This window comes from Bubalus kerabau, chromosome 8, assembly GCF_029407905.1.
Source record: "Bubalus kerabau isolate K-KA32 ecotype Philippines breed swamp buffalo chromosome 8, PCC_UOA_SB_1v2, whole genome shotgun sequence".
Classification (NCBI taxonomy): Eukaryota; Metazoa; Chordata; class Mammalia; order Artiodactyla; family Bovidae; genus Bubalus; species Bubalus kerabau.
In genome coordinates this window covers 121,143,739-121,215,099 of record NC_073631.1, presented here as the reverse complement: position 1 = coordinate 121,215,099, position 71,361 = coordinate 121,143,739, and the positions used below count along the sequence as shown (strand labels likewise).

The 71,361-nt window shown below is 50.3% G+C and overlaps 1 long non-coding RNA gene across 1 annotated transcript; it reads right to left on the bottom strand.

Annotated features, from left to right (window-relative positions):
* Positions 1-42,633: 42,633 nt before the first annotated feature.
* Positions 42,634-44,427, bottom strand: LOC129658784 (uncharacterized). The gene is made up of 2 exons (XR_008717516.1): positions 43,990-44,427; positions 42,634-43,625 (listed from the first exon to the last, which is right to left on the bottom strand). It is a non-coding gene; the product is annotated as an uncharacterized LOC129658784 (long non-coding RNA).
* Positions 44,428-71,361: the final 26,934 nt, after the last annotated feature.

Below are 71,361 nucleotides of genomic sequence, written 5' to 3'. Positions count from 1 at the left end.
AGACAGGCAGGGACCGGGGACCCTTTGCTTCAGTGCTTGCACCTGGACACACCTCTCCTCGTGCTACAAAATACAAAGAAATTGTGGGGAAGGCCAACGACCCTTCTGGGTATTATCTCTAGCTCACAGAGATGCCGGAGCTGGGGGCTGCCTGGTTTTCACACCTCTGCTCTGTCCGCCAGTATCTGGACAGCCAGAGCCTTGGTGAAGTCTGACGCTGCCGCCCCGCACTGCGACCGCGATCCCGCTCTTGCTGCTCCAGGTCCACGAGCAGCCTCTTGGTCTCTGTGCTGCGGTGTCTTCTCCTCGTGTCCTTCGCTTGCACGCCAGTGATGAAAACTGAAAGCAAAAATGTTAGTCACTTAGTTGTGTCTGACTCTGCAAACTGTAGCCTGCCAGGCTCCTCTGTCCATGGGATTCTCCAGGCAGGAATATTGGAGCGGGTTGCCATTTCCTTCTCCAGGGGATCTTCCCAATCCAGGGATCAAACCCCAGTCTCCTGTATGGCAGGCAGATTCTTTACCATCTGAGCCACCAGAGAAGCCCCCTCCAGTGATGCGGAAGCCCCTTCAACACCTCTTCCATCCTGTTTCTCTAATAAACAGATTTGGCACTTGGCAAAGACTAGACTTCTCAATCATTCTCATCCACACCTGTCCTGAGAGCCTTGTTTTCCATCCCTCTCAAACAAGAATCCTGTATTTCTACCAATTTAGCTACTCTTTTTTTTTCCTGGATGTCAATACCAGTAGTTTGATGCTAATGATAAATTGGGCTTCCCTTGTGTAGACTGAGCCTCTACACTTATGATAAATTGCATGGTTTCACCTTTAAATTTGCATTCTCTCCCATTGGGTCATGGTTTCAAAGATGTGTGCATTATTTCTTTGTATTTCTTGTTTCCTGAATAATCACTTGCTGTATGTCTTTTGGGCCCGCAAAAAGAAATGAATAAGTTAAAATAAAAATTTGTGCATCTGAAAAAAATTTTCATTTCAATAACTGTAAGTAATCATATCAAAAAACTCTGTCAGTTTTCCTTTCAGGATTTATTTTCTTCTATTGCAACAATGCTGATAATATTGGGTTGGGGTAGGAAGTTGAGCCCACATTCTGGTTAGGCTTGAGAAGTAAGCCTGGAAATGAATAGGTTATTTAAGTTATGAGAAACAGATGTGATTCCGATTGTGTAAAACCAGAACTGTTGAAAATGAACTACTCATCAAGTTGGTCACTTTTCATGCTTTATATACCATGGAAACCAGCCCTTTAACAAGTGAATGCAAGGACTCTTAGATGTGTGTGCACGTGTGTGTGTGTGTGAGGTGTCGGGGCATGTATGTGTGCACATCTCTGTGTGTAATCTCGTATATTCGTTGATAATTGCCACATGACCCCAACACAATGGACTGTTGTATGATAATCCTAAAGAAATTCTTATAACCAGCAAAGCTACAGTATCTGAAACTGTAAGCTTCATGGAACCAGTGTTAGTCTGAATTTGATCTGTACAGTATCTGTGATTTTATAATTGTGATGATTCAAGACTTCAATTTTTTTATCAAGACAGAATAACCTAAAAGCCGGTTGTCATCTTAATGTTTTCTGATACATAGCTCTGGGAGGTGGTGAGGGACAGGGAGGCCTGGCGTGCTGCAGTCCATGGGGTCGCAAAGAGTCGGACACGACTGAGCGACTGAACTGAACTGAACTGAATACATATATTAATTACATTTTTGATGCAAGTTCTGAGAATGGAGGTGCAGATCATCTCTGCATGAATCAGGGTGGGTTGTGTGATGCCCACAGATTGGGTGAGTGTTTCTGAGTGCATCCTGACCACATCAGATGAACGGGGGACAGTCCTGTGACCGGGCGTTTGCATGTCCATCTGCATATGTTTCAGTTGAGAGTGAATGTGACTTGCAGGATAACAAAGGGTCTGAGAGAATCTTCAATTTCATATTCTAACTAGTTAGCCCTATTTGTTTGCTTTGAATCACTCATTTCAATAAGGTGAAAACTTGCGTTAATCCCCATTCATCAGTTGCCTGGATGCGTGCGAAATAGATCATGTGGACAAAACAAAGCCCTGCCAGACGCAATCTGCCATTGTCCCCTAAGCTGCTTCGAGGGGGCTCTTCACAGGTACCAAGAAGCCACTCCAGCCACTTCACATAGTTTGGAAGGTCCTCTCCTTTTTTCCCCGCGTAGCACATGACTCAGCGCAGAAGAAAAGCCAAAAGCGGGCGTCAGATGAAGGGGAAGCCGGAGGAGGCCGAACTCATTTTCCACTCTCAGAGAGACAATCAGCTCTGCGGTAATTTGGAGAGTGAATTCAGTGAATAAATTGTGACATGGGAAAAAGTGAAAAGGACAACAGGCTCCTGGCTCGCACAGAGTCATTACCTTGGCTTGGCATTTTTCTTGAAGACCAATTGATAAAACAGGACAAAAATGTTTTTCCCTGTTAATTGCTTTCAAACACTGTCCTGTTAAACACCCAATTAAAAGGTAGAAGTGTGGTCCTCTGTTTGCTTCTAATGACCGTGCAAGAGAGGCTGGGGGCGGGTGGAGAGAAGGGACGAGAGAGGGAGAAAAGACATAATGGAAGGGTCCAGCATTTTCTTTTATGGCCGTGGAATAAAAAAGATCAATGGAGAAGGTTTATCACGTCTTTAGCTTGCAACAGCCTCCTGAAAGACTAGGGCCTTGGAGACACAGCATAAGCCACACAACTCTTCTGAAAGGGAGTCATTCTGTGGGACTCTATTGGAACTCACGTGTCTAAACACATTTGCACATGCAGCCAAATATCCCGGTTGGTGTGTACACGAGGAAATAACATGGTCAGCTCAAAACGTCTAAAATCTACCACTTATGGAGTAATGTCAGACTGTGATCTTCTAAACATTGTTTGAATCACAAATGTAAACCCTAATAAGAATAAGAAGGGTTGGTTTTGACCACAGTAAGGCTTTGAATCTGGGAAGAAACCAAGTGGTCCACAGTGTGGCTAGAGTTGGTCTGGACCAAGTTTGGTCGGGGCCGGGTGCCGAGGAGGGGGAGGGGAGGGGATGTGTAGGGGGAGGGGTGTGGCGGAGGGAAGAGGGTGAAGAGGGAGGAGAGAATGAATCTGAGACCAGCGGCACATCGTGGACACAGAGCCCGTCTTCTTTTCTCTCATCCGTCTCTCACTTTCTCCCATCCTTTTTCCCCCCAAGTCCTACTTCTACACCCATCTTTCAGCCTGTGGGACTGGATGAAGGAGGACTTTGCGTGGTGCTTAGTGACTTGGGGGTGGGAGTGGTGTGTGATAATCTCAGAGATACACTGAGTCTCTCTTCCTATGGATTCTCTTGGGTTGTGTGCTAACTTGCTTCAGTCGTGTCCAACTCTTTCTGACCCTATGTACTGTAGCCCACCAGGCTCCTCTGTCCATGGGGTTCTCCAGGCAAGAATGCTGGAGTGGGCTGCCATGCCCTCCTCCAGGGGATCTTCCCAACCTAGGGATCGAACCCGAGTCTCTTATGTCGTCTGCACTGGCAGGCATGTTCTCTCTTGCGTTAGCTTTCAGAAATTGGATCCAAACGGGAAAGATAATAAGCGATTTGAAGAAAGCACACAGCACCTGCTGAAGCAAGCTGGGGAGCTGAATGGCAGGTCCCATGTACCTAGTAAGCCCAAATCTGATTAGGTCCCTTTTGACACGGCCGGCCCACGGGGATGCAGTGCTGGCCACAGATACTGTATCATGATTTACCCAGCAAATAATAACAGTAGCTAACATTTCTTGAACACTGACTATGTGCCCTGTTGTTTCAAACAGTTTTCATCCATGAGCTCACTGATCCTTGCAAAGATCTATGAGGCAAGGGCTAATAAACCCCACAGTCTGGGGAACCAGACCGTAAACTAGTGTGCTCATGTGTGCACAGCTGAGAAGCACTGGGGCTGGGTATGAGTTGGCTCACTGCCTTAGCGTGGGAATTTTCACTCTGAGCCGAAACTTTGCATGAGAGAACCACCATCTCAGCAATTTCCTCCACAGGGATCTGACAGATGACATTGGCCTTCAAGATGCTATGGTTACAGAGAAGCACAGTGAGGCGAAGTTAGTTCGGGGTTCTGCAATGTTAAACAAGAAGGCTGAGCACCAAAGAATTGATGCTTTTGAACTGCGGTGCTGAAGAAGACTCTTAAGAATCCCTTGGACAGCAAGGAGATCAGACCAGTCAATCCTAACAGAAATCAACCCTGAACATTCACTGGAAGGTCTGATGCTGAAGCTGAGGGTCCAATCCTTTGGCCACCTGATGTGAAGAGCTGACTCACTGGAAAAGACCCTGATGCTGGGAAAGATTGAAGGCAGGAGAAGGGGATGACAGAGAGGGAAATGGCTGGATGGCATCACTGACTCAATGGACATGGGTTTGGGTGGACTCCGGGAGTTGGTGATGGACAGGGAGGCCTGGCGTGCTGCAGCCCATGGGGTTGCAAAGAGTCGGACACAACTGAACGACCGAATAACAAACAACAACAACAAACATACAAGATGGAAAGGAGGTTTGCAGGGTTACAGGCAGAGCAACTTTTCCCCCATGGAAGTCCGACACCGCGAAAGGCGTTCTCAGAGCCAAAGCAAGGCTGACTGTACCTGCTGCTAGGGTTCTCCTTCATTCAAGACTCCGTAGGAGTGGAATCAAATGGCAGCCTCGATGAACTCCAGTGGCATCGGACTTGACTGTATCTGCAGGGTTTCTAAGGACAGGCTGAGCACTTGCTCTGTGAATGAGAGCTGTGTAGCAAGTTGTGAGTCAAGTTTAATCCACACAGATGGTGCAACTTTCCACTTAGATCATCCAGACAAACGCAGGCTTCAGAAACATACTGAATTGTTGTGACAAGTACAAAGCCAAGCCTGACCTTGGGAAGGGCTGTGGTTCAGGGAGATAGTCTTGGAGGGACCATCTCTCGAGATGCTAGCCCAGTAACTGGGTGTGCAACCTCTGGCTTTCGGGGAATTTCCTCCCAAGAATGTTTACAAGGTGCCATCCTAGCCCCCTTTTTTAAAAAATGTGATGGTCAAACAACAACAACAACAAAACTCTGCTTAGAGAAGTGGACGTCCACATGGCCTCTGTGCCACCCCAAATTGGGAGTGGATGGCAAAATGTATTGTTGTTCAGTCGCCCAGTGGTATCCGACTCTCTGAGACCCCATGGACTGCAGAAATATCCAAGTATTTAATAATGAGCAAGAAAAGCCAGGATTACAAACTCCATTTGGTCACTTCTCTAGTTTGAATCTTAAGTGGTAGCGTCCATACAATTTAAGGTAAAAGAAGTAGGAACTAGAATCAAGAGTTTCAGGCCTCAAGTGCCACTCACAGGCCTCTTACAAGGAAGAGATAGTTAAATCTGCAGTTACCGTTTCATTTTCACCAGCCAGCCAGCATTTAAGGAAAGCTGCTTTACTGGGTTACTGAGTTAGAGGCTTTTGCTTATGCGAAGGTTTAATATGAGAGCCCTTACTTCCAGGACCCCAACGCATAGGCGGTCACAGGTGCAGAGAAAGCTGTATTGCTCTCACCTCCACTTTCAGCCTTAACATAAACAATATTGACAATGTTATTTCACTGATCACTGGTAAATTCTGAATTGCATTTGGTATCACTCAGTGTGTTCCTTCTTACTAAACACCGCTGGCTTGTGGAAGTTACTTGTAGAACTTGAATGCGTGTCACCTCACTCTTTGAGATAATTAATGTAAGAAAAGCCAGAAATGTAATTCTGGATAAAGAAATGAGTTTCTAATGAGCAGTGGTAAAAATTGGCTTGTTCTAAATTTACCATGGAAACAAAGACACTAGATAAGAGGCCTCAGAAGACAAATATACATGTACTATCAAAACACAAATGCAAAGCAAAAGACATCCCTGGAAACAAGGCTCTGGGCTTTGGTCATGTGAGGCTTCTGAGTGGAACTTTTCAAAAAAAATCTTTATTGAACTGTAGTTGATTTACAGTATTGTGTTTATTTCCCCTGTACAGCCCCGGGACTCGGTTATACATGTATACATATGTATATATGCACTCCACTAGGGAAGTGTCACAGAGCTTAAATCACAAATATTGACGTGTGTGGCCTGTGTTTTATTTCTTCTTGGAAATGTAAATTTCATGTTCAAAATAATTTTCTCGTGTTTCATCTTTAATTAAAATATCCTTTGTTTTGGGTTTTGTTTGTTTTGTTTTTTGTTTCATAAAGATATTGAAAATTTGATGCTTTCAAATTGTGGTGCTGGAGAAGACTCTTGAGAGTCCCTTGGACAGGAAGGAGATCAAACCAGTCAATCCTAAAGGAAATCAACTCTGAATACTCATTGGAAGGACTGATGCTGAAGCTGAAGCTCCAATACTTTGGCCACCTGATGCGAAGAGCCAACTCATTGGAAAAGACCCTGATGCTGGGAAAGACTGAGGGCAAGAGGAGAAGGGGAAGACAGAGGATAAGATGGGTGGATGGCATCACCAACTCGGTGGATATGAGTTTAAGCAAGCTCCGGGAGATAATGAAGAACAGAGAGGCCTGGCATGCTGCAGTCCATGGGTCTCAAAGAGTCGGACACGACTGAGTGACTGAACAACACCAACGATTAAAACATAAATAAAAACAAGTCTGTAAAATCCTATAGAAACCCCCGTCCAGAAGAGCCATTTGGGTCGTCAGCTTGGGTTGTATCCCAAGGTGAATAAGGCTTAGATCTTTTCCTCGGGGTTTATCATGGTCCTGTGAAGGGAAGTGAGCCCGAGGGTGTCGGCACCTGAGTGGGGGCGATGGTGGCGGGATGGTGCAGTGTGGGCACAGCCCGATACACGCAGGAGATGCCCTCGTGTCCTCACCAGCCTTGGGGTCTGTGCCAGTGTGGCTGTTCTGTCCTACGCTGTACTTCCTGCACAGCATAATTTTAAAACTCACAAAGCATTTGGATCATAGCTGGTAGATCAGGCTAAGGATGAGAAAGGAAATCAAATTAGATAAGATCTCAATAGAAGAAAAACCAACATTTAAAGGAAATTGCTAAGTCTTGGCTCACGTCTTAATCGTGAACACCCGTCCTATTCCTTTCTCAATTATTTTCTGAGAAATGGTGGGCTTTTCTTTAAATTACCTTTAAATTATCTGAAACCTATGTCACATTCCCCACGCATCTTAAGAGCAAGCTGATCAACAACACATGCATTTTTAAAGACCTCATTAAAATAACTATCTATTAAAGCCCATAGTTCAGAAATAAATTTAGGAACTAAATTAACGGGAGAAGCAGAGTGAGGGGAAGGGAGATAATTACCGTGACGTGTTACAGAGAGTGTTATTTAATTAACCATAATAATAAGAATTATGTGCTGTTCCGCATTTGCAATTTCTTAGCTATTTAGTTTGCCGTGAAACATTAAGAAGGAAATAAAAGAGGAACAAAAAGAATAATTGCAGACAGAGCATTAGAGTCAACTTGTTGATGCCTTGTTCCCACTACCAAGCTGATCAATATTGGCATGCATTGTTCCCATAGCTACCGTATATCCTCATTAAAGGGCCCACCCTCGTGTATCTTTAAAATCGGCAGAGAGGTAGCTGGTTACTGCCGCACTAGGTGCTGATGGGGATGAAGGATGTAGGTACACTGTCTGCAACTTGAGAAGCTCCTAGCCAGTCATTATGCTCACTAGTAGCGTTCGAAAAGTGGCAGACTCCTGAAAAATCATTTAGATTCTATTTTTGCCTCGTAGACTTGCCCCTGGGACTTGGGGTGGGCTGGGCCTTACGTGACTTAGCAAAGTCACCACGTCTCTCTCTCTCTGCCCGTCAGCCACTCTGCAACCCTGAGCCTGAAGTCAGAAAGAGATGAGTATAGACCATTTGATGGATTACTTACCTTTCAGTATTATTTATAAGCTACTGGCCAAAAAGTAGACAGATGCTTTTTTACTGAACAAAAATACATTCATATAAACATGAAATCCCTTATTAAAATTAAAGTGTTCGTCTCCACATTTTATTTGTAATTCAATTACTTTAATTTAAGTACATGTTCCCATAAAAATAACAATGTAAATGGTGTGGAGGCTCCTAGACTAGCCCACAAGGCATATTTAAACTGAAAATGTGACTATGATACATGGACTACTGGGAAAAATGGTAGAAATTATGATGAGAGCACCACTAATTAAAAAAAAAAATCCTCTGAACACTGATACCATCACTTTTTATTTTGCTGTTGCCTAAAAATAGATTGCTTTAGCAGAAGGAAGGAGGTAGGTGGGTTCTTTGGGAAGGGGATTCCTGAATGTTTAAAACCCTTTGGAGACTGACAGCAGTATCTCTTTATTATATATAATTTCATTGTAAAAACCTGGAGCTCTCCTCATTGTGCGGGCATGCCACTCTATCATGACTGAGCTCTATTTGTCAAGAACTTCTTGTCAATCCAAGCATCACCTTCCCTACTCTTCAAAGCATGGTCTCCTTTGAGGCTGGTGTCCAGCCACAGTACTTTCTCTTGATTCTGCTGTTCTGGTCTAACAAATGTCTCGTGCTGTCTTGTGCTGATGGAAGGTTATTTTTGTTAATTTTTACTGGAGTATAGTTGATTTACAAAGGTGTGTTAGTTTCTTACTGTACAGCAAAGTGAATCAGTCATAAGTATACATATGTCCACTCCTTTTTAGATTTCCTTTGCTTGAAGGTTTGAACACCTCCCCAAGGGCATCCCCTCCTTTCCTGGACATGAGCGGGTGTTGTGGCCGCACTGAGTCTGCTGACCATCCACTCCAGTCTCCTCTAGCCCTGTCCATGTGGGGGCCTCTCAGGCATCCCTGCCCTGGGTCCTGCACATTCTTCCTGGCAATCCGTCATCTCAACCTGAACTCCACTATGCAGATTGCCTAAACGTTAATGTCTGTCAAACCATCTTACATATCCCTGAAGGGCTTCCCAGGTGGTGCAAGTGGTAAAGAATCCGCCCGCCAATGGAGGAGACCCAAGAGTTGCGAGTTTGATCGCTGGGTTGGGAAGACCCCTGGGAGGAGCAAATGGCAACCCACTCCAGTATTCTTGTCTGGGGAATTCCATGGACAGAGGAGCCTGGCGGGTGGGCTACAGTCCACGGGGTCACAAAGAGTCGGACGCGACTGAGTGCAGCGCATGATGCGTGTTAGCGACCGAGGTGCCACCCCCTATGCGTTTACTATCAAAAGTGAAAGTGTATTATTAGTTATAAAAAAGGAAAACCTCAAAGTTCCACCCTCCATTCCCCTGCCCCACAGACAACAAATTTCATGTTTTTGTATATTTATCACATACAATTTCACTCTCCAGCGTCCCTTCAGCTCTAATACTCTCAATCTGGTAAAAGTGCCAGGAGACCCATGCATTCTCTTATCCCCGGCTCCCTCTTTCTCCTGCTCCACGAGGGTCTAATGCTCTGGGCCGGCCACACTGCGATCATTCGGAGCTTGAACCCTTGACTGTGCTGAGAATGCCCTGTTGCCTCGTTGGAGCTGGAATTGCTGTTTCCTGGAGGCCACCATTTTCCTTTATTAGATTCCTCTCGTGCTGTGTGGGAGCACGCCCTCAAGTAACTCATTGAGAAAGAGTCAATTTCTCGTGGATTTCCGTACCCGAATATGCCTTTACTCCACTCTCATGCTTGCTCGTTCAGAGGGATGTAAATAAATCCCCCCCACCCCAGTATTTTGCCCCACTGACGTCTGGCTCCCAGGGCTGCTTTAGTCGGGTGATAAATCCCCCCCAGTATTTTGCCCCACTGACGTCTGGCTTCCAGGGCTGCTTTAGTCGGGTGATAAATCCCCCCCAGTATTTTGCCCCGCTGACGTCTGGCTCCCAGGGCTGCTGTTGAGAAGTTTGCAGATTCTTTGCTTATGGCGGTTTGCTCCTCTCTTAGAGGATTTAAGGATTTTTTTCTTTCTTCCAGTTACTGCTCTGTTGAACATCATCTGGGACTTCAGTTCAAGGGTTTGTTTGTTTTCACGCTGTACTCCTGCTTCCTCCAAGGTAATCTCTTAACAATCGCCTTTGCATTTCTCAGCCGTACTCTCAACAGTGAAAATATGTCCTTAGGTCTTTGTCTGTCATTCTTTCTGAGCCTGTTATCTTGTGGCTTTTGTATCATTTCTGTTGTCATGTTTGCTGGAACATCAGTTCCTTGAGCGAGATGTAACTCTCGCTAGATTTTCTAAATCAGAGTCTGCAAATGTCTTTCTCTTGTCTTCGTGATTGTATCAACTTTTAACTTGGTGTCACATTCTAGGTTTCAAATAATTTTCCTAGTAAAATCTAAAGGCATTATTTCATCTTCCTCGATCAGAGCTTGTCGACCACAGATCTCACAGCAGTGTGGTCAGTGGACCTTTGTAAGTAAGCTGGTTGCTTCCTAAGTCTATGTCTTCTGTGTTTTGGTTAAAATCCTGATGATCAGAAATCTTACCAAGTGTGTCTGCGTGTGATGGAGCAGCGTGCTGGTCGATGGGCAGATCCGAGCCTTATTCTTGCCCGGAGCCTCCTAGTATGTCTTTGCTCACGTCTTCCTCTATCTGACACCCGCTAAAGGTTGAGCATCTCTTACCCACGTGTATGAACCTTCTTCTGCCACTGCCAGTCCTTCCTTCTGCACTGCCTTCTGTTCAGACCACCCCACCCCTGCACCCCCACCTCCAGCCTCCCATTTCAACACGTCCTTTTTCCAGCTCTTCCTGCTGTAGAGACTTCCACTGAGGTTTTTGTTTGTATAATCCTATTTGTAATTCATAAGGTCTTTGCTAAGTTATTCTTCGTGTCAGTCCCTCTATTTGTATGCATGGAATATCCTCTCCGGTCCCTCTGAATGTCTTAATTGTCGGTGTTTTGCTTCACTTATTCCAAGACTCAAAACAGCTCTTGGTCCTTAAAGAGATACGTCTATTTTTGTGTCGAGCTGAGCACCTTTCTTCACATCACTGGCTTTCTCCCACGTTGCCGTTTCTCTCCTCAGGTGGGTGGGCACTCCGGACTGGATGTGGACTGAGGGTTTGAGCGTGGCGGGGCACGTCTCCAGCCAGCAGGAATCAGTTCTTACAGAGGGCACACGGACCCTGGCCTGGGAGGAGCAGGAGGGGAGGGGAGGAGTGAGTGGGGTGAGCATCCCTGGGGCTTGTGAACCCTCGAGGAAGCCCACCCCCTAACAGCTGCGGCTCTGCCTGGGTGCGCCTCACTTCTCTGGCCATGGGGTCTTCCCGGCCAGAACCCACACTTTGAAACCACCTGTGGCGTTTGCCTCACAGAAGGTGCCAGGCCCGCTGGCTTGAGAGCAGGTGCGCCTTCACGCTGCTCCCACCCTTGGACCCACCAGCCACATCTCAGCAGCATCAGGGGACCCCCCACTGAAGTGCTCACAGCCTCTGATTCAGGCTTTTCTGAGTTCTGCTGGGAAAACTCACTTTTCAGATGTTCTGTCTTTTGCCTACATGGGAACCCTGGTCCCTGATGGTTTCATCCTCAATCAGGTCCCATTTGCTGGGTGTCTCCCAGCGACTCCTTACGGCCCAGGTCTGCTGGTGGAAACCCTTTTCAACTCTTTTACTCTTGTCATTTCAATGGGGCTTGAAGAAGCACAAAAAGTGAACACACGCTTATTCAGCCATCCCGACAAAAGCCCTTCTTTTATTTTTCTCCACATCAGCTTGTCTCAGGGCCGTGAAAACACAGGGCCACCCACCGTCTCCAGCCGTCATGAGTGCCCACAGTGACCCACTGGTACAGCTCGAACAGCCTTTGAGCTCACCACCCGCCTCACGCCCCGCTCTGTGTCTTAACGATTCTGGGCTTATGTTTCTATTGAGACCTGTTGGGGCAGTTGGCCCCCTTTCTCCTTTCTTGTGTTGTGGTCATCCTGAAGTAGGGTGACCTGCAAAGCACCATGAGTCCTTGTAAGAAGAGAGGGATTTGGGCATCGATGTGCGAGGAGAACGTACATTGGAAGGACTGATGCTGAAGCTGGAGCTCCAATACTTTGGCCACCTGATATGAAGAACTGACTCATTTGAAAAGACCCTGATACTGGGAAAGATTGAAGGCGGGAGGAGAAGGGGGCAGAGTATGAGATGGTTGGATGGCATCACCGACTCAATGGACATGGGTTTGAGCAAACTCAGGAAGATAGTGAAGGACAGGGGAGCTCAGCGTGCTACGGTCCATGGGGTCACAAACAGCTGGACGTGACTGAGCAACTGAATATCAGCCATGCACGAGGAGACGGTCAAGTGTGAAGAGGTGGAGACTGGAGGGCTGCGTCTAAACACCGAGGGACTTGGTGCTTAGCACAGGACAGGCTTAGTGTTCCCTCTCAGCTCAGTCCACTGTTCGAGGGGTGGGGAGGGGTATATGTCTAGCTGGAGGAGAGCAAGCCCCTACCCCTTGAAATCCCCTGGGGGCTCAGGCTCCTTCCTTTGGGTGGCACAGCCACTCCATCCCCTGTTCAGCTGGCAGACAGGAAAGGGAAGGGGGAGAGGATCCTTTAGAAGCTTTTTAGGAGCAAGACTTGGAACTGGGGGCTACCCAATTTATTTCCTTCTCAGGGAAAAACACACATATGTGTAAGTCCATGGGTAGTTTGGGGGCTTCCCAGGTGGTGCTCATGGTAAAGAACCCACCTCTCTGTGCAGGAAACGTGAGAGGTGTGGGTTCAGTCCCTGGGTCGGGAAGACCCCCTGGAGGAGGGCATGGCAACCCAGCCCAGTGTTCTTGCTTGGAGAATCCCACGGAGAGAGGAGCCTGCAGGCTACAGCCCATGGGGTCTCACAGAGACGGGCATGAACGAAGGAGCTGAGCCCACACACTCGGGTAGCTTGCTGACTTTGTTATATGGTGAGTCATCTTTCTGACCTCCCCGCTCAGTGTTCCTTAGGACCAGCTTCTATCTTCAGGTTACCTCATGGTGAAATGTGGCTGCCAGAATTCCAGCCATCATATTTGTGTGGCCAGCCACAGAAAGGAGCAGAAGCAGGATACCCAAAGGGCTGCACCTTTGGCTGAGTTGGCTTCCTATAATCATGTTTCTAGAAGTTTTACTCAACATTTCTACTTACATCTCATTGGGCTTATTTGTAGAGCTGCCCCCAGTTCCAAAGAAGACAGAAATATGATGCTTATTGTAAGTGGTTTCGTGTCTTGCTAAAATTAGGAGCTGTTGGGAAGAGGAGAATAAATACTGGGAGACAACCAGCAGCAAGAACTTCAGCAACAAAACAAGTCTTACTTTCATGGGAAGTAGAATAAGCTGTTTTTCTGGATATCAACTTAATCTGACTTAGCTTCCTTCTCCCCTGGAAACTTTCTTCACTTTTAACTGAATTACCCATTATCAGTCAGTACATCAGTGAAAAAAGCTCATAGAATAATTTTTGAATAAGTTGGAAGGGCCAGAATGTTCTTGGTGAATGCATACAGCCCTGTACATTTGCGAAATCTTGTTTCCGAGAGAATGGATGCAGAATGTTCTAGAATCAGTGACTACGGAACTTTTATCAAAGCCTAAGTTATTAAAAAAAAAAGTATTCCTTGAAACGTTATTAAATAAAATCAATTAATTATAAACAATACAAAATACTGGGGGTCCAAAGTGAAATTACTTTTCCTCCTTTTAAACTTGCCCTGCATTACCTAAAAGTTTTAGAAGTTGTGGTTTTTCATTAGTTTTTAAATGCGAAATTAATATATTTTGTGTAGGTAAATTTAGAAGAGGAGAATATAAAGGAAAAAGTGAAATCCCCACCTCTTGCTTGGCCCTCCTTGTCCCACTTGAGCATGACTAACCATTTCTTGGACACCTTGACAAGTGAACACGCGCTTGTGTGTGCATGCACACGTGTGTGCGTGCACGTGCATTATCTTTCCTCTAAATGTAGAAATACAGACATTACTGTGCAGCTTGCCCTTCTGGTCTGTGAGTCCCCTTGGCTGTCCCTCATGGACACACAGATCCATTCAGACAGTCCCCAGATCCCTGTACGGGAGTGGGGAGGGATTTAAGCAGTCGCCATGGGAGACACCCGTTTCTGGTATTTCTCTGTCGCACATCAGGCTGCCGTGGCCGGCCACAGTCACACCCGGGCTGGTTTGTGAACTTCTCTGTAGGCTGAGTTCTTAGTGGTGAAAGTATTGGGCGCAATGCTATGCACATTCTCGATTTTATAAATGACGGTAAAGTTCTCTCCGAAAGGTTGTTCGGCCATAGACTATGATATTCCGCCACCGTGCATGAGAGTTTATCCCTCATTCTTAGTGATGCTGCATACGGCTAATTTTTAACCTTTGTCAATCTGATAGGTAAAAAACAATTGCCTGAAAGAATGTAGTTGACCATCTTTAGGAAAAGAGACAAAGGACATGAATAATAACTTCTCAGAAAAAGTAAATGCAAATAGCCACGCACTCAAAATCCTAAGATCAAACGGACGTGCACATCCAGCCGGGGCAGCTCCTCACTGCAGGGGCCACAGGCTAAGCACCGACTTCTCCAGAGACAGCAGAACTTTCTGGGCTCCTTTCGCCCTGAGTCTGACTATTGTTAAGTCACTGCTTATTGTGAACAACAGAAAGCACACATTCACAGCACAAACACATTTCATAAATGTTTTTACCTTGAAAAAAAGATCGGGCGTAGGTACTGCATATTTCAAATTATCGAGTAGCTTGATTTATGTATATCCAGGCTAGAGAAAATTGCCAGGAAGCACATCACAGCCAGACACTAAATTGGAGCTTATGAAAGAGGACAGAAGCCTCCGGTTCTAGAAGAAAAAGTCAAGGAGCATTTTACATAAATTTGTTGATGATCGCTCCCAAATTAATTATTAAGGGGAACTCAAGGGTGATCAAAAATGTCTCAATTTTTTGAGGTTCCTGTAATGAGAATAAAATATACTTTGTGCAAGTCAAAATCAACAATAAATATTTATGGTTGTGCTCAAACAGGTGGAGGAGAGGTGAAGGGAGAAGGCGTGAATTGGGGGCCAACACGTGACGTGGTGTGGACCTCAACTCCTCATGCCCGCCAGCCACAGCGGAGAGGGAGAGAGCTGTGGGCGGGGCGGTGGGGGGAGCTGGGGGATTGTATGTTTTGAGTGGGTTCCCCAGACAGAACCTCCAGAGCGTCTGTGAGCAGGGAGTATATTAGGAGGAGCCCTGGGACCCCCACTTGTGTCAGGGGGGGAGGCTGAACCCACCAGAACTCCAAGAACTGGGGCGGTCCCTCAGAGCCGGTACTACCTGGGCTGGGAGAGGGGCCTGGGTACTCCATGTCAGCTGCCCACGGGGTGCAGGTCGCCTCAGGAAGGGGACTGGCTTGGGGGAAGCCGGAAGCCTTCTCTTGGCTCAGGAAGCAGGTCTTCCCACCCCGGGGGGTCAGGGCGTGTCCACACATCCTCTATGGGCCCGTCTGGGGAGAGAAGAGGGGAGGCAGCAAGCAGACATGGCCCCTGGAACGTCCCTTCCCAGGCCCAGGAATGACTTCAGAAAGAAGCGTGTTCCATCACTGACTTTATCCTCTGGGGTTGAGGAGCTCCATTTTTTTTAAAACAATGTTAGCTTTTCTCTGAAGGGATGAGAGGTACCCAGGCTGTGGTCAGGGTCTTCCATGCCCCAGTCGCGTCTCATCTTGATGTGATGATGATGCGTGCATGTAGGCGTGAGCTTGTTACCCCGTCGTCAGAGGTGAGGGACCGTCTCCGCAGACTTCCGGGGTCTTCGTGGATGCTCCTGTGTTCCTCGACCCTGTTGGTGCGTGAGCGTCCTTCAGTGAAGCTCTGCTGGCCTGCCCTATGTTCACAACTGTTCCAGGGGTTCGCAGCTGCGAGAGGTCAGACCAGCGGTCTCTCTTTCCCTGCTGAGCAGACGGGAGGTGGGGCCTAGGCTGCTGTCACACCTCCTGAGGTCCCGGCTGCTGAGGGGCGGCTTTCTCAGGGACGTCTGTCCTGCCCATTGCTGCTCAGCGGGGCCTCCTTGCCCCAGCCCCCGTCTCCCCATGTGCGTGTCGCATCCTAGATCGCCCATTCAGTACCATCCCCCCATCACTCCTGCACCCAGAAGAACACCACGGCCCGCAAGCTCTCGCAGGTCACCTGCCCGATTGGTCACCCACCTGTAAAGTTCTCCTGGAGGCCGGACCCCTCAGGATGCAGGGCCAGCACAGACCACTGGGGGTTCTCACCTCCTGGTGGGCCTTTGACTCATCGTGTGGGGTGAAGCGGAACCTCATAGCAGGAGCTTCTTCTCGGAGCCCGCGCTGGCGGCAGCCCCGCCCTCACGGGACAGCATCCTCGGGGGGCAGCGGTCCCCAAGTGGGGCAGCTGCTTTGCTGACATAGCAGAGAAGGGCACGGTGATGCTTCAGCAGGTCAGAGGGCAGGCCCCAGGGCCAGCTCTGTGCTGGGAACCAGGCCCATCTCTGCACCTGGCGTGTTCTCACCGACGCCCTGGACCGGGGCAAGGATTCCGGCTTCTCTCTCTCCCAGAGTAGGTGGAGTGTGAACTGGACTGGCTGGCTGGTGTCCTGAACACTCCCTGCATGTTTTGGAAGGTCCCTGACTTCCGGGAGGCAGATACACTCCCTCTAACAGGAGCGGCACAGGGATCCCCCCGCCCCACCCCCAGGCCTGGTGTAGACCTGTCATCTCTGAATAGACGGCTAAATGCTGGTTTGCTTTCACAGAATGGATCGGGGCTGCGACAGAAACGCGCGCGGCAGCCCATGCATATCAATCACTCCTATTATGAGCCTCACGCTCGGGAAGGGTGTCTTGACGAAATCAACAAAGCGTGTTCCTCCTCTCGGGGACCAGCCCTTGGAAACTGTGGCAAGCTGCAAATGTATTTCTTAGTTCAATAAGCACAGAATAGCTTTGTTATGGTAGTTTTAATTTCCGTTTTTTCAACTTGTTATTATACGTCTCTTTTATGGATAAAAATGACAGTCTCGCGGGAGGCCCGCATTTCCCCGGGGCCCGCTTGCTGTCTGCACATGCACAGCGGTTCTCGCGAGAAGCTAGTCCTCTGTCTCCTTTGATGGTTTTCAAGGTTGCTGGTGACCAGTCTCATGGGCACCACGGTTTCGGCCCCTGCACTGATCTCAGCGGCCAGAATCTTATGCCCACCTCGCTTGCTCACTCAGCTCCAGAACCTCGACTCTGGAGTCACTGAGCTGGGGGTTCTCCAGTCGTAGGAGTGTGGACTCTGGTCTCAGACCCAGTGTGGTTGTTTTCCATGGCACTGAAGTGGATGACCACACACTGTGCCCCTGAGAACAGCACACATGTTTGATCTCATGTTTTCCACGGGTTTGTGGTTTGGACTCAGCTTGGCTGGACGCTGCCCTGGAGGGTTCACTCGAGGGTCTGGGCCAGGGCTGGGGTCTCACCTGAGGCATGGGGTCCTCCCGAGCTCATGTGATCGATGGCAGAATTCATGCCCTCGCAGCCGTGGGACCCGGGGCACCCTGCTTCTCTAGGGTCAGTCAGAGAATCCCTGACTTCCAACCTCCCTTCAGGGACAGCCTGGCCCGTTGGGTTAGGCCAGGCCCACAGGGACCATTTCTCTCCAGATGGACTCACAGTCTGCTACATTGGGACCTTCATCATTGTCCGGTCCCTCCTCCCTTGCCACAGAGCAAAACCTAATCCCAGAGTGACAGCCGCTGTGGCCAGAGGCCTCCCCATGGTGGAGAGTGGACCGCTCTGGTGCGTGCACCAGGGAGGGGTCGGGAGCAGCCTCAGGGTTCTCGCAGTGCAGACCGGGGCTCGGACTCACCTCTGTATGTCCCGGGGCATCCAGTTAGGATTGCTAGTTACCCGCCTGCTTCTCTGCGCCTTCCTTTCTAACCTAGAGATACAGATGTCAGGACTTGTTATGGGGCTGTTACGAGTGACTGAGTTATAGAAGGTCCTGGAATTCCATCAGCACCTCCTCGTCAGCCCCCTGACCCAGCTGTCCCAGCATCCCAGGAATCACACCTGTTCTCTGGGGCCGGGCCCATCAGACACTCTCTGTGACCCGCTCGATGTCCTCTAGACGGAGCACGGGGTTTGGGCTGCATCACCTCACACAGACGTGGGCTCTCAGTGGTTGGGAGCAGTGGTGCCAGGCTCGTGGGGTTTGTAGGCTGTGGTCCCTAAACCTCCAGGGGCCATCATGGGAGCTGCTCGGCTCCTTCCCATGCGATGGCCCAGGTGAGGAGCACAGGCTCCTGGTGGGCACAGCGCTCCATCACCACCCCACTGCCGGTTGTGCAGGAGTCCTGCACAGTTCAGCCGTGGGGGTGTGTGCGGGGGTGTGTGTGGGGTGTGGAGGGGCATGTGCACTGAAGGCTGCGGGGGTGGGAGCACGCATATGTGTGTGTGTGCATGCAGGCTGTGTGTGTGTGTGTGTGTGTGTGTGTGTATCCCAAGCTGTGGGTGTGTTGGTATGTGTGTGTGTGTGTATGTATGTGTGTATGAGTGTGTGTGTGGGCAAGTGTAAGTGTGTGTGTGGTGTGTGTAGGTGTGTGTGTGTGTGTGTAGGTGTGTGTGTGAGTGTGTATATGGAGCAGTGTATGTGTGTGTAGGGGTGTGTGTGTGCATGTGTGTGTAGGTGTGTGTAGGTGTGTGAGTGTGTGTGTAGGTGTGTGGTATGTGTGTAGGTGTGTGTGTGTGTGGTGTGTGTGTGTATGTGTGTGTGTATGGAGCAGTGTGTGTGTGTGTGTGTGTAGGGGTGTGTGTGTGTAGGAGTGTATGTGTAGGTGAATAGGTGTGTGTGTAGGTGTGTGTAGGGGTGTGTGTGTGTAGGGGTGTGTGTGTAGGTGTATAGTTGTGTGTGTGTAGGTGTGTGTAGGGGTGTGTGAGTGTGGGTGTGTAGGGTGTGTGTGTGTGTAGGGGTGTCTGTGTGTAGGGTGTGTGTGTGTAGGGGTGTGTGTGTAGGGGTATGTGTGTGTAGGTGTGTGTAGGAGTGTGTGTGTAGGTGTATAAGTGTGTGTGTGTAGGTGTGTGTGTATGTAGGTGTTTGTGTGTAGGGGTGTGTGTAGTTGTGTGTGTAGGGGTGTCTGTGTGTAGGGTGTGTGTGTGTAGGGGTGTGTGTGTAGGTGTATAGGTATGTGTCTGTAGGTGTGTGTGTGTAGGTGTGTGTGTAGGGGTGTGTGAGTGTGTGTGTGTAGGTGTGTGTGTAGGCATGTGTGTGTGTGTAGGGGTGTGTATGTAGGGGTATAGGTGTGTGTAGGTGTGTGTGTGTAGGTGCGTGTCTGTAGGTGTGTAAGCATGTGTGTGTGTGTAGGTTGTGTGTAAGCATGTGTGTGTGTGGGGTGTGTGTGTATGTAGGTGTTTGTGTGTAGGGGTGTGTGTAGTTGTGTGTGTAAGGGTGTCTGTGTGTGAGTGTGTGTGTGTAGGTGTGTGTGTAGGCATGTGTGTGTGTAGGGTGTGTGTGTGTAGGGGTGTGTATGTAGGGGTATAGGTGTGTGTAGGTGTGTGTGTGTAGGTGCGTGTCTGTAGGTGTGTAAGCATGTGTGTGTGTGTAGGTTGTGTGTAAGCATGTGTGTGTGTGGGGTGTGTGTGTAGGTGTGTGTGTAGGGGTGTGTGTGTAGGGTGTGTGTGTGTGTAGGGGTGTGTGTGTAAGGGTGTGAGTGTAGGGGTGTGTGGGTGTGTGTGTAGGTGCGTGTGTAGGTGTGTGTGTGTGTAGGGTGCGTGTGTAGGTGTGTGTGTGTGGGTTGTGTGTAAGCATGTGTGTGTGTAGGGTGTGTGTGTAGGTGTGTGTGTAGGTGCGTGTGTAGGTGTGTGTGTGTAGGGTGTGTGTGTGTGTAGGGGTGTGTGGGTGTGTGTGTAGGTGCGTGTGTAGGTGTGTGTGTAGGGTGCGTGTGTGTGTGGGGGTGTGTGTAGGTGTGTGTAGGTGTGTGTGTAGGTGTGTGTGTAGGTGCGTGTGTAGGTGTGTGTGTGTAGGGTGTGTGTGTGTGTAGGGGTGTGTGGGTGTGTGTGTAGGTGCGTGTGTAGGTGTGTGTGTAGGGTGCGTGTGTAGGTGTGTGTGTGTAGGTGTGTGTGTGGGTTGTGTGTAAGCATGTGTGTGTGTGGGTGTGTGTGTAGGTGCGTGTGTAGGTGTGTGTGTGTAGGTGTGTGTGTGGGTTGTGTGTAAGCATGTGTGTGTGTAGGGTGTGTGTGTAGGTGTGTGTGTAGGTGTGTGTGTAGGTGTGTGTGTAGGTGTGTGTGTGTAGGGGGTGTGTGTGTGTAGGGGTGTGTGGGTGTGTGTGTAGGTGCGTGTGTAGGTGTGTGTGTAGGGTGCGTGTGTGGGGGTGTGTGTGTGTAGGTGTGTGTAGGTGTGTGTGTAGGTGTGTGTGTAGGGTGTGTGTGTGTGTAGGTGTGTGTATATGTGTGTGTGTGTGTGATGTGTGCACCACCGACTGCGGGGAGGGCCTGGCAGCTGCGGGGGTTCTTGCCCCTGGCTTCACTCAGCCACCTCGCCGGGCTGGGGAGAGGCACGTGCTCGGAGCTCCGCTGATCTCCCAGCAGCTGGCTTTCCGCAGCCCCAGGAGCGCGGGCCGTGTCTGGCTCCAGAGGCTCCCGGGAGGCCACGGCCGCTGACGTTTTGATCTTCGGGAAGCGAGCCGGGTGGTCAGCACGCGCGGATGTGGGCGTGTCTTCTTGGGGCCGCGGGTGCGGGTGGCCGTGCAGCAGCATCTCGCATAGGATTGTGCGCGTGCCTGGGCCCGGAGGACCAGTGTCACACGTCCCGAGCGAAGGCAGAAGCTCCGGTTGCCATGGCAATAGCCAATCGAGGGAGCTGTGACCTAAATCGTGAGTGAGGAGAACGGTCCCTTGTCAGTGTCTGCTCCGCGGCGCGGCCCGGCGGCGCGCATCACCTGGAATGAACTCGTTCACCTCCACGGGAGGGACGGACGCTGGGAACGAACGCCGGGAATGGACAAATCCGCGCTGCCAGAATCCAGGGTCGGGCCAGAGCGGCACTCCCCTGGGCCCCACGCTGACCTGCGCTTCCTGACATTTGGGGGTGAGGACCAGTCCTCTCCCTGAGCCGAGGCTGCTCCCACGTGGGCCCAGTGGATGGTCACCTGGGAGCCGGTGTCTACCCTCATCAGCGTGTCCACTAGTGACACGCACGCACACACACACACACACACACACACACACAGCAGAGCAGCGCTTGGGGGCGGGACCGGTGCCAAGCAGCCCCTGGAGGGTGAGGTGCCCGGGACCTGAGCTGGGGTGAGGGGCGGCAGGAGGCCAGAGAACCGAGCAGCCTCCCATGCGGTCTCCCGCCACGTGGTGGCCCTGCCTCACAGTTCGCTGGAACCACGTCCCCTCGTCTGGGGGCACCTGGACGTCTGGATGGTGGGCTGCGGCCACAGCGGCTTCCCGTGCCGGCCAGTGTCCCAGGTACCCCTCCAAGCCTCAGGCCCCCTGTGGGAAGGGCTGAGTCTGGGGTTAGTAAGGACCCTGTGCTCCTGGGGACTCAGATGAGGCTAGGTGGCTGCGGGGCTGATGCCCACCCTGGCACCCAGGGACCAGGGCTCTGGCCTGGGGGCTGCTTCTGGGACGCACCGCCGGCCCCCCACCCCGCCAGGGTTTGCTGAAAAAAGCAGGATGTCCCCTTCACTGATTTTCTCCTTGCCTCCCCAAGCCAAGCACAAATTTCTGTCTTGTTCTGACCTGGCAATTTGAAGCAGCATGGCTCTCCCCAGCCGGGCTCCCACGCCACCCCAGCCCTCCTCTGAGTGTCCCCATCAGGGTCCCCCCCGGAGGGCAGCTCGGGGCGCCAGGCTGGGCCTTTCCCCTTTCCGGGCCATGGAGCCGCCTGCCGTGCAGGTGTGGCTCTCAGTTCCTCCCCGCCTGCTCCAGGCTCACCCCCGGGTCCCACCCGCTCCAACACCTGTGGGTGAGCATGGCTTGATCTCACACTCCTGGCAAGGAAATACCATTTTCTCCTGGACTCTGAAACACTCAGAGTAAAAAAACAAAGAACAAAAAAACTCTCTCCCGCTGAGGGATCAGGCGCTGTTGAGCGACAGGAAGGTGGGGAATGCTTTTGAGGAGGGGGCGCCTGGATTCCGCATTGCTCTCCTGCAAGGGTTCCTCTCTTCAGTGATGCTTCCGAGGGTCCCCAGCCGGTTCTCTTGTCATTCCACCTGGGCAGACCGGCTCAGGGGGGCTCAGCTATTCCAATCAGTGCCCACACCTTTCCCCCAGAGTGACCTGGTGGCTGGTCTGCCCGTGAAGCTGGGAAGGGACCTGTGTGATGGGAGTCTGCATGTGGACGGTCTTGGGAGGACCATCTCTCCCAAGCCACAGGCTGTGGTTCTTACTTCTGGTTGCCTGTCTCCTTTTTTTGTATTTCAACTTTAGAAAGCTGTAAATATAAGTGGGGCTTTGCCAGTGGCTTAGATGGTAAAGAATCTGCCTGCCAATGGAGGAGACGCAGGCTCCATCTCTGGGTTGGGAAGATCCCCTGGAGTACGAAATGGCACCCCACTCCAGTATTCATACCTAGAACATTCCATGGACAGAGGGGCCTGGTAGGCCACAGTCCATGGGGTCGTATCCAGTCGGACATGACTTAGCAACTGAACAGCAACGACAACAAAGTATATGTGGATACGATGGCAGGTCAGCTCGATGCACAGAGGCTCTAAAAGTGGCCATTTGGGGTGGGCCAGAGGCGAGCACCTTGCTGGCCTGGAGGCTCTGGTCGGGGGCCAGGGTGGAGCAGGAGGAGGGCTCCGGACGCCATGCCGCCTCCCCAGTGGGCAGTTCTGTCGACCTGGGAGGGCCTTGGCTGTCCGCTGGCGGGGTTCCACGTGGAGGGACAGACTGCGGCTCTGAGGGCACCCAGGCCGTGTCACCGCCCGCTGTGCCCTCTGCGAGGCCCCTTTCAGGGCGGGTCTTCATGCTGCCAGCTCTGTGTATCCTCCCCGCTCATCTGCGAATGCGGGGGTGGCAACAGGTGTGCGCCCTGGCGGGGACTGTCACGGGGAGTGAAAGCTTTCGCGCGTGTAAAGCACTCTGTGTGTGCACACGTGCACGCTAAGTCGATTTAGTCGTGTCCAGCTCTGTGCGGCCCTATGGCCTACGGCTGCCGACGCTGATGCTAACAGCTGGTGCCGGTGTTGCTGCTGGTGTACACCAACGCGCACGCTAGTGCTCGTTGTTCAGTCTCAACACTATTAATATAGTTTCAGCACAGGTATCAGTATGAGCGTTCGTTACTGGGCTCACTTCTGGCGTGGCATCAGGGCGAGGGTCAGGACGGGTACCGGGTGGGCCTCAGCCGGAGCAGCTCTGTTGGGATCGGGGTCGGTGTCGGCGTGGACGAGCAGACCACAGTGGTGCCAGCGTCGGCGGCAGTGCCGGCGGGGTACCGGCATCACCCCAGTCCATGTCAGCGTCTGCAGCAGCGCCATAGCAGTGTGGGCATTAGTGTGCCAGCCTTGGAGAGTGGGCAGCCTGCCTCAGATGCCAGGACTGAGTTCACTGTCTGCGGATGGGGCAGTCATTCAGAGGGCTGTCACGGTGGGCAGGGGCCAGAATCCCGTTTCCCGAGGCCCCTGCTGCTGGGCTGGTGTGGCTGACGTTCTCCCCAGTTCTCTCTGCCTCCTGCCTGAAGCTCCCTGAAGGCCCTCCAGGCTCCCCTGAGAAGGGGTCATCACACCAGCTGTGCCTCCAGGGTGCAAACTCACGCGTTTTCTCTTTTGTCCTGTTGCAGACCCCCCGGCCCTGGGGATGGTGGGCACACCTTCGCCAGCTCCCTCCCCCGCACCTGGCAGGCCAAGTCCACTGCTGATGCCAGGCCCTCTGGCTCCCCACGTGCGATGGTCTGGACCCTCGTGCCAGCCTCCCCTGTGTGGAGGGAACCTCGGTCCAGGGCCCCCTGCCCGCCAGGCTCGGGTCCATCGGAGGGTCTCCAGGCCCTTCCCACCCTCTCCTTCCCCATCTGCCGCTCCCAGCGCATCCCTTTGTCGTCTGCATTCTGCCGCAGTCTGTAATCAGCGAGGGCTTCAGCATCTCTCATTACCAGCTCTTGAAGGGATTCTTCAGACTCAGCAAGAACCGCCGCCTGGGCCCCGGCCAGCACCTGCTTCCTGGGGCTCAGGCAGGGCGCGTCTGCGTTCGCCCGCGGCCCTGGGGCGGCCTGGCTTGGCCTCACCTGAGCCACCTGTTTGGGCTCCGGGCGTCGTGGACGATCGGAGCTCTGTCTCCCAGTCCTGCTGCGTACGGCGACCATAGTCGGGGACAAGGGAGCTGGGGACGTGTCCTTGTGAAACCCTGCCTTCCCCAGAAAGGACAGATCAGGTCTCATTTGAAAACTCCTGTAAGAAATAGGCGAGCCCCGTGTCTGCCTGTGGGCCGTGGTGCATGCATATGCGTGTTTCCAGGTAAGGGGAAACTTTCAGAATTGCAAGACCTGAGGGCAAGACGTGAAAATGTGTCATAGCTCTTACCCAGGTCAGGGCCAGAGGCTGAATTTGGAAGCCGCCACTAGCCAAATCGGAATGAGGCTGCAGCATTTCCCCAAGTTCCCCTTTTCTGGAGGCCGAGGTCACCCCAGCTGCTCAGCAAAGGAGAGATTGCTGGGGACCCTTCCCTGGGGCTAGGGGAGGGCTGCCTAGCGGTCGTCTTCCCCTGCCCGCCCCCCAGCATCATCAAATAACCACCTATTCAGTTGACACAGGGCTGTCCCCGCACACAGAAAGGGGTGGGGACAGGGTGCGACGGAATTCAGTAAAAGCAATTCTGAAGGGGAGAAGGAAAGTGGGGAGGGGGCAGCAGTCTCTAGTTTAGAGTTAACAGAGAGATGCCAGGGAAACGCCCAGAACACACAGGACCCAGTGGCCCGCCCCACCCGCCGTGGGCCCAGCAGCTGGGTCTCCTGAGCTGGTGCCTCAAGAACCTTCCAGCCCCATCCAGGGCCCCCTGTTTCCACACCTGCCCGTCCGTCCACCTTCGATGACGCTCTGAACACAGGAACGACACCTAGCTGCCCTCTAGTTTCATTCTTGCTCACCAGGAGCATCTGTGGTCCATGGAGAAGCTTCGGTTTACCACTGTTCTTACGAGTTCACAGCCAACCTCGAAACAACCGGAGAAGGACTTATCGGAGCTTTGTCAGGGGCCTCCTTTTCTGTCATCTCCTGCCTCATCTGAGCGGTCCAGAGACCTCCAAGCAAAGCCACGGTGACTGCTCCCCCATTGCGCAGGACTCCGTTCAGTTTCAGAGGCAGATGTCTGGAGAGCAAAGACACAGAGACGTTGTCAGCGGCCCCAGAGGCGGGCGTCAGCGAGCGTTGTCTCAGCAGAAAGAAAATTCATTTGGCTTGAGAGGCAGATGTTGGAACAGCCAAGGGGGAGAAGTTATCAAAAACACAGCCTCCCCTGTCCCCCACGGAGGTAGGACTCTGCTCAAGGCACGGTGTCACTCAGAGACCTGCCCTAAATTTACAGAAAATGTAGGACAGGAAAGGGTAGCCGTGACGCCCAGGCGTCTGTTACTCCTCTAGGGTGGCTACGAGCTGCTTAGGTCAACACTGGGCCAGGACATGCACGAGGCGATCACTTAGGGGACGGCCGATCAACCCCCGCTTCCAAGCCACTTGCCTGGAGCCGGTCCCCGCTGGTCAGACTCTGTGACACAGAGACCTGATCAGGATATGGTCATCCAGCATCTCTGACCAGACCCTCTACGAGGACACAAAACCTCCTGCCACCAGAAATTCTGATGGCTTCCCTTTTCAAAAATAGCTTGATTTATCTTCTGAGTGTTTTTAAAGTAGCATATGCAGATGTACAAAATTCTAAATTATGAGAAATATAGAGTGAAAAAAATCTCCTCTTCCACTCCTGACCCCTGTCACTGGTCCCCTCCATGGAACTGTGTTGGCAGGCACTTCCGCATATATGGACACATGGGTGTGTCCGCACACACACGAATACTCTCTTTTCACACACCCTCATATATATATGTACTGCTTTTTTTCAGATATATATATATATATGCATAAATCTTCTTTTTCAGATTCTTTTCCCTTATGGGTTATTACAGAATACTGAATAGAATCCCTGTGCTATATGATCGTCTTTATTGATTGTGTATGTGTGTGCCCAGTTGCTCAGTCGTGTCCGACTCTTTGTGACCCCATGGACTGTAGCCCGCCAGGCTCCTCTGTCCATGTAATTCTCCAGACAAGAATACTGGGGTGGGTTGCCAGTTCCTTCTCCAGGGATCAAAACTTTTTCTCTTGTGTCTCCTGCATTGGCAGGAGGATTCTTGACCACTGCCCCACCTGGGAAGGCTTTGTTAGTTACCTGTTTTATATAAAGTAGTGTGTATCTGTTAATCCCAAACTCCTAATTTACGCCTTCCCCATTTTCCCTTTAATCCTAAGTATGCTGTCTGCGTCTGTCAGCCTGCTTTTATGTTGTAAGTGAGTTCATTTTCATCTCTATTCTAGATTCCACATATAAGTGAGAGCGTGTTTGTCTCTCTGACTTCCGTCACTCAGTGTGGTAATCCCTGTGTCCGTTGATGTTGCTGCAAATGGCATTCTTTCGTTCTTTTTATGGCTGAGTCGTACTCCGTTCTACGTATGTACCACATCTGCTGTGTCCATTCATCTGCTGATGGGCATTTGGGCTGCTTCCGTGTCCTGGCTGTGGAAACACTGCTGCAGTGAATACTGGGCCACATGTATCTTTGAAACATTAATTTATTTATTTTAATTGGAGGCCAATTACTTTGCAATTTTGTGTATCTCTTCAAATTAGAGTTTTCTCTGGGTATATGCTTAGGAGTGGAATTGCAGGATCATACGGTAGTTCTGTTTTTCGTTTTTTAAGGGACCTCACTGTTTTCCACAGTGGCTGCATTTATATTTATACTTCTCTCCCAACATGTCCTGCAAATTTTCTGAGATGGTAGCATTAATGATTAATTAACAGTTATCCTGGAACTTTGTTTCATGTACGGCATCTAAGTTGTCTCATTTTTCGGCACATCCACCTGGTATTTCACCGCATAGCTGTATCACTTACTGAACCTGTACCCTATACTCTTCTCAATCTTTTGCATTTACAATCAGTTCTGAACTGAGGACATTTGTATATATTATATATATGCCATTCTCATGTGAAGAGTAGCTGCCTAGAAGTGGAATTGCCAGGTGAAATGTGTAAGAGAATTTAATTTTTATAGGTATTACCATGGTTCCTCCCCTGGATGCTGTGTCTATTTCTTCTCTGACTGATGATGGTCACAGAAGAAGCCCCTGCTCCCCACCACCCACCAACTTAATGTGATCAGGTGTTTTGATCTTTGCCCAACTGACAGGAGTTTAAAATTATATCATTATATTCTTGGTTCCCATTTCCCTTCCTTTGAGTGATATCAAGTTTCTTATTACATGCACAAGAGCTACTTGGATTTCTTTTCCTACATGTGTATAAAAATGAGCCATTTTTTCTATTGTGTTATTAGCTTTTATTAATTTTTTCCTTTTGAAAAAGCTTTGTAGATAAAAAAATTATCTCTTTTTCTATGATATCTTCCACAAATATTTTATTTTCCTAGTTTGCATTGTCTTTTGACTGTATTTGTGTTTTTCTTCTAAAGCTCTTTTCTCTTATATTTGTTGATTATGATTTCTCAGTTTTTATGCTGTGCTGCGCTTAGTCGTGTCTGACTCTGCGACCCCATGGACTGCAGCCCGCCAGGCTCCTCTGTCCGTGGGATTCTCCCGGCAAGAATACTGGAGTGGGTTGCCATTTCCTTCTCCAGGGGATCTTCCTGACCCAGAGATTGAATCTGGGTTACTTGTGTCTCCTGCGTTGGCAGGCGGATTCTTTATCACTGCACCACCTAGGAAGCCCAATTTTTCCCCATGGACTGCAGCCAACCAGGCTCCTCTGTCCCTGGGATTCTCCAGGCAAGAATACTGGAGTGGGTAGCCTTTCCCTTCTCCAGGGGTCTTCCCAACCCAGGGATCAAACCCGGCTCTCCTGTGTGGCAGGCAGATTCTTTACCATCTGAGCTACCAGTTTTTATGGCTTCTGAATTTTGTGTCATAGTTAGAGAGGCCTCCCATACGCTTAAGATTGAAATTTACCCAAAGTTTCTTTATCATATTTTTATGGTTTGAGTTTTAGGTGTAAAGCTTCCATCTTTTAGAACTTACATTTGTGTCAGGAGCGAGCAGGGCTCTCACTTCCTTTTTCTTCCAGATGGTAGCCCAGCCGCCCCAGCACTGGAGATCAGCCATCTTTCCTTGTACTGATTTGAAATTCTGCATTTGCTCCTCATTAAATTCTTTATGTGTCTGGTTCTGCTAGTGGACTTTCTGTTCCATTACATTGATCTGTTTACCTGTTTGTGTTCCAATATAGGACAGTTTTAATAGCTGCAGTTTCACTGGGGGTTATAGCATTTTAAAAGATGAAGTCTCACCCCTTCCTTTCATGCAGAATAGTCCTGGTAATTCTTGCAAGTTTTCTTTCTTATTTTTTCCTTTTTCTTTTTTAATGTGAACTGAATCTGCCCAGTGGGCTTCCCACGTGGCTCAGTGAGTAAAGAATCAGCCTGCCAATGCAAGAGATGAAAGAGACGCAGGTTTGATCCCTGGATCAGGAAGATCCCCTGGAGTAGGAAATGGTAAGCCACTCCAGGATTCTTGCCTGGAGAATCCCATGGACAGAGGAGTTTGGCGGGCTACAGGGGTCACAGAGAGTCGGACATGACTGAGTGGCTGCGCACGCCTGCGCAGATCTGCCTGGTGTTCCCCATCTTTTGCAGTATTTCCGAGTCACTGTTTCAGATGTGTGTCCATGGTGTCATCTCTTCCTTTAAATGCGGGAGTTTATATTCATTTTTCTTAGCCCGTGGGTGTGTGATAATGACAGGAATTCCTACTTTAGGTCATGCTTTGGCTTTTTATCACTTCTCTTTGTCAACCTTCTATGATATGTCGCTGCTCGCCTCACTCTGGTGCAACATTTCAGACGTAGAATCAAGATTCGTCTGGTTTCTGGGAAGTGTAAGTTACATCTTGAAATATTTTTATGTCCTGTTATTTGACTTCCCTTCATGGGCACCAGTGTGCATGTGTTGAGAGGTCTTCTTTGTCCTTCTTTCAAGTCTCAGATGTTTTCAGCTCTGAGCAGCCTCCTTCATGGCTCTTGTCGCCTCCTTTACCTCAGGGATGCCCAGCCTCTGGATCTAATGCCTGATGATCTGAGGTGGAGCTGATGTAATAATAATAACAGAAATACAGTGCACAGAGAAGGCAATGTGCTGGAATCATCCCGAAACCATCCCCCCACCCCACCCAGTCCATGGGAAATTGTCTTCCATGAAACTGGTCCCTGGTGCCAGAAAGGTTGGGGATTGCTGCTTTATGTAATCTTGGGAGAGTTTGTTTCAGCTCCCCACCTGGCTTCCCATCTGGGTGGATTCTGTTCTCTGCTTGTTCCTCGGGCACCTCCAACTCCTGACACTTGCTGCCTGGGGTCATGACCATGAACTTCAAGGGCCTCCCGCTGCCCTAGACTATTTCCTGGTCTTTTCTTGTTATAGGATCTTGATTAGGATCTCGAATCCTAATATCCATTCCATCTTCTCCACTCCCAACATGACAGCCCAACTTAAGGGGATCTGTACGCAGATAACCATCTTCTCTCGGAGATTTGGGGTAACACCTCCTGGCTCCTATCCTAAGTCAACCCTCACGTGTACAGGAAAGCCCTTCTCTCCTGCTTGGCCACAGCGCCCCTGCCCCATCTGTTCTGCATCACCATTTTCTCGTCTCATAGAATCGTCATCATCTGCAGCCAAACACACTCTCCCATTGCCCATCCGAGCCAGAAAATCCATTTACCTGTTGCCTTCAGCTGCTGCCTCTCTTCTCTGCTCTCACCCTGAGCAAAACTCTGCTAAATACCATTTGAGTCTTGTCTTAGTCTTCCTTTTCTCCCATGTTCTTCTGAGCCCACTCTAATCTGCCTGGGCTTCGCAGGTGGCTCAAGTGGTAAAGAACCTGCCTGCCAACACAGGAGACTTAGGAGACTCAGGTTTGGTCCCTGGGTCTGGAAGATCCCTTGGAGGAGGGCATGGCAACCCACTCCAGTATCCTTGCCTGGAGAATCCCCTGGACAGAAGAGCCTGGCGGGCTACAGTCCACGGGGTCACGAAGAGTCAGACACGACCGAGTGACTTAGCGCTCAGGCACTCTAATCTACCCCTCCCTACCCCCATCCAGGGAGCCCGCTCTCCTTCACGGCAACAAGGTCTCCTCATTGCCGAGCCCACAGATGCCCCTGAGGGTTTCTGTTCATTCTCTGGTCCCTGAAAGTTGTCTTGTCCCAGGTCAGTCTGGGGCATCTCTCCTCCGTGCACGTTCGTTCTCTTAGTGACCTCATCTGGCCCCGTGGCTGTAGCACTATTTGCTGAAGACGATAAAAAACACACCTTGGACCCAAGGGTCCACCCCAAGAACCACCTGTGGCCTGCGTTCTGACACTGTCGCTCCGGTGCCTGGCAGACACACCGTCAAACATGGCAGCTCAGAGGCCCTTCACTCCTGAGTCTTCTCCTTTCTGTCGCCTCCCCCCCGAACCCACTCAGAAAGGACAAGTCCGTCCTTACAGATGCTCAGACTTGGACTCTTAGAATTTCTTTGATTTCAGTCTGTCTCACCCCACGTGCAGGCAGTCTGCTCTCCTTGTCAGCTGTACTTTCCAAGTATATATGGGACTCACCCGTTCCTTGCTGTTGTTGTTGTTTAGTAGCTAAGTCTCGTCTGCCTCTGTGTGACCCTGTGGGCTGTAGCCCACCAGGCTCCTCTGTCCATGGGATTTCCCAGGCAAGGATACTGGAGTGGGTTGCCATGCCCTCCTCCCGCCCATTCCTTAACACTCCTTATACTACTTCTGGGCTGGTCTAGCATCCTCTGGACCACGGGGAACAAGCAAGTGTCTGAAATCTTTTGAGTGTGAGCTCACATTTAATGGGATTTCAGTTGTGGGAATTTTCTGAGGCCTGGTTCCAAGGTAGGTCTCTCAGTGGCTTCTTCAAATGCCTGGATGTTTTACAAAGTCCAGATCACGATCAACTGTAGTCTTGGCTTGAGGTTTCAGGGATCACCAGGTCGTGTGAATTTGAAATGCAAACCTGAGAATGTTTGAGGATGGCTTTGGATTTTGAAAACTCATGGGAGATGTTTTCGCCTTTCCTGCTCCAGATGGAAAATGTCCAGTCTTGTAGGAGGTATTTTTCCTAATTCATTTAAAGTCATGTGACGAGAACAATAAACATTTCTGAGGATCATTCCTCTTAAATCCCCTGCCCAGGGCTGGCCCTGTCCCTTTTCCTCCAAGCTCCCCAAGATGCCATTGGAACCAAAAGTCAAGTTCATCTGGATTGTCAAATCCCTCAAAGCAGGATTGGCTTCTGGCTTATGCTTGCTTCTGTCTTAGTCCTGAAAAGCCCAGAATGCAACATCAGTTGTCCTCGTCACTGGACCCCTCTGGTCTGCCAGGAGCCCTCCTCCATCCCAGGTTCCGCTGCTGGCCCAGTGGAGCCACGTTGAGGGTGACAGTGGATCTTCCTGGACACTGATCTGGCCAGGTCTCCTGATCCTGTAGCCCCGTCTGCCCTGGCATTTCTTATTCCACCTCGGTCCAGTACTTGAGTTAGCTCTTGTTTCCTGGTTCTTCCCGGGTTTCTCCCTATGGCCACTCTTGAACAGCACTGTGCTTCTCAAGTCAGCCCCAGTCTCAGCGTAGAAAAGCTTGAACTCAAGTCCTTACGATACACACCTGTGTAAGCCAAGCTCCACGAGAGAATGGGCTCCGCCACATGAGTGTGTAGACGGGGCCCCGGAGGGCCTGCCCTGCCAGTTTATGTACACTTCCAGGATCTCAGAGGACAGGAGGGCGCCAGGACTCTCCCGTGGGGTCGTGCAGAAGCCGCAGACCTCGGCTTGATGGTCCTTTCGAACGGAAACCGAGACGAGAAGAAGAAAGAGCAATGGCCAACGACACACCCGGGAAGCCTCTGGGTCTTATAACTCTTGCCTCCCAATTCTTTTCCAGGTCACTGGAGGATAGTTCAAGAAAGAGAAGATATTGATCATGACTTTTTTTAAAAGGTAAGGCAAAAAATACAAGAAAAAGGAACAAACTATATTTGAAAGCCCTAGAGTGTTGTGAAGTTGCGTGCTTTTCCTTTGGGGGGAGCATGATTCCGGTTCTGCAGACACACTTCTGCCGTCGGCGGGCCCTCAGGACTGCTCTGTTTAGACAACTGCATTTGTCTCACTGGAGCTCTGATAATATGGGAACCCCTGAAAATGAGTAAGCCAGAGCCTTCATGCTTTCATTACCTTTGTACTTTTTGGAGCTGACTTCTCAAAGACAATTCTTCTGTAGCCCGATTTCCTGGTCTCTACATGATGGACTGAGCGGTCAGTTCAAGCTGTTGCCAGCCTCTGCCCCAGTTCCTCTTCCCAGTGGGACCAGAAGAGCCTGGCAGTGGCACCCTGGGCTGAAGGAAAGGCATCACTGCTCAGAGACTCTGCAGACCAACCAGGAGCCAGGCGGTGGGCTGACTTTCTTCCAGCTCGCCCATCTCCCCTCTCTCTGCCCTGCGCCCTCCTGGCGCATCTGCCTTCTTACCTGTTTCAGGTATCTTGCTGACTAATATTTTTCTAATATTCTCCACTATGGTCTAAGCCTGTGTCAGAATCCCTGGTGGCTAGAAGAGCTTTGAGCTGAGCCTCTTCTGCTTTCTTTGACTCTAGCGATAGGAATAAGATAGAAAATGAAAGTGAAAATCACTCAGTCGTGTCCGACTCTTTGTGACCCCATGGACTACACAGTCCATGGAATTCTCAGGCCAGAATACCGGAGTGGGTAGCCTTTCCCTTCTCCAGGGGATCTTCCCAACAGGGATCAAACCCATTGCAGGCAGATTCTTTACCACCTGAGCCACAAGGGAAGCCCAAGAATAAGATAAGTAACCTATTTGCAAGTACCAGGCAAAATAGAGGATTCTGAGAAACTGAGGGATCCATCAACTGTATTATTAGCACTTTTTTTTTTTTTGGTAGGAGCTCAGGTCACCGAGGGGACCATTGGGTGCCTGGGTCATTTTTATCCTCAATCCTTTTCTCTCCTAGCAATACAGCCCTGCCCCCTCAGCCCCAACACCAGTTCAGGCCCCTCAGCTATCACTGTTTAGCCCTGGGATGGCAGGCTTCCAGACTCCATGCATCCAGTCACATTCAAGGCCACTGAGCTGGGTCCCCCGGGCCCTTCCTACCCCCAGTTGTTAATGGTGTTGACCTGTGAAAGACACATTGTAAACAGCACGGTTTCGTAGCACACAGGACAGGGGAAGCTCTTAACAGATACGAAGAGAAGAGAGGCGTCTTGGCTGCAGCAGAGACACTCTCCTGTTTGTCAACAAATGGAAACTGAGGTTCCATATTTATTACTGGACATATCACACTTACGCTTAGAAGTCTCACTCTCTGAAAAATGACCGTGTTGAAAAGTGTAAAGGTTCATTACAGTCACTAACTTTTGTCAGTTTGAGTGTGGTGGTCATTCACTGTGTGCGTACTAAGTCCCTTAAGTCGCATCTGACTCGCAACCCCATGGACTGTAGCCCACCAGGCTCCTCTGTCCATGGGATTGTCCAGGCAAGAATGCTAGAGTGGGTTGCTGTGCCCTCCTCCAGGGGATCTCCCCCACCCAGGGATTGAACCCGCGTCTCTTATGTCTCCTGCACTGGCAGGCGGGTTCTTTACCACTGGCGCCTCCTGGGAAGCTCCAGTCATCTATTGCTGTGGAACCAGTCATTGCTGAGCAATGGCACCCTCAGTTTCTGTGAGTCAGGGGTCTGTGCAGGCTTAGCGGGTGTTCTGATCCAGGGTCTCACGAGGCTGCAGACAAGGAGCTGCCCAGGGCTGCATCTCATCTGAAGGCTCACCTGGGGACCATCAAGTCCGAATGTGCTCTCCTGATTGTCGGCAGGATTCAGCTTCTCGAGGCTGCCAGCTGGAGGCGGCCCTCAGCTCTTTGCCCAGGTGGCTTCTCCAGCACCCGCTTCACGGAAGCAGCCCAGCTGATAGAGAGGCGTCACAAGACGAAAGTCACAGCCTTTCGTAACCTAATCACAGAAGTGACGTTCTGCTAACTCTGACTTAGGCTGCCCTGGGGGCTCAGATGGTCAGCAATCTGCCCGCAGTGCAGGACACCCTGCGTTCAATCCCTGGCTCAGGAAGATCCCCTGGAGGAGGAAATGGCAACCCACTCCAGGATTCTTGCCCAGGATAGCCCATGGATAGAGGAGCCTGGCAGGCTACAGTCCATGGGGTCGCAAAGAGTCAGAGATGACTGAGCATGCAGGCATGCAGGTCACTAACTGCAGCCCACACTCAAGGGGAGCCATCCTATGGGGCCGTGAGCCGGAGGCTGGGGCCACTGAAGATCACCTTTGACGGTCGCCACCCATCAAAGCCTGCCTGTCTCTCACCCTCGGAGGAGAGCAGGACCCCTCCAGGCTTTCTTGCTGTTCAGCTGTCTTCGCCTGGTCTTGGAGATGGAGGAGTTGCACGTGCTTGCATTCTAACCCTTAGCTGAGAGCAGAGACACACGGGGCTCTTCCTGAGAACATGTTGGAGCCCAGTGGTGGGTTGAAGGCAGTAGGAGACCAGGAAGGTCTGAGGCCAGCCCCAAGGAAGGCCCGGGAGGCTGGTCACAAGCAGAGACATACTCCCAAAGCCTCGAGACAAGTGCTGTCGGCCTGGGCCCGCGGTGGGGATTTCAAGTCCTGCAGTAATCCCTATAAAATCCTATATCTTTAATTATCCAACCCACAGAAACTCTTAAAATAGATGATTAAATGGGAGATAATTAATGACTTTCCGTGCAAACCTGCTCATCTGCCAGTGGAAGCCATCAGCTGGAAGCTACCCTGGTGCCCCACCCCACTGGCCCGAGGGTCTGCCTGCGAGCCTTCTGAAGCCTTGGGAACCCCTGCGTCCGAGATGCCCAGGGGCCCAGGTGCCATCCATCTGGTTCACCCCTTCCTGGGTGCTGAGACTGGGCTCCATGGTCGGCCTCCCCAGAAAGGCTCTGATGACTGGGGGGCCCACTCAGTGGACAGAAAATGACCCCATGGGTGGAAGTGGAAGCACTGTCCCTGAAGTTCCCACCAGGGAGCAAAGGCCAGAAGTCAGGGAGTGGGTCAGGGGAGTTTCTTGTTCCCCACACCAAGAAGATGCCTGAAAGCAGATTTTTCACTGATAATAACCTTGCTTTAGACTTTGAGAGTGAGCTTTCCCCGTGAGGAGCTTAGCCTACTTCTCTGCTTCTCATCCAATGGAAACGTGTGTGTGTGTGTGTGTGCGCGTGTGTGTGTGCCAGAGAAGAGAAAATGTGAGATGATAAAACATGGTCACCCTGCACCTCAGAACCGGCATCCTGATAGTGACAACTCGTAACCCCAGGCTCCTGACCAGCAGCGCTGATGCCCCGGCTCTCGATGGACAGGAGGCGAGACACGGCTGACCGCATACATCACTGTTGTGGTTAAAGGCCAGTGCACCAATAATCGAAAAATTGGTGTGGCTGCCTGTGTGTTTTCAGGAGAACACTGCATTTTCTTATTCGTAGATTTCATCTTAAGGGGGACCACTTACTACACAGAAGGCAAAGAAACATGAGGATCTCACAGAAGGGTGATGAATCAACAAATTGCATTTTGTTCAACACGCGCCACCCCCCTCAGGAGGTGGCAGGGGAGCTTGATTACTCTCTAAGACTCTGTGGTTAATCAATGGATAGTCATTGACTTAGGCACTGCTATGGTGATTCCATTTCTAATGGACCCTAAATTAAGATTAATCCATGTTATGGATTGGAGGTTAAAGCATCTGCCTGGAGTCCAGGAGACCCAGGTTCGATCCCTGGGTTGGGAAGATCCCCTGGAGAAGGAAATGGCAACCCACTCCAGTACTCTTGCCTGGAGAATCCCATGGACGGAGGAGCCTAGTGGGCTACAGTCCACGGGGTCCCAGAGTCGGACACAACTGACTGACTTCACCCACTCACTCACTCATGTTACAACAGGTTGAACTGGTCAGATGCTTCACCTCTGTGTTAATTTATATATTTTTTATTTGATCTTAGAGTAGAGTTGGTTTACAACATTGTACAGAAGCTCATGTGTGTGCTCAGTCGTGTCTGACTCTTTGCGACCCCGTGGACTGTAAGTCACAGGCTCCTCTGTCCGTGGGATTTTTCAGGCAAGAGTACTGGCATGGGTTGCCATTTCCCCCGCCAGAGGACGTTTACGACCCAGTGATCGAACCCACGTCCCCTTCGTCTTCTGCATTGCAGGCACATTCTTTATCCACTGAGACATCAGAGAAATCCCCCAGGTATACAGCAAAGGATACACATATTACTTACAAAACTGGAAGAGACTCACAGACTTCACAAAATGAACTGCAGTTTGCTTGGTTGTTTAGTCACCAAGTTGTGCCCACTCTTCTCGACCCCACGGACCGCAGCGCGCCAGGCTCCCCGTCCCTTACCATGTCCTGCAGTTTGCCCAAGTTCATGTCCATAGCATCGGTGATGCCATCCAACCATCTCCTCCTCTGGCACCTGTATCTCTTCCTGCCTTCAACCTTTCCCAGCACAGGGTCTTTTCCAATGAGTCAGCTCTTTGCATCGGGTGGCCAAAGTATTGGAGCTTCAGGGTCAGGGTAGATTTCCTTTAATATTGACTGGTTTGATCTTCTTGATGTTGGAGGTGGAGATAAATTAAGAGTTTGGGATTAACACACACACACACACACACACACACACACACCACTATATATAAAATAGACAATCAGCAAGGGCCTTCTGTACAGCACAGGGAACTCTGCTCCACCCTCTGCAATCACCTGTCTACATGGAGCCTGGGTGATGTGGTTGTCTTGGTGTCTGATGCTCTGCTTGCTGGGGCCCAGGATCCTCCACAGATCAGTGAGCTGGAGGGAGTCTGGCCTGGCCTCTCAGCCCGAACCCCCACGCCCCCAGCATTCAAGCCGACCTATAGTAGAGGGTCGTATGCCTGCAGCCAGGCTCCCAGCCACGCAGACGCAGAGGGAACTCTGATCCTGCGGTTTCTCCTTTCAGTTCACACCACACAGCTTGCCGGCTGCAAGTGGAGCTGAGGCCTGAGCCAAGGGCCTGGTGCAAGGTCAGCCCATGGCTGCTGGGTGGCGTCCTCCACTCGGGTCCAGGCAGGGAGCAGTGCTGGCCATCAGGTGGAAGGTGAAGTTGGGCCTCTCAACCCCCCTCCACCCCACCCCAGGGAGCATCTTTCATGTGTGGGGTGCCGGGCTTTATGGCTCCAGAGCCCAGGCAACGTGAGTCTCTGTCTTCCAGGAGTCTGGTCATCGGCCCCGACACAGGTCACCGCATGGGAAGAGGGGCTCCTGGGATGGCACTGTGCAGGCAGGCCTGTCCTGGGCTGGCCCCACAAGGACAGTGTCCTTGAGCTGGTCGGTCCATCTTCTAGACCTGCCATCACCCCGCACAAGACTTGGGGGCTTCACAAAGGAGCTTATCATCTCCCAGTCCTGGGAGCTGGGAGCCGAGGTCCCGGGATGGGCAGGGCTGGCTTCTCCCGAGGCCTCGAGCCTCAGCCACTTCCCCCCATCCTCCTGTGGCCGTCCCTCTGAGTGTGTCCATCCCTCTGAGTGTGTCCATGTCTTCATCTTCTCTTCTATAAGATGTGCTCAGTCACTCCTGTCCGACTCTTTGCAACCCCATGGACTGTAGCCCACCAGTATCCTCTGTCCATGGGACTCTCCAGTCAAGAATACTGGAGTGGGTTGCTATTCCTTCCTTCAGGGGATCTTCTCAACCCAAGGATCAAATTCAAGTTTCTGGCATCTCCTGCATTGGCAGGTGGGTTCTTTACCACTAGCACCACCTGGGAAGCCCACCTTCTTATAGGGCCATGGGTTCTATTGGTTTGGGACCCACCCAAAGAATGATGGGCTTCCCTGGCAGCTCAGCTGGTAAAGAATCCACCTGCAGGGAATCCCATTGCAGGGAAGGAGATCCGAGTTCAATTCCTGGGTCAGAAGATCCACTGGAGAAGGGATAGGCTACCCACTCTAGTATTCTGGCCTGAAGAATTCCATGGACCATGGGGTTGCAAAGAGTTGAACACGACTGAGTGACTTTCGCTTTCACTTACCGATTAATGATCTCATTTAACCTTCATCAACTCTGTGAAAGTTCTGTCTCCAAATACAGCCACATTCTCCCACACTGGGGTTAGGGCCTCAACATGTGAATTTAAGGGAGGGGGACACAGTTCAGCCCACAGCCCCAGGGATCTCTGAGAAGGGTAGACGTCTGGGAAGGCAGGAGGAGCTGCAGGAGCAAAGTGAGTAGGGTGAGAGAGGCAGAATGCGTTTGGAGCCCGGGCAGGGCTGCCCAGCTCCCCTTCTGTCTCCTGCCGAGGTGCCTCCTCGGCCTCTGATAAGGACAGAGGTTGGCTTTTGCAACCGTGGCACCTTTCAGAGGAAAGCCTTAATAAATAGGTTCAACGTGGTTTGATACCCATTTAGAAGAAGATACTAAAACAAAAATTAGAGGTAAAACATTTATTATATCAACATATAATCTGTTTGCAACTTAGGCTAATGACAGTCTTTAAACCTGTCATTCTTAGGCCAAAGGCAATACCAACAGTAAAAAGGAGAAAATGATCAATCCTGGCGTTTCCTTGAACAGGACGGTCCCACATTCCAAAGGACGCATAAACCATGGGATCCAGGCCCAGCAGACAGACCCAGCTCATACAGAGAAGGCCAGTCATGCCTTCACGCATCAGCAACTTCCTGCCCGCTCTCTGCGTCGTCGTCTCAGCCTCTCTGAGCTCTCCAGCTGCTCCTACTTTTGAAATGTCGTGTGCTGATCACTCAGTTTCAAGCCTTTGTGTCTCTCTGGAAAGTACAACAAACGCAGGTCTGTGGGGGCCGCGGACCCGCCCGGGGTGGGGCGGTGCCGGTGCCCCAGGCCCGCTCTGCGTTTGCAGCGCCTCCTCCGGTCCTGACCCGGGAGTCCTTTCGGAACCACGATGGTTAATCCCACCCATGCATGTGCACAGGTCACACGCCTTGGTGGGCCGTTACCCCCGCTGTGCGTGTGCCTACGATTTCTGGGTTATCTTGGCCTCGTTTCTCCAGCAGTTGAAATGACGGAGATTAAAATGTCAAAGCTCCCGCTGAAGAGCGTCTCTCAGTGGCACACACCGCTCGTCTGCTGTGACATTCTTTACCTGTTAATGGTGATTAATGGAAAGCCTCCCAGAAATGGAAGTCTCGGTGTTATCCGAAGCTTTGCAGCTCAGATCCCCGGCATGTGGATGCTTTAGCATTCAGCTCTCTGGAAGGCATCACTGATCCTGATATTGTGAGTGTCATGTTACTTGTGAAATCTGTGTTCACAGTGACTGGTCCCCAAAGGGCCAGGTGGAGAAGACCTGGATTCATCAGCCTCGGCCATGACTCCCAGGCCCCCTGCACCCTGCGGACATCAGATCTGAGAGGAGGAGAGAGCTGGGGGACAGGTTCCGTGAGACAAAAAGGCAGGAGACAAAGGAGGGAAGGCAGGAAATGCCTGCAGTGAGGCAGTGACGCCAGCGGACTATTCTGGAAACGGAGTCTGAACAGACCCAAGTCCTGAGCTGTAATCCCACTGACATCATCAGTCCCAACAAGATTCCAGAGCTGTCCAGCGTGTTTTCCTAGAGACGCTTCATCCCTGCTCCTCAGCCCTTTCTTGGCAAAACTGAGTTCCTGGGGAGCCCCTAATCCTACCTGGTTCAGGGCTGCCCTCATGATGCCCCTGAGGGACGCTCCCCTTCTTGAAGGTGGGGTTTGATGAGCGTGTGCCAAGGATAACTTATGTGAGGATGCTTTGTCTTAGATGATCGCCAATTCTCTCTCCTTAGATGTCATGTTGATTGCACAGGAAGAACAGGAAAACATCCTAGAAATGTGTGAACACAATTTCTGCTTCCCCAGCTCCCTCGGTGTCGGCTGGCACCCCGGGTCAGGGATCGTGGCGGTGGCCGTCCCCCGACTTACCCTGAGGGGGCAGCAGAGGCCTCGGGGGCTCTGGGCGGGTGCGGGGGGATCACACCAGGCAGCGGGTCCATGGCAGCTTGTGCAGAAGTTGTGAACAGGCAGACTCTCTGCCAAATTCTCCAGAGAAGGAGCTGCCCCGACAGCTGACCCGCCAAGGCCCGAGGTGACACGTGCCGCTGCGTCCACCCCAGGACTTACCACTGTCAGCTGGTCCAGCCCTTAAAGCAGAGATGAGAGAGCTTCCAGAACCCTCTGTGCTCTGTTATCGGAAAGGATGAACAGGATGGAATAAGCGACAACTGAGAAGATTTTAAGGAAACAGAGGTGTTTTTTCCAGTAGTCATGTATGGAGGTGAGAGTTGAACCAGAAAAAAAGGCTGAGCACTGAAGAATCGATACTTTAAAATTCTGATGCTGGAGAAGACTCTGGAGAGTCCTTTGAACAGCAAGGAGATCAAACCAGTCCATCCTAAAGGAAATCAGTCCTGAATATTCATTGGAAGGACTGATGCTGAAGCTGAAGCTCCAATACTTTGGCCACCTGATGTGAAGAGCTGACTCATTGGAAAAGACCCTGATGCTGGGAAAGACAGAGGGCAGGAGGAGAAGGGGATGACAGAGGATGAGATGGCTATATGGTATCACTGACTCAATGGACATGAGTTTAAGCAGGCTCTGGGAGAAGGTGAAGGACAGGGAAGCCTGGCGTGCTGCAGTCCATGGGGCTGCAAAGAGTTGGACATGACTGAGTGACTGAACAACAACCACAAATCAAAGCCTTGGACTTCCAAACTAAAGAAACCAAGGAGAAACAGTGGGTCAGCAGCCCTGGGTCCCTCAGCTGGATTCCACGGGGACAAACTCCGCTCACGGTGGGGCCTTGCTCCCAGGAGGAGATGGGATGGCTCACGATTCACTGGCGCAGAGGAGGGAGCTTGGAGGAGGCCTTCCTGCTTCCTGTGGACCACGCGGGGCTGTGGGGAGTGGGCACCCCTGGGGCACTTGCCTGGGGTGGGTCAGAGTGCATCCCACACCCCTGACAGCTGTCGATCCACAGAGGCAGAAATAGGGCAAGACAAGACCGCCAGAAGGAGCATGTGATACATACAACAGGGACTCAGAAGTTCTGGGGGACGCGACAGAAAGAGCTCACCTCTTCACTCTTAAGTGCGTGTGTGTGTGAGGACTTGAGATAAGCTGAGAATCGACAGGATGACAAGCCTTGGTTGGAAAGTGGTTTCCCCCATCACCAGCCGTGACCGTGAGACAGTTAGCTCTGTGGGGCTCGGTTGTTCATTTATAAAGGGGTGGGGGGTCTAATCAGAGAAGGTATGCAGAAGATTATCATTGTTGTTGAGTTGCTACATCGTGTCCGACTCTTTACGACCCCATGGACTGTAGCCCACCAGGCTCCTCTGTCCATGGGATTCTCCAGGCAAGAGAACTGGAGTGGATTGCCATTGCCTTCTCTAGGGGATCTTTCCGACCCAAGGACTGAACCCAAATCTCCTGCAATGGCAACCAGATTCTTTACCACTGAGCCACCTGGGAAGCCCAGGTATAATATTACACACAGCCTAATACATAGCCCTTGTGTTATATAGATACTGAAATTACAGGATAAAAAAGAAAATATGCAGATAAAACTAAAAGCAGATGGACTCATTTGCCACAAGATCGTGTCATTGAAACACTTGGCTTGGGTTGGAGGATGTTGATCAAATATGTAAATGCTACAGAATTAACATGATGCATATTTAATCCAGTCTCAACAAGGTTGCAAGAGCTTTTAAGGTTGCCTTGTCTTCATGCACTAATTCCACTTTTAGCAATTTAAAGTAAAATAATCAGAGCAGCACAGAATGATTTATGAACAGGGAGCTCATTGCAGATTAATCATTGCAGACTAAGTAATATTAATTAATTGAGAGAAATCTCAATGTCCAACAATAAGGATTTAGTTGCATAAATTGTGATATATCTCTAAAAATATTTAAGTTCAGTTAAATAAGAATATTTAATGATGTGGGAAAATACTCACAGTATATTACCAAGCAACCACTATATTATATAACACATCTGTTACATGTTTTGTGTGCTTGTGCCTCAGAAAGAAAAAGAAAAGAGAGAAATTTGGAAAAAGATCTTGTATCGAGGGAGTTATTACTAATGGATCTTGTGGATCATTTTAATTCCTTATTTATACTTTTCTTTGTGTCTCAAATTTCCTATTAGAAGCAGAGGGGCACTGTCCGAATGTCTCAGCAGCCTGTAAGAGTGACCAAAAGGAAGGAGCAGAGATGAAACAGGATGCCATACAGTATTCTGAAGTTACCTCCAAAAAAGTTTAACTCTGTGCAAATCAAGATTAAAAAGATGAGAAAGAAAATCTACTGAAAATTATTTTGCCAGAGGTTTTATTTTAACAGACTGTGACCTCAATGTGAGTCATCAGTGAGACTTAAATTCCCCCAAATATTTTTCCAAATTGTCTGTTTATTGGGCTGCGTTGGGTCTCAGTTATGGCACGCAAGACCTTCCTGTGGTGTGCAGGCTTAGCTGCCCTGGCCCATGTGTGAGTCTAGTTCCCTGATCAGGGATGGAACCCGAGTCCCCTCCATTGGCAGGCAGATTCTTAGCCACTGGACCAGCAGGGGAGTCCTCCCCCCAGTTGTTTTTAGGAATGTTCCTTCTTACTCATTTTGTGAGACCGAGGAGGTTCAGAACATGTCGAAAGCATGGTAGCAGTTCTGGTGACCGTATCTTAGGAGGAGCGTTGCTAAGTTAGATGGTGCCTCCAAGTTATAACCAGGATGGAGAAGCTTCTGCAAACGGTGTGAGAGAAACAGTTGAAAGATTGGCGCTGGGACGGCGTGTCGAGGACAGGAAAGGTGCCTTCGGGTGTTCGAAGGCTGTCGTTGGATGAAGGGTCGGGCTTCTCAGGGATGAATCCAGAGGAAGACCTGGCCCCAGGGGTGCTGGAGGGCACGCTGGAGCAGACTGCTCAGAGGACTGACCGGCTGTGAGCGTGATGGTCAGGGCCGGGGCCGGGGTGGTCGCGGAGCAGCTGGGGCAGCCCGACCCGGAGGAGGGTGCGGATCCCCCAGCAGGTGTGTGATGATGGCAGGCTGAGTACTCCTCAGCCCCGGTTACAGCACCTGTCAGATCCTTCACCGGCTTCGCTACGTCAACTGGCAGAGCAGAGGTTTGCGATGCCCTTCCGCCCGGGTGTTCTTACCGCACAGAGGATCACCATGTGGATGCCACTCTGGGGGAGAGGAGTCCTGAGACGTGGACCATGCTGCAGTCCACGGGCAGAGGTCCTTAGGGTCACGGTCAGGCAACCTGGAAATGGGCCGCTTAGGACGTGTCCCTGAAGACAGAAACCAGAACTGTATGGAAAACAGTCAAGTAAAGAGTACATTAGCAGTCTGTCTAGAAAAAATATGAAACTATTAATAATAATGTGAAATGTATATTCTTCTAGTTAGTAAAACATGTTCTAATTTCAATTATAGGTTAAGTTTTTTAAAAATAATAAAGGAATCAAGGGTTGCTTATGTCATAATCTTCTCAACAAACTTATACAGTAACATGATGTCATATCTCATACTTCACAGCTGGACTTCATAACCTCATCAAAAGAGCATCAGATTTTGCAAGGAAAAAAAAAAGAAAAGCAGCTTCCATTTTCCCAAGAGATTCTCTTAAAATTTGGGCTTTAAGTCATTCTCTTCTGCGTGTGCAGTTTCTCACCGTCTTTTATAGCCCCTCTTTCTGGCTGTTAATCAGTTAGCTCCACCGTGTCTTCATTGGTGAGGTGTGTGGATTTGCTCGTGATGTGGATGGTTCTCCCACATCCCTGTGGGTGACTTGAAGCCCTTCATTTTGGGTTATATTTCCAATATCTCCTTGGAACTGACTTGCACTGGACTTGCCCTGTAGTTTTGGGTGCTTGCGACATCAGACCATCACGGACCATCTGGCCAAGGAGACTTCAACCAGTGGAGACAAAATGTTGGCAGTGCTAAGCTCTTTGCTGTTGTTTAACCGCTGAGTCACGTCCCACTCTGCGCTCCGGGGGCTGCAGCAGGCAAGGCTTCCCTGTCCTTCACTGTGTCCTGGAGTTTGCTCAGACTCAGGTCACCGAGTCAGTGATGCTGTCTGACCGTCTCCCTACTCTGCCACCCTCGTCTCCTCCTGACCTCATCAGGGTCCTTGCCAATGAGTCAGCTCTTAATTAATTACTAAGCTCTTAGTGCTTAGTGTTTTAATCCTTGGCTGATTTCTCTTTCTGTCTGAAATCTTACAGAGGCAGGGACTTGGGTGCTGAGCTTGGGGTGACGAGACCTCCACAGGACTCAGAAACAAACAGGAGCCTCGTATGAAGGAGCCCCAAGCCATTCAGGGGGTGCCAAAAACCGCATCAGTGGGGCTCACTCTCCTCTCTGAAACCCTGGGGGCTGGAGGACTTTCAGAGTCCTGAGGGTCCAGACTGTGAGAAGGTAGTAAAGTCCTCATACTGAATATTATGCAACCAACCCAGGAAATGTGGAGAAGTCCCCTAGAATCAAGCACATGATGACTTCTGCAGTGAAACATGAATATTCATATTAAGTGGGATAAATGAGGACTAAAAATAGCCTCCTGTCACTTCAGGACAAGTTTCATCGTCAAATGAGTAAAGAAAAATGTTTGATGTGGAGGGTGTTTGGAGACTGGGGTCAGGCTCGGACTGAGGGTGTGTGGACCACACTGCGTCCGAGCCTGGGCTCATGCCTATTTATGCAGCGGGTGGTGGAGCTGAAGTTCAAACCCAGGTCCTCTGCTTCTGGACCTATGGCCTTTCTCTGTGATAACCAAGCTACACAGCCCAGTCCATTCATGCCTTGGCAGGAGGCACTCGCAAGAACCCCAGGGGAGACCCCCAAACACAACTGCAGCTTTGGGAACCGTGACCAATGAGGAAACGCCCCTTCTGTGTTTTTCTTCGCAATTTAACCAATTCTGAACTCCTCCAACGTGGAAATGTTTCCTGATCTTCTGATTTTTCCATGGGGCTTACTGTAAACTGCTGAGCAGTGTTGGAGGTGATAGTATTTGGGAGGGGGTGAAGAATCAGCTGAGTTTTACTGGCTGGGAAAGAAAAAGAGGAGAATTCTAACAGAGGAATTCCTCCCTGAGAACAGACAAGAGGCCCGCCTTGTATCCAGGAGAGAGAAGCAGCAGAGACCTGAAAGACAAAGTTGGAGGGTGTGTGCTCGGGGACCTTGGTGGGTCAGACCCGTGGGACGTGCGGGGGGTGGGGCTGGCGACAGGGGTCCTTGCTGCCCAGCAGAGCAGCTCTGCTCTTCCTGAGGAGAGGAACTTGCTGCAGAGGAATTTTGAACAGAGGAGTAAGTATCATGAATTCAGCAGGTTACCAGAGTCTAAATAACCACTGCAGAGACTTCTCTGGTGGTCCAGTGGTTAGGGGTCCAGGCTTGATTCCTGATCCAGGAGCTAAGATCCTGCAAGCCATGTGGCACAACCAGAAAACAAAACAGCCACTGCGGACTCCAGTGTGCTCAGGGTTTGAGGCTGTCAGTTAAGCACTTGAGCATGAACGAGAGTATATATATATGTTGTTGTTCAGTCGCCAAGTCATGTCCAACTCTGTGACCCCATGGACTGCAGCACGCCAGGCATCCCTGTTCTCCACTATCTCTTGGAGTTTGCTCAAATTCATGTTCATTGAGTCAGTGATGCCATCCAACCAGCTCGTCCTCTCTCGTCCCCTTCTCCTCCTGCCTTCAATCTTTCCCAGCATCAGGGGTCTTTTCTGATGAATCAGCTCTTCAAATCAGGTGGCTAAAGTACTGGAGCTTCAGCTTCCGCATCAGTCCTTCCAGTGAATATTCAGGGTTGATTTCCTTTAGGATTGACTGGTTTGATCTCCTTGCAGTCCAAGGGACTCTCCAGAGTCTTCTCTAGCACCACAATTTTAAAGCATCAATTCTTTGGCTCTCAGTCTTCCTTATGGTCCAACTCTCACATCCGTACATGACTACTGGCAAAACCATAGCTTTGACTATGCAGACCTTTGTCAGCAAAGTGATGTTTCTGTTTTTTAATATGTTATTGGGTTTGTCATAGCTTTCTTTCCAAAGAGCAAGCATCTTTTAATTTCATGGCTGCAGTCACTGTCCACAGTGATTTTGGAGCCCAAGAAAATAAACTTTGTCACTGCTTCCACTTTTTCCCCTTCTATTTACCAGGAGGTGATGGGACCAGATGCCATGATCTTAGTCTTTTTTTAAACGTTGAGTTTCAATCTAGCTTTTTCATTCTTCTCTTTCACTCTCATCAAGAGGGTCTTTAGTTCTCCTTCACTTTCTGCCATTAGAGTGGTATTATCTGCATATCTGAGGTTGTTGATGTTTCTCCTGACAATCTTGATTCCAGCTTGTGATATAATATATACTCATCATTGGTCATGTTTTATTACAACTTGTAACTCCACTGCCTCACACGTGTAGTCTTATAACTAAAAGTTATGTGTTTACCACAACATCTCTTTTCTTTATAATGAGCATCCACTGATCCCCATGTTTTGCAGATTTTTTAAAGCATGTGCATTTTCTCCCATCATTAGTTTCAGCCAGTCCTAAAGTGGGATTCAGAGGCCACATGCAGTCTGAAGAGAGAAGCTTCTAAAAGCAAACTTCTTGAATCCTTCTCTCACTTACAAGCTGTGGGGACAAGGCGCACAAGTCACAAAGCTTCCTCATCAGTAAGGTGAGGGTCTTGGCAGCACCGACCTTGGCTTGCTTTGAGGGTTGAAGAGGGCAGGTGATGCAGGCCCCCAGCCCTGGGTGGGCTTGTCCTCCCACGTCACCAGCATCATGGGAAGTCTTGGCTGGTCAGGGTCAAGCATGGATTCCTCAAACCAGTCACTACTATTCCTCATGGAGCTGAAAAGTACAGAACAAGTCACGTTTGATCAAGGATGAAACTGATCATTGCAGAATGGCTAACAAGCACTGAATCATTCAAGAGGTCTTAATCACCACTTAAATACACTCAGAGCTGGTTTGTAAATCCAGACTAGGTGGAGGAAAGGTTGTGGCATGGTATAGATTCACACTGAAATTCAGCAACACGCCGGAAGAGCAATAAAGCCTGCGTCTTACATTGTTTCATTAAACGCTGCTTCTTCCATCTCACTTCTTACGGCCTTTTTCCTGGGGTAGTGAATGTTTTCTCAATAGACTGTCAATAAAATGTTTTGCATCTATGCATAAAGGGTAGATATGACATAGATTTTAGACTCACTACTTCTGTGCGCTGCGTCTGTGGTTACTCCTGTCTTTTTAACACTGAGTTGGGAGGAAATGCTTGGACCCGAGAAGGACTGCTCAGGGGTGTCTACACACGGCCCACCACTATAGGGGCGCGAGTGATATTTAAAGCAACAGGTCTGAAGTTCGAGCGAACATGCAGTTTTTGGTGCCTGACTGTTGAAGGAGCAAGCAGAGAGCACAGCCGGGTGCCTGGGGCCCTGGTCTGCCCACCGAGCAGGGCAGGGCCCTGGGGTTCTGGGGAGGGGTAGAATGGCACCAACTTTCATTCACCTTGAATGATTTGGTTACTCATTAATAACCTTGCTCATTTTTGGTTGTTACTTATCAGTTATTTGGTTCGGCTATTATTAGTGGACAGAATCAGAGATGAATGGTTTCTTGCATTCTTTTTTTGGACTTAAGCTAAAATAAGACCAAAATACCACCTTTTTGATATTTGAAATAGAAATACGTCCTGGGTCTGTGAAGATGACTTGATCTTATTGGGGAAAATACTACATGGAGCTAAATGAACGAGTTGATCTTCGCTCAGGCTTACGTTCCCAGGAATTCAACTGCAGAGTCACGCAGTGGTGTTCAAATTTCCAAGAACCTCATGTCTTACTTACATTTTGGATATTAGAAATTTCCTAAGGTTCAATGCTATCCACTCTGCATCCAGTTGATCATTTTGCTCCTTTGCAAATACTCAGTCCTTACTGAAAAGAAGTGGACGCTTCTGAAATTTTAAATAAGTCATGTATGCTCTCCGTTTTAATACTTGAAGTCCCGAGATGATCTAGGAAGTGTGGGTGCCTGGGCCTGCATCTCCTTCTCCAGAAGGGCGCCCTGAGCCCTTACTCCCCTTCCCCAGGACACAGAAGGGAGGACTGCCCAGAGAAGGGCGGGCGCCTCTATCCCCAGAGCCCGGGGAAACTCTCTGGTTACTCAGGAGTTAACCTTCAGGGCCTATAAATAAATTATGGATGCATTTTTAGACCACTTTGCTAAGAACAAGATGGCAGAAAATATCACAAGGCTGTCAACTCGCATTAAAGCTCAAGCCCTCGCCATATTCTGCGGGGAACACTGACAAAACTATACTTTTGTCGCGTATGAAGACGTCTCGTACTGATCGGCTGGTCGGCAGGGAAGTGGATTCGGTGCTGGTCGCTGCGTCCCCCACGGTGGCCCGCGCTTCCCGGGCTACGGACGGTGCAGTCGGGAACATATTTCACGGACATAAATATCATCCATTAGGGCCTTTAAAAGTGAAGATAATATCATCTTTAATGTGGATTCCATTATGGAGAAAGCTGCCCGGGACGGGAGCCGCGTCTCAGCACCATCTGCTCGGCCTGCCCGGGTCCCCCCTCCGCGCCTAATGCGCGCGCCCCACCCCGCGGAGGCCGCCCCGCCCCGCCGCGCCGGCCTTCGGGCCCCTGGCTCTGGAAGCCGGGCCACGTGTCTGCGCAATTGCACAAAGGAAGTGATTTAGGACATTACAGGCCGAGAAGAGGAGGGAAAAAAATCAATATCCATCACCATCAGATAGAAGTCTTGTCACCACGGCTGTGAACCAGAACCCTCCTTCCCCCCGGCATCCCGCGTCTCCACTCTGAATCCCACAGGAAAGAAACCCTCTCCCCTAAGGCTCTGTAACAACCTAGAGGGGTGGGATGGGGTGGGAGGGAGGTTGGAGAGGAAAAGGACATATGTACACCTATGGCTAATTCATGTTGATGTATGGCAGAGATCAAGCCAATAGTACAAAGCAATCATCCTTCAATTAAAAATAAAAACGTTTAAAAAAGCAAACTAACAAAGGGCAAATTTTCAGTGTATCTGACAGCGTCTCCCGTTCATTCATGCACGCTTTCATTTATTCAAGAGTATTTATGGTGTGTCTCAGTCCTTGAGAAGCCTTTCTGTAGGAAAGCCCTTCCCGTGCACCCTGCTGTCTTGCAGATGACAATGTCCCAGCAGATCTGGGTGGATGCAGAAGGGAACAGCCTGAGGACAGTCAGATTGTTTAGACCAAGAGTTCTGAGCGATGGGAAGGGTCTGGGCCAACCCTCGGTTCCTGTAGGACCAGTGTGAATGCCGAAAGAGGAGGCTAGATGAGAGAAGGGCTGTCAGAGTCCAGGTGGGGGTGGATGAAAGTGGCTCAAGAACCTCGATCCCCAGCTGGGAAGACGCCTGCCTCGGGACACAAGACAGAGACCGAGAAGCTGAAATCTGGCCTCATGTCCAGGATCCTGGATGACACAGAACCAGGTCTGAAATCTGGGAAAATGTGGAAAATCTCCAAAACGTGGGCAGAGGATGCAGAGACCCAGCCCTGGATGGGTCCTGGGGCGGCCCAGGGACAGGCACGGATGGACAGGCGCTGGACAGGCCTTCACTGTGCTTTTGTTTCTTCTCTTCCTATTTTCCAGCCACAGACAACAGGAGCGTTGCTTCCAGAAAATGCAAGATCGCAGTCTGTAGCAGAGCTTGGTTTATTTCCCTGTTCTTGGCCTTTCCCCAAAGATAAGGAAGAAAAGCTCCCCCTTCCGCCCCAAATCCTCCCTGAAGGACCAGCCTCGGCCGGGAGAATCAGATCTGGTAACTTCTGGTCCCAGGCGTATTCCCTTGGCCACTGCTGCAGAGAGTGAGGCCAGTAAGGGTGGATTTGGAGTCCGGGAATCGTCCATTCAGCTTTAGAACCTAGGAAGGAGTCGATGACCCTACCGAGGCGCGTTCCATGGTCCACCAGAAAGGGGCTTCCCTGAAAGCAGATGAGGAATCCAGAACTGTGATGGGATTAAAGTGCTTCTCCCCAGACCGTGTCCCTCCAGCCTGAGGAACCTGCCCTACCTACGGTGTCTCCCCGCACAGTGGAGAGTTAGGGTCTCCGTGAGCTGTCTGGATCAGCCACATGGGTTAAAGAGAGAAGCCCAGTTCCTCAGGAAATCTCCCTCTTCCTGTCTTGAAACCCCTAAGGCTCCTCCTTCAGAGGGCGGTGCCCAGCGGATTAGCTTAGGTTCTGGTCTGCAGGCCCTAGAAATGGCCTCTGATGAACTCAGTCAAACTGGGGACACCTGAATTTCCAGTCCTCACCAGAGGCTGGGGACGGGGCCGCTCCGGGAATCTCAGCAGTGAGCGATCACGGTCAGTTCCTGGGGCTCGTCTCGGGGGCCGCCACCAGAGGCCAGCGCCCCTGCCACCCACATGAGCTCACCCTACAGGCTCCCAGGAGACAGGCTCTGGGCCCAGTGTTCACCTCATGGTCACCAGCGGACCCACCCGTGGACCAGGGATTGACAATGCCATGATGAAGCCAGTCCGCTGCAGGTGGCTACCTTGTGGGCAGGAAGTAGGACGTTTCCTTATTGAAGTGGGTGGTGTTGCTGACGTGGGTGGAGCCATGCACATGGTCTTCTCAGCCCTCTGCACCCTGGACATGCCCCTCTTCCTACTGGTGCCCCCTGTGGCTCCCCTGCGAGAAGCTGCCAGCGGGCTTACTTCCTGACAATCAGAAGAAAGCTCCAAAGTCACACACAGCTCTGCCCTGCCGTTGAGGCCGTGGGGTCAGAGCTCTGAGTCCGGGAGCCCTGGCTGGTGGGCACTCCACCCTAATTCTAACAGCATCCTGCCTTGCTATTTGGCAAAACATGGAATAAAGGGTGACTTTTCCCCAACATCAATGCATGCTCTGATCTTTTAAAGTCAACAGAAAGAGGAAATACTTTTTAAATCGTATGAAATGGTACGAGTGAAGCCTCGTGGCCGCGGCGGGTTTCCAGGTCGGTGCCCAGTGCATGCATCCTTCTCACCCGGCTCTCCGTCTGCTCCCATGTGATGAAGTGGCTTTTCTTGGCAGGTGTGACCCCAGCGTTGATTTCTGTGGTCTGGGTCTTGGCATTCTTTACACAGGGCTGTGGTGCTTTCCCACTGCCTCTCTCACTGAACCTGTTAGTACAAGGACGGATCCCATGAATCCTTGTATGCCACCCATGTCCCTCACTTCTATTTCAGGCAGAAATCTTACTTCTCCTTTTTCCCCAGTTAATCTTTGATTACCTGATGGTCTAGTTGCAGACTCAGCTTCCAGTTCAGTAGGGAAAGCCCTGTACCCTGGAGGCACAGTCCTCCCCTTCAGACTGGACGCTGCGGAGACTAGAGCTGGTGTGTGACTTCGGGGACAGGAAATAGGAGACCGAGAACTTGACCTTGAGCTGGGCGCCTCTTCTCCACCATGGCACCCTATGTTGTCGTGAGAGGGCGTGAGGGAGGTCCAGGGGGAGAGAGGGCGACCCCCAGATGGGGGTGGCCAGTGACAGACCATTGCAGTCTCCTTTTGTAAAATCCAGATTCTAGGGTCGTCTCCTGGGGCAAGGCTGGGGAGCACGCTCTGTGTGTCCCTCTTGTCCAAGGATGTGAGAGGAGACCACCTGTCACAGCGTAGACCCCAAGGTGACCTTGCCCACTGCTGCCCAGGGGACATCTGAGTGGGGGGCTCTGTAGAGAGGTCTGCAGCTGCCCGGTGGAGAGGGTGGGACCCAGACCCAGGGCTAGCGGGAATGACCTCCAGACTAACCTACCCTAGAGTCTCGGTGCCGGCAGGACCCTGAAACCAGAGTGTCCTGGGGACACAGAGGAGACGCAGAGGCCGAGGGCATGGCGGGGACCGCGTCCCAGGAGTGCCTGCGGGGGAGCCTGGCTGTGGTCTCTGCGCCACCTCCTTTTACTTTCGAGTCTAGTTGATTGACGGTGTTGTGTTCATCTCTGCAGTGCAGCGGAGTGACTCAGCTGCACACACGCCTTTCCACATTCTGCTCCATTCTGGTTTACCCCGGGAGAGTGATCATGCTTCCCTGCGCTGTACAGTAGGGCCTTGCTCTCTGTCCATCCTGTGCAGGACAGTTGCTTCTGCTAACCCAACTCCCCTTCCAGTCCCCACCGCAACCACTTTCCCGAGGAGCAAATGCCAAGTGTGACCCGCCCACAGCCCGATGCACCCAGTGGGCTGACTTGGAGCAAAACATGACTTTAGGGGCAAAATTAGATCATGGAGGCAGCCACCCTTCCTGCTTTTGTCTGAATCGGTGAGGTTTTCACGTTCTCTTTGCGTGGTGGTCACTGTTACAGTGTTACATGTGTGTGTGTGCCCATGTGTGTGTGCACATATGTGCGTGCACGCACACATGTGTGTGTTTGTGTATGCAATTGACCAAAGTAGGGGCTGGATTTGGGGGCAGTGAGTGAGGTTGATGCCTGGTGATGGGGGAGTATGTTTAATCCTTTCTCAGACAGGACCATGAGCTCCTCAGACAATAGCCCTTCTTCTGGACACTGTATGTTCCAGTCACCATGGAGATTGCTGACTGGTGCCGTGGCGATGGTGACCATCTCTGTGTTCTCTGCATTTGCCTTCATTCCAGCAATTGTCTTGTACTTAGGAAACACCTGTAGGGAAAGGAAATAGGAACACATACTAGACACCCACGTTGGGCGCTTGAGCAGTAAACACATTTCTGTTAAGAAAGAAGGTGAATTTGGAACCAAATCCACTCTGCTTACACAGAATCAAGCAGCTCCAACACCAAGACGAGTGGATCTGAGGCTGCGCTGTGTTTTCAGGCCTCACATGTTAGAAAGAAGCAGCTGGAAGGCCCTCGGAAATCTTGTTGACGTGGAACTTAACTGTCCTTTGAGTAGAACCCTGACCACGGGGGTCAGTTCTGTTCAGGTTTTGACTCCCCAAGGAATCTGAACCCGCAGGATGTCACTCTACAAGTTCTCTTTTTTACTTCTCCTGGGATTTAGGTGGCTTTTTAACATTAGTTTTGGGTTTCCCTGCTGGTCCAGTGGGTAAGAATCCACTGGCCAATGCAGGGGACGTGAGTTCAGTCCCTGGTCCAGGAAGATCCCACATGCCTCGAGGCAGCTATCCTGAAGGCAACCACTACTGAGCCCTCGCGAGGGCTCTAGGGCTGTGCTCCACAGCAAGAGAGGAGCCCCCGCTTGCCGCAACTAGAGAAGCCTCTGTGCAGCAGTGAAGACCCCGTGCAGCCAAAAAGAAATTAAAATCAAATCAAATTGGTTTTGATGTGAATGGTATCCTGAAACTTCCAAGGAATTTGAACTGTGTCCTGGGTCTTTAGGAGAGGAGGAGTTGGAAAACATGAAATCAGGGTCTGCCCACTGCATAAGAGGCTGCACTGCAGGGGCGCAGGCGGCTCAGAGACCTTGCAGGGAGCCAGAGGGGCGAAGCTGGGGCAATAGAGCCTGCTTGGAAGTGCAGGGAAGGTTCCTGGCCCAGGGTAAGGTCATCTGAACTGACAGACCAGGCAGTCACCATACGTGACTCATCCTACCAGGAAACCCACTCAGGACTGGATTCCACACGGATGGCGGCTGTTTACAGCGAAGCAACCGTGTTGGTGACAACTTCGGAGGGCAAGTCGCTCGGGCAGACGAGTCTTCAGCAGCTGCTCGCAGGTCTGCCCACCGCTCTGTGCGTGCAGGGAGATCTGTGCTCTGTCCCCAGGAAAGGGCGCGGAGCTCCAGCTTCACGCCCAGTCTGGGGCCGGGTGGCGGCTTGCAGGCACCTGCTGGCCTCGCCAGCTTCCCCGGGGCCCTGTGTGCGGGAGGAGCTGTTTTACAGATGGGCTGTTGAGAAACACCCGTCGGCTCACTCATAACAGGCCTGTGCCCCGAGCTCCCTGGGAGGTGAACGTGGGTGTGAGTCAGGAAAGGCTGGTAGGCTGAGATGAATTTTGGCTCCATGGCCCCAGGTGAGACAGGGAGGCGAGCCCCTCCGCATCCATCCCATCCATCCATGTGATGGTTCCCAGCACGCTGTCCAGGTAAATCCTCGCGGAGCCTCTCCGTGGGGTGGCAGGCCCTCTGTGGGCACCCCTCTCCCCAGAGTGACAGCCCCTGCCCTGCAGGCCTCTGGAAACTTCCTCACATACCCCTGGAAGACCGGGGGATCGGGTTTGGCCTGAAGCTAGAGAAGGTTCTCACTCCTTCCAGAACGCACCCCACCAGTCTAAACCCCAGTCAAAGGTGGGGAGACTCCTGGCCAGGCCGCACTTCCCCTGCATTTGGTGGCTCCAGGCTGATTTTTTTTCTTTCTTTCCCGCTCAGAGATGAGGCGGTGCTCCCAGGAGGGCAGGGAAAGCCATGTGCTCCGAGAGGCCTGGCCAGTCTCCCCAAATCCTGCCTCCCAGGGCTCTTCCCCTTCTGTGCTCCCAGCTCCAGGGTTCGAGACTCAGAGGAACCTTTCTACCTGTCTGACCTCCAGCTCCAAAGTTGACAAGGATTGCTTCCCACAGCACGCCGTGTTGGTCTCAGGCGCGAAGCAGAGCTTTAAATCCTAGGGATCAGCCGGGAGACGAAGGCGGCAGCGTCCTCCAGCGAGGGTGAGGACCTCGAGCCGTGTGCTCCTTTCATCTCCGAGGGACGGCCGATGCTGGTGTTTCCCCTTCCTGAGAACTGGGCACAGGACTCGGGACGCTCCGTGTTTCACAGGGGAAAAGAGAGAAGCAATTACAGACAGAAATAATCCCAGTAAACAATTATTTGATAAAATGATGAATCTGCATAGATTTCCAAGTCGCATATCATAAGATTATTAAAGTGCAGGAATTCTGAATAGTAACACAGACAATGGGCGATATTCAAAGTTTAGGTAAATAAAAACAATCATTTTCCTTTTGCAGCGGCAAATGCTTCAAGTAAATATATGGGAACAGGGAGACACTCCCATGGAAAACATTAATTAAGTAAATGGTATTTGGTGGAAGGCGGGGGAGTCAGGGTGGGTTGGGGGAGGACAGAGAAGCAAGCCTGCCTCTCAGTCACCCCACCAGCTCTGCCTTAAAGAACCCGAGAAAGATGAGTTACCTGTGTATGTAGAACCCCATCTCTTTGCTGTCCACCTGAGAGTAACACAATGCTGTTCATCAGCCGTGCGGGGCACATGCGGGCTCAGCTGCTCAGTCGTGTCTGACTCTTTGTGACCCCATGGACTGTAGCCTGCCGGGTTCCTCTGTCTATAGCATTCTCCAGGAAAGAACACTGGAGTGGGTAGCCCTGCCCTCCTCCAGGGGATCTTCTCAACCCAGGGATCGAACCCAAGTCTCTTACATCTCGTGCATTGGCAGTCGGTGCTTTACCCCTAGCACCACCTGTGAAGCCCCCTATCGACTATACTCCAATATAAAATAAAAATTTAAAAATGATATTCACATCATCAGGCTACATAGATAGGTAGGTCATGCATGGCCTTCCTCCTTGGAAGGGCCTGGGTTTGCTGGGCTGCAGAGATCCACTGAGAGAGGAGGAGTCAGGAGGTGGCAGAATATTCCAGACAGGAGATGGATGGGAAGGGTTGGCTTTGAACCGGTGGGGTGCCTGGTCCAGAAGAGTGGGTGGAAGAGCTGGCTTTTCTCTGCTTTCCGTGGCACAGCAGAATAGATTCCCCTAACCTTTTTTATAACGCACCATGCCCACAGAAGAAAAAACTTCCTTTTTCTTCATATAGTTTTCTGTCTGACTCTTTTCCTTCCCAATTTTAGGTTTGTCTTGTCTTTGGGGGCAGCCCCAAAGAGATGCTTTTGATGATTCCCTGGGACTCCTCTCTCTCAGCGCTATCAGCTCCCAAAAATTCTCACGGGAGTCTGTGGCTAATGTCACCGGACCTGAGACGCACTCGATCGGGAGCCATGTCGCTCTGGGTGTGTCGCTGCCAGAAGCAGCTCCTGGGTACACGCCGCGCTTGGCCGCTTGTGCTGCCCTCGGCCCTGTGTGCGGTTGGGGGCAACATGTCTGTCACTGTGAAGGGCTCTCTCAGCAACCCCGGGACCTCTCCACCAGGCTCCGGGAGGCCGTCTGCCTGAGATTCAGCTCTTGTGGAGTGTGACCTGAGGCCTTGGGTGCTGGCAGAGGTAACATCGATGAGAAGGATGGAGTCAGTCATTAACACGTACTTGTGGACTGGCCAGACCATAAGATCACTTGATTGTCTCTGGGGCATCCGTCACTGGCTAGAGCTGGCTTGCATGGTTTATGAGACCCCCCAGTCAAGTGTCCAGGAGTATTTACACCACAGAAATGGGCAAACGCTGTGGATCAAGCCCCCCCACCCCCGGCCCACTTCACCTGCCCGTCACTGAGACGCCACGGTGGCAGCACGGTGTGCTGGGGAACGCAAGGGCGCAGGTCTGCTGTTCCCGGTTCTGGCAGTGTGGGGTCCTGAGGGTTTGGCGGGTGAGATCTGATCTGTGAAACACCCAGGTAATAACAGGCCTCCGGTTTCTTTCCTCAGCATCAGCGTCTCCTTAAGCCCGCTTCCTGAAGGTGTTAAGTTCGGGATCAGAGGTGGGAAGAGAGTGCCGTCTGTCTTTCATCTCTGAGTTTCAGGCACCCTGTGGCCCCACTGTGAATTAAGGTGCTTTTGTTTGTCTTTGCTCTTTGGCCTCAAGTGGATAACAAAACATTTTCATGAGACCGTCCACTGGGAAGGAATTTCCTACACTGTTTTAGAATCAGTTAGCCCTCAACCACTGATGGATGTATATAGTTGTCATGAGTTCTTTAAGAACTCTTGGGGTTCCTTGCTGCTGCTGCTGCTAAGTCGCTTCAGTCGTGTCCGACTCTGTGCGACCCCATAGACAGAAGCCCACCAGGCTCTCCCGTCCCTGGGATTCTCCAGGCAAGAACACTGGAGTGGGTTGCCATTTCCTTCTCCAATGCATGAAAATGATAAGTGAAAGGGAAGTCGCTCAGTCATGTCTGACTTAGCGACCCCATGGACTGCAGCCCACCAGGCTCCTCTGTCCATGGGATCCTCCAGGCGAGAGTACTGGAGTGGGGTGCCAATAACATCCTCTAATTTTGTTGATTGCGTGCGTGCAAAGTCACTTCAGTTGTCTCCGACTCTGTGTGACCCCATGGACTGTAGCCCGCCAGGCTCCTCTGTCCTTGGGATTCTCCAGGCAAGAATACTGGGGTGGGTTGCCATGCCCTGCTCCAGGAGATCTTCCCAACCCAGGGACTGAACCTGTGTCTCAGATCTCCTGCATTGGCAGCCGGGTTCTTCACCACTTGCACCGCTTGAGAGGCTCAATATCATTGATTAGATCCAGCTAATTAAACCAAATACTTCTGGTCCTCCTCCCTAAATTGTCAGATATTTCAAATAGAAACATCGTTTTGGACTAAAGTGTCTGGATTTGCTTCACTTGGGCACACGATGCTTCCTGTTAAGACCTGGTTTGGCTTATTTGTCCTTTCTTGCCTCTTCTGTCTAATTTTCTAGATTAACTTCCCACAGAACAGAAGCCCTCTGGAGCTATTCTTCCTCCCTAAGAGCCTCACCGTCTTGTGCTTTGTCTCCTCTGGAAAGTTGGAAGACATTCCCTTTAAACAATTTTAGATTAAAGAAAAGCACCATGTTCCATTTCCAGCTCTGCAGCTCACCAGCATATCAGACTGTGTCCAAGCAAATAATCATTGCTGGGGGCCAAATGCCAATCCCAGACCTGAGCCTCCTGATGGATGGAGAAACAGGCCAGGGCTGTGCCCGGTCGGCTCACGTCACCCGGCAAATGCCAGGGGCTGAATTGGTGTCTGCACACCCGCTGGACCCGGCCTGGCCCTGCACGGCTCAGCCCAGTGTGAGGAGGCATGGCCAGGATTACCTAGACTCCCAGATAATCTTCTGATGCCTTCCTCCTGGGAACATTACTCCATGAGGTCACTGTATACAGTGGGGTGCTGACGTGGGGTCCAAATGAGCTGCAGTGAGGCGGGCAGGGATCACCCCGGTCAGGGGAGCACGGGGAGGTGCGGTCAGCTCATCTGACGTTGCGTTGACCCCAGGGCAGGGTCCTGGCGAGGTGACACCACCTGCCGTCACCAAGGATGAGTCCTGCAGGCTGAGGGGAACTCGCCCACTGGCAAACAAGCCCTAATGGTCTCACAACAAATGAAATCACATCACTCAGACACGGTCTCTGTGGCGCTCTTTCCCCAACATTAGCTCAGTCGGTATCTGCCTGCAATGTGGCAGACCTGGGTTCAATTCCTGGGTCGGGAAGATCCCCTGGAGAAGGAAATGGCAACCCACTCCAGTATTCTTGCCTGGAGAATCCCATGGCCAGAGGAGCCTGGAGGGCTACAGTTCATGGGATCACAAGAGTCGGACACGGCTTAGTGCTATCTTTCTTTCTTTTCTTTCTTTCCCCAACAAAGGCAGGCAGAGTGGAGGGATGACCACTGTCCACCCACAGAGGAGAGTCTGCACGTGCAGTCGGGGGCTCCTAGGGGAGGGTCCGGAGGGGAGCCTGGGGACCGCGCGTCTCTGGGGCCCAGGGTGCCGATGCTCACACCAGTGACGTCTCGGTTTTGTCAGTCACGTGACGTTCAGAATAGGATTCAGAATGCCACCCACACGCTACCAGAAGAGGCTAAAGCACAGTCTCAGCCGACCACAGTCCCCGGCCATCGCCCAGGGGGTAGTGGCGTGGTTACCCCTCAGAGCAGTCACCCCAGTGAGGAAGACGTGGCATGCACACACGGGGACCTGCCTGCAGCGTAACGGTGCAGAGCTGGGAACAGGCCACGGGCAACCTGGTGGCGAGTTAGGGAGCCTCTCGTGGAATTGGGCTGAGCACCCAGCTGCTGCCTTCGGGGTGAGGCCTTTATAAAGGACCTGGTGTCTCTGCGATCTTCTGCAGGCAACTCCCCTGGAAATCAAGACCCTGTGGTGTTTCCCCCTCTGGCCTTGTCTACCCTGCATATTTTGAAACCATGCTTCTTTAATTCAGTTAGCAGCAAAATGAGTGCAGAAGCTTATTAAAACCACAGATACTTAGAGACATATTGTTGGAGAATCTGATTCACAGGCGAAGGTGGCCCAGGCATCTGCATTTCCACTAAGGTTCTTGGTGAGTCTCGCATGGATGGTTAAGAGACCACGTGTCGAGAAACACGGCCCTGGACGAGGAGTCTGAGTGGCCCTGATGGGAGATGTCGCAGGTCGGCTCGTCTGGAGTGTAGATAGGAGGGCGTGTCTGGGGTGGGTGGGTGGAAGGGGGCAGGTGGGCAGAGGAGGTGGGGCCACACAGCCAGCCCCCAAGGGAGCTGGGCGGGGTGGCCCTTCGAGGTGTCCAGAGCTGGAGGCAGGGGCAGGGTCAAGGGAAGGGGCCGTGTTGCTCTGCCAAGGACAGAGGCTGCTCCCAGAAGGAGCCGTGACCTTGATCAGGGCAGCGTGCCTGCCGAGATGATTCCCAACAAGTCAACGCGAGGACCATCTGCAGGCAGCCCTCCCCAAAGTGGGGGGTGAGGGTCTGCGTCCTGATGCAGATCTGGGCAGTGCACTCACATCCATCACAGTGTGGCGGGTGGAGTTTGGGATTCCCACTGGACCACACTTTCTTCCTCCCTGAGGCTTCATTCCCTCCCTCTCTTCAGCTTCTCTCAGGCTCAGATTTTCTTAGTTTAAAATACAGCACCCTCTTCCCTCCACAATATTCCCTGCAGCATCTCCTCTTGATCAACTGCAAGTCAGCATCCTTATTCCTCCTGTGATATTCGTTATTTATCATGTTACTTGTTTATTTGACCCCAGTACAACCCTGTTTTCTCAAGTCAAGAATTTAAGTCATTAGGGTCCAGACCTGAGTTCTGTATGAGGACATGGAAAGCCTGGTCCCTTTGGGAGTAAGCCCGGAGGAGACGCTTCCCTGAAAAGCTGTAGGGCTTGGGCTGACCTGGACAAACCGCATCCCAGGAGTGACCGCGAGGAGGGACCTGGTGAACGCTGCTGACGTGCTGGGGTCCCAGGAGACTAAATGGGCAGCTTGTCTGCTGGGTCACCTTATGCTAAATCCAGCTTGAGTCATTGACAGAAATAATAAAATGAGGCATCTGTGGATTCAATTAAGCATAAGGGAACCCTGATGGGCACACGCAGGAGAGGCTGAGAGTTAATAACCCGTGAGCATGCCAAGGAAGAAAACAGGGACTGAAAGCAGATTAGCGAGCGGTGATTTGTGTTAGAAATGAAAGCTCCCATTTCTGGACGTTCGCGCACCTGACGGGTTTCCTGGTGTCCTCCAGCATCACTTCCTTCTGCTCCTCCATCCAGTCAACACGCATCGCCCGAGGATATACCATGCCATGGGCCCCCGTAGGGACTGCAGATCCTAGACACGGGAAGGGTGGGAACTGAGAAAACAGTAAGGGAAAGCTCAGTGCCCGCGTGTGGCAGCCAGTGCTGCTTAGGTCTTGAAAACTGCCTTTACTTGTTCAGGGTCTTACTTCATTTTAGAGCATGCTGAGGATGCAGATAGCTGCGTTAGCGCCACATGCTTATTCTGTAGATGAGGGGACAAGGGCAGCAGCATTTACACAACCTCCTTGTCACACACGTCCTCCGGGACAGACCAGGACAGACGGCAGGATTCCTGCTGCCGTGTCTGCACAGCACCAGGCTGCCTACCCAATTGAGCCCGGAAGGGAAACCTCCCGGGAGTTGTCAGTGAGACAGGATTCCTTGTGGCCATGGTGGGCTTGGGTCAAGTTCCTACAGGAAAGGGTGTGTAATTATTTCATCCCTGTAACCCTGATAGCACTTAGCATCAGCAATCTTGCATTATTATTTCTTTTCTGCAGATGTGTCCTAAATCCTCTGTGCTATCGTGAGTCCAAAGGGTCAGAGGGCGTGACTCAGCTCCCACCCAGGTCAGCCCTGGCATGTGGGTGCCCAGTGGTGGTCACGGGCAGAGGTAAGGTGTCTTAATAATCAGTCTGCACACAGCATTAGCAATGTTGTTAATGGTTGTAGTAGACACATGCTTGAGGATGGGGGTCGTCATGGAGAACAGTTGGAAAGCCGTCAGGGATACTCAGCAGGAGGGCACCCTTGAAGGGCAGCAGTCTTCACAGGGAGACATCCAAGTAAAGACAATTAGTCTGTAAGAGCCATGTACATATTTTCAACAGATTCCAAAAGAAAAGAAGAAAGCTCGGAGTGAGCGTGTGTGTGTGGACGCGGCTGCCTGCTAGCTTTACCATGGTTTCCAAAGAATGCCTTTAGTAAATGGAGACGTTGCAGGTCCGACCTGCTTAGTTTCAGCATTGTGGGCAGACTCACAGCACTTCCATCCTCCACTCTTTCTGATGTTTTCCATCTCTCCCTCTCTCCAATCCTATGTTACATGTTGGCCGCGAGATAACAGAAAAGGTTAACTTCGCAGTGATCCATAATTACAGAGAACCAAAGTTACTCCATGCCAGAGTAACGAGATTAACACCTTTTTGACAGAATTTAATAATATGGTTTTATAATATTTAATTTTGTTCAGAAAATATCTCCCAGTAGGAAGCCTTTTTTCCTTTACTTACCTAAACATTATTTCTTTAAAACAATTTCCTGGCACAGAGAATTTATTATGTAGACGTGTGATCTGGTTCTTACGGGCCCTGGGGGGAGGGATGGATTAACGTCGAGCTACTTTGGACATTCAGCTGAGTTTGACAAGCGGAGTCATCAGCCTGCTGTAAATAACGGCAGTTACATCCGGATTTGCCTCATTTTAAGGATGATGGACGAAAGGGAACATCGTTTCTCTCAGATAATAAGGATTCTACTTCCACTTCCTTTGCACTGAGGTTGGAAGCAGTTGGCCACGTTAATCTGTCTTCCCCGTGGGCCTCAACAGTCTCACTGCATGTCAGAGCATTTCTGCTAAATGACCTAATTACTCACTTTAACACCTCAAACAGTGATTTGCATCAATAGGAAATTCCTGGTGGAATCTTCTTGCTAAAGTTCTGCTGGTAGAACCAGTGAACGGGATTTGGTTCTGTCGACTCTCTTCCTATACGGCTGGAGTGGACTCTTCCTAAAGAGGAAAGAAGGAAGGAATTCCACTTTCCTCAAACAATCATATTAGTAGATTGAACAGCCTTTCATCAGTCTTTAAAAATTATTTCTTTAGAAAGAGCTAAACAGAACGTCCTCAGACACATTGCACAAAAGGGAAACACGAGTTTCTGGATTCTCCCTTGGCCAGAGTCCTGCCTCCTTGCCCCTTCCTCCCTCTGGTTCCCACTGTGCTGGAGGAGGTGACCTGGTGAGTAATGATGCCTGAGGGGCCACCCTGGAGACGTTGGCTGGGCAGGTGCAGGAGGACCTCGGCTCCAGCTCTGAGCTGGTCATCACTGAAGGTTGGGATCCAGATTCAACGTTTCTTCCCCACCCATCTTTCCTCCCAAATTGCTCATCAGCACGTAGCCCCATGAAGAAGGCTGAGCACCAAAGGACTGATGCCTTTGAACTGTGGTGCTGGAAAAGACTCTTGAGAGTCTCTTGGACTGCAGGGAGATCAAACTAGTCAATCTTAAGGGAAATCAACCCTGAATATTCACTGAAAGGACTGATGCTGAAGCTGAAGCTCCAATACTTTGGCCCCCTGATGAGAAGAACCGATTCATTGAAAAAGACCCTGATGCTGGGAAAGATTGAGGGCAGGAGGAGAAGGGGACAACAGAGGATGAGACGGTTGGATGGCATCACCAACTCAATGGACATGAGTTTGAGCAAGTTCCAGGAGGTAGTGAAGGACAAGCAAGCCTGGTGTGCTGCAGTCCATGGGATCATCAAGAATCAGACACAACTTAGGGACTAAACAATAGCAACCACGTGGCCCCACAGAGAGGTTCAGATGCAGTCATCTCAGAGGGAAAACTCCTGTGAAGAGGTCAGAGCTGGAGAGAAAAGGGATGAAAGACAGGCTGGTGGTCCTGGGGTGATAGACTGGGGCGCAGCTCACCTGTAGGACAGGATGCGGAAAGCTTTGAGTGCCTTCTCTTCCTCATCCTCCCGAAGCCCCCCAGTCAGGCTCTGTCCACACCGACGTTCAACCAAAGAGCCATCAGAAGAGGTCCTGCAAGTAGTAAGGGGCAGGACCAGCTTCTATTCCAAGGAGAGTGAAATAAATATGGACAGTCGATGAACAAACGCATCTAGTAATTTCTGTATTTGAATCCAGCCCTTTGAGGGGGTCCTTGCTAAGTGGGGTGGTGGGCGCTGTGCTGAGCCTCGGCCCTTCACAAGCCAGATGCACAGCTCAGCCAGCCTCTCTACCCGGCCACCAAGAGGGGCCCCAGAGGGGAGACTCCTGGGGGCAGAGTGGAAGCTACACGGTGCTCACATGGGGACCACCGCCTGTGGCTGTTGGGCTGGCTGTGCTGGAAACGACATCAGCCTCGGCGAGAAGGACCTGTAACGCTGCGCTTCCTGATACAACCGATGTTGACACAATGTGTATTGCCCCCCAAGTTAAAACAGTCAAGGTGTTGACTGTACCTAAGGAGGAGCCGAGGAAAGGTTAGGTGTAAATGCCGGACAAGCAGACCCTTCCTCTTGCCAACACACATAAGTAGGCCTTAGTGACCCTCATTTGATGACTCAATAGTTAGAACTTGGCCACTTCCTCAGCTGAGCCCCAACCCTACCTGTGACATGACTGCTATGATTTATGACTCAAAAGACCTTGTGTGGAGCAGCATTTTGTAGTTCATGAGAAAGTGGTAGATTATGATTTCTATAGGGCTTCCAAAGGGAGCTCCTGGATGTCCTAAGAGGGGGCCCTAGAGGGTAACTGGAAGGACTGATGCTGAAGCTGAAGCTCCAATACTTTGGGCACCTGATGTGAAGAGCCAACTCATTGGAAAAGACCCTGATGCTGGAAAGGATGGAAGGCCAAAGGAGAAGGGGATGACCGAGGATGAGATGGTTAGGCAGCATCACAAATTCAATGGATGTGAATCTGAGCAAACTCTGGGAGATAATGAAGGACAGGGAAGCCTGGTGTGCTGTAGTCCGTGGGGTCACAAAGACTCAGACATGACTGAGCGACTGAACGACAACCCAGAGGGTAAAGGAGTGTCCAGAGCAGGATTCTAGGAATAATCCCTCCCATCTGCAGGCTCAGTGGGTCTGTTTTTATGTTGGGCTTCCCTTCGAGGTTTCCTCTGAAGAGTGTGGTGTCTTTGATGAGTCCAGATTTCATGACTTGCTTGAAGACAGGAGATGGAACATTTTATCTGAAGTGTCTCTTAGCTTCTGCATGCTCTCCTGTCCTGAGGGCAGTTTTCCAGTGAACTTAGGCCCCAACCTGCCAGATATCCTTCAGGAAGCATCATACTGCTGCTCTTATGTGACTATTATCTCCCAGCCACGTATTCTGTGCACACATGCCCTGGATACCAGAGCAGAAGCAGGAGCCAGCTGGGGTGAGTGAGGAGGACGCAGCAAAGTGGCCTTCGCTGCTCTCTTGGAGGTAGTTTTGTGCACGTGTAACGTACCATTGCTCGAATTTTTATTGGGGTATAGTCGATTTACAATGTTGTATTAGTAAATTTGCTCTGCTGTACAGCAAAGTTACTGTTACACACACATACACGTTCTTTTTTATATTCTTTTCCATTATGGCTTACCACAGGATATTGAGTATACTCCTAGTATACTCCACAGCAGGACCTTGGTGTTTATCCGCCCTATATATAATAGTTTGCATCTACTGATCCCGAACTGCCCACCTTGGCAACCACAAGTTTGTTCTCTATGCGATGAGCCTGTTTCTGTTTTGTCGATAAGATCATTTGTGTCCTATTTCAGATTTCACATGTAAGCGATATCATATGATAGTTGTCTTTGACTGCCTTCACTTAGTGATAATCTCTAGGTCCACCCATGTTGCTGCAAATGACATTACTTCGTTCTTTTATGGCTGAGTGGTATTCCACTGTATATGCATACCACACCATCTTGATCCAGTCATCTGTTGGTGGACATGTCTTGACTGTTGTGAACGCTGGTGCTGTGAGCATTGGGGCGCATGTATCTTTTTGAATTGTAGGTTTGTAGGATATATAGGGAAATGGCAACCCACTCCAGTGTTCTTGCCTGGAGAATGCCAGGGACGGGGGAGCCTGGTGGGCTGCCGTCTATGGGGGTCGCACAGAGTCGGACACGACTGAAGTGACTTAGCAGTAGGATATACGTGCAGGGGTGGGCTTGTTGCATCATAAGGTAACTCTAGTGTTAGTTTTTTTGAGGAACCTCCAGAATAGTTTCCACAGCCGCTGAACCAGTTTACATTCCTTCCAACAGTAAACTACTTGTGTTTTTAATAGAAAAGGTCATATGAATCTAAGGTAATTCCATCACTGAACAGTTTTTATCAGTGGTGATTAATGAGTCATGATCATGATCACAGTAATACCCGTTACCTTTAGTGACATAAATGCCTGTTGTTAGGGGTATTACTAATCATCCCAACAAAAGCAGTGTCCATTTAGTGCTTACTAAGTGCCAGGCACAGTTCTAACCACTTTGTTGTTACAACTCATTTGATCTTCCCGGCAATTCTTTGAGATCAGTACTACTAATAACTCAGGTTTGTAGACGAAAAACCAGAGTCACAGAAGTAAAGGGATTTGACCAAGGCCCCAGGGCTAAGAGGTGGTAGAGTCTGATGTCTACCCAGGCCATCTGCCTACCCTCCGCCATGGTCACAGTTCACAGATATCATGGTTGTAATATGACAGAAAACCTTGCTAATATTTAATGGACCATCTGTTGCTCTCTGAAGAACAAGGAATTTCAGGATAAGAGAAAAGAATGCTGGTCTCCATAGTTTTAATTGCTTGTGTATCTCCTTTAAAGGGAGATTGTGGGCCAAGGAATACATCTTACAGAGATCAAGTTTGACACCTTGCTTATGTTCTGTTGTTAAAGCCCCACGTCTGGCTGGAACCTGCAGAGTTTTGCCTGAGGAGGCCTCTTGAAGGCCCGGGACCCCAGGAGACAAGGCCACAGGATTTGGGAGCTACTGCCCTGGTCACACACAGCAGTGTGACAATGGAGGACTCAGGCCCTGTCACATACATGGAACAGAGGGTTGGACGGAGCTGTCTCCTGCTGACTGGTTTCCTGGAGATGGTGCGGGAGACCCCCGGCCTGTGATGTCACAGTGTGTATGGGAATGTTTGCAGTAAATGGTGCCCACTCGTGCAGCTGGTGCTGCAGTGAAGCCACCTGTACCTGCACCCCCGCCCCCGCAGCAGGGGTAGGCGATGGTAACCCCGCAGCTTACGCAAGCGTCCGTGTGTGTGGTCGTGTCTATTTCTTAAGCTCCCTGGGCTGTGAGCTCCTCAGGGTTGGAGCCCACTTCATCTTTCACGTGCCCAGAGCCCCCAGTGCAGGGCGATGCCTGGGAAATAGTTCCTAGGGACGTGGATCAGTCAGTGGAAGTTCAGACGGAGGAGATCCCTGGGATTTAGGGGAATAACTTTATGGATGAGCGATGTGAGCTCTAAAAGCAATGTTTGTGGCTGTATTGATGCAAGGCTTCTCTTAGGGAAAGTGAACTTCTTCATAAAGGTTCCTTCAGCCAGTGGGGACTGCAGGGGTTTTAATATTTTTTATCCCTTTTTAAGATTTCCTTCCACAATTTTAAGAGTGGTCTAGTACATTCTAAGAGTGGCTAACCAAATGTGGATAAGAAGCTCAAATGCATTCCTAGGGAGGGATTTCCATTTTAGCTGTGGTGTACCCACTGGTGTTAGACTCCCTCCCACTAAGAATGCGATAAAACCCATGGGCAGGAATTGGGGAGCAATGAGGGTAACAAGACTGAGAACCTTTGGGCCTAACAAGGTTTTGGTGAACCCAATATGGAGTGCCAGATCAATGATGGCCCATTAGGGATCCTTCGTGAGGTAGAGATGACCAGTCATCAGCAGGAGACTTCCAAGAGAGGGCATGATGGTGGGCCAAAATCTGAAGTGGGCCCTGAAGACCCTGAGCTAGCAGCTGCCACCCAAATATACTCACTTGAGAAGAAGGCAAGTCCTTGCTTGAAGGGTGGTCTGAGCAGCACACTCCATGGCTGCCACAGAGGCTGGACAGGAAGGTATCATGTGTGTGTAGCCAGAGTTACAGAGGATAGGAAAAGAAAGAATGGGGGCAGAAGCAATGTTTGAAGAGATGCTGATCAAGAATGTTCCAAAATTGATGAAAGATGACAAGTCACACATTCATGGAACCCTAAAAAGTATCAGCAGGATAAAAATAATCATGAAACACCAAGTATATCACAGTCAAACTACGAAGCACTGGAGACAAAAATAAATCTTAATAGAAAGCAGAGAAAATAAGCATACCCTTTAGACAAGCAATGTGAAGGATACTGATGACTTTTCAATAGAAATAATGGAGTCTGGAGGACAGTGGAAGGGATCTTGAAAGTGGGTGTTGTGAGATACCATACCTGCATCTGGGTGGCAGCCACACAGATCTGAGAACCTGGTGGAAATATGCTGAGCTGTATAATTAAAATGTGTATCCTTTCCTGTATGCATGTGACGTTTTAATAAAACTATCTACCGAAAAAGGACTGTGTGAACATATCCAAAGAAAAAGCAAATGAAAAACAGGATCTTGTTTACAGTTTTGAAAGCTCCTTTGTATTCTGTGCTTGCTGCTGCTGCTGCTAAGTCACTTCAGTCGTGTCCGACTCTGTGCGACCCCATAGACGGCAGCCCACCAGGCTCTCCCATCCCTGGGATTCTCCAGGCAAGAACACTGGAGTGGGTTGCCATTTCCTTTTCCAATGCATGAAAGTAAAGGGTGAAAGGGAAGTCGCTTAGTCATGCCCGACTCTAGTGACCCCATGGACTGCAGCCTACCAGGCTCCTCCGTCCATGGGATTTTCCAGGCAAGAGGACTGGAGTGGGGTGCCATCGCCTTCTCCGATTCTGTGCTTAGATCTGCTTATAAAGGAGAAAAGGTGGAAGCTAGGAACCATTTGGTCTTCCCAGGTGGTGCTAATGGTAAAGAACTGGCCTGACAATGCAGGAGATGCAGGAGACACAGGAGACGCAGGTCCAATCCCTGGGATGGGAAGATCCCCTGGAGTAGAGCATGGCAACACACTCCGGTATTCGTGCCTGGAAAATCCCATGGACAGAGGGGCTGGGAGGCTACAACCCATATAGTTGCCAAGAGTTGGACACAGCTGAAACGACTTAGCACACACACACAGGAACCGTTTAGACTGTTTAGGAGGCTTCTGTAATAGCACAGATAGACTAGGGAGGTGGTAATAATGAAAAAGGAGAGAACTTAAAAAATAGAGGACAAGTTTTGCAAGACAGTTCATAGGTGGATGAAGAGGATGAAAGGAAGGATGAAACTGAGAAGATATTTAGAGTTTGGCATCAGCCACTGGATGGATGGGCTTCCCAGGTGGCATTAGTGGTAAAGAACCAGTCTACCAATGCAGACTTGGGCTCCATCCCTGGGTTGGGAAGATACCCTGGGGGAGGGCATGGCAACCCACTCCAGTATTCTTGCCGGGACAATCCCATGGACAGAGGACCCTGGTGGGCTACAGCCCATAGGGTCACAAAGAGTCGAACACAGCTAACGCGACTTACTGTGCATGCCATTGGATGGACGGTGGTGTTCTTTACTGAGATGGTGATTACCTTGAGAAGAGTGCATGGAAAATAAAGGATCCCATGTTTCACATATTTATTTCAAATATTAGATGCCTAACTGGAGGTGGAATATCAGCTTAGATCTTGTCATTTTTTTGGCTAACTTTTCATTTTAATTTCTGTTTTTATTATGCATATATTCATATATATACAATATATAATTTTGGTGAATGTAAAAATGTGATTCATGTACATACATTCACTTACTGCGGTTTCTCTTTTCCTTCTTCAAGTTTGACCCCTAATCCTCTTTCAGTCTTGACACTTGGTTATCCCAAGATAATTGTGTAAACAGCCATGTAGGTGTCCTTATAGTCTATATTCTGTACTCTGAATTATCACAAATAACAGGTGGTCACTGCTTGTTTTTAAAGATCAGATTGTTAGTCAGACTTATCTACATCACTCGGAAATTCCTCATGGAAATCTCACCAAGTGACCTTACTAAGCTTTAGTTTATTATATTTAATGGCGGCCCTATATTCCACGGGGTGGGCACTATAGCTAACTTAACAATGCCTCTATTAATGCACATTTCTACTGTTTTCTACTATGAACATTGCTGAAATAAACATTCTGGGATATATGTCCCTAGATGCCAAGGATTTTATTCTATGAGAAGTTTTCAGGGAAGAATTTCCAGGTCAAAGAGCAAATGTATTTTTAACTTTAATAGATGTTGTCATGTTGCCTTCTCTTCCTTCAAAAAGCTGTTTAACACTTTATAATTCCTCTAACAATGTGTGAGTACTCTTTCTCATATCACTACTAATTCTGAATTTTTGCCAGTCTGCTGGATGTAAAGAACACTTATTATCATTTTAATTAATCTTTTATCACTATTAATAAATTTGGGTATATTTTCATATTTTTGCCACTTGAATATGCTGTTCTGTGAATTGCCTATTCATATCTTAAAACATTTTTCTATTGTTTTATCTTTGTTTTCTTATTTAGCTTTGAAAATATATTTTTAACTGTCTTCATCACAGCTAATATTGTGTTATAGATATTAACTGTCATCTGACGTATAAATGTATTTTTTCAAATCTGTTACTTGTATGAAGTACAAATATATATCTTATATGTATGTGTTATTTGTATATAGCTAGTTTAGAGCAATTTTGAGCTTTTAATGTTATATATGTAATCTATTAGGTTTTCCTGGTGTCTCAGTGGTAAAGAACCCACCTGCCAATAAAGGAGATGTGGGTTTGATCCGTGGGTCGGGAAGATCCCCTGGAGAAAGAAATGGTAACCCACTCCAGTATTCTTACCAGGGTAGTCCCATGGACAGAGGAACCTGTCGGGCTACAGTCCATGGGGTCACAAAGGGTCGGACATGACTGAGTGACTGAGCATGCACAGAGAGACACACCCCCCCCGCCCCAACATCAGAGTTTATACATTGTGGCCTAAATTTTCTTACTAGAGTTTTATTTCTTACATTTGATTCCTTTACTTTTCTAGAACTTGTTTTTTGTATGAGATAGTTTTGTGTGTGCATGCTCAGTTGCTTCAGTCGTGCCTGACTCTTCGTGACCTCAAGGATTAGAGCCCACCAGGCTCCTCTGTCCATGGGATTCTCCAGGCAAGGATACTGGAGTGGGTGGCCATGCCCTCCTGCAGGGGATCTTCTGGACCCAAGGATCTAACCTGCATATCCTCGTTGGTAGGTGGATTCTTCACCACTGAGCCACCTGGGAAGCCCATGGACATTCTTGTTGCTATTGTTAGTTGCTAAGTCATGCCTGACTCTGCAATCCCATGAACTGCAGCACACCAGGCTTCCCTGTCCTCCACTATCTCCCAGAATTTATTCAAACTCACGTCCATTGAGTCGGTGATGCCATCCAGCCATCTCGTTCTCTTCTCCAGCCACCCCCTTCTCCTCCTGCATCAGAGTCTTTCCCAGCATCAGAGTCTTTTCCACTGAGTCAGCTCTTCCCATCAGGTGACCAAATTGCTGAAGCTTCACCTTCAGCATCAGTCCTCCCAGTGAGTAATACTGAGTTGCCTCTAAGTCTTCTGTGTGGATCAGGAGTTACGTCGCAACATTTACCGAATGGTCCACTATGTTTGCGCTGGTCCGAGCTGCCACCTTTGTCCCGTATTAAGTGTTCGCACACACCGTGACACGTTTCGGGACTCACTGTTCACTGCAGCGCTCTCCTGGTTCCCTTCTGTCCCAACACCACGGTGACCTCATTTCAGCGGCTGTGTGTTATGTTCTGGT